Source organism: Zosterops lateralis (assembly GCF_965231275.1).
Source record: "Zosterops lateralis genome assembly, chromosome: 9".
Taxonomy (NCBI): domain Eukaryota; kingdom Metazoa; phylum Chordata; class Aves; order Passeriformes; family Zosteropidae; genus Zosterops; species Zosterops lateralis.
The window spans coordinates 15,409,888-15,481,976 of NC_139769.1; positions in this window are offsets into that span (position 1 = coordinate 15,409,888).

The window sequence follows — 72,089 nt, forward strand, 5'->3', positions numbered from 1 at the left end:
GTGTGCAATCCACAGTCAGTGAGTATTTTTTAATGACCTCTCATGCAATATCAAAGTGCAAACAACATGCTTATCACCCATATCTCCTTGTGGACAGTGGCCCTGGAAATTTATTTTCTTTCTCATCCAAGATATTTCAGTGTGGAGATCTTAAGCACTGATACCCTTTTCTTTGATGCCACTGAGCTTTACAGAGCTGTTCCTCATGTTCAGAATACTTTGAATTAGAAAAATAGAAGGATATATGATAAGCCATAAATGTTTAACAGCAGAGGAACTTTTGATAGCCTTCATCAAGGTCTCCTTCATTTTCTGTCAGTGATATGGTTTACACACCAGTGGGACCAGAATTCCATCATTCCTTAAGAAGGTGAGGGGTAGGGTTTTACTCCTGCATCACATCTCTAGATGTCTTATTATTTACTCCAGCAGTCTGATGTGAATACTTGCGTACTTCCTGAAGCTAACTATTGTGATCTGTTTTGAAGCCTTGAATTGCTACCACCTAGAGAGGTTAAGTCATAATAATTACGATATGCAGTGACACTTGTGGTCTGAAATAAAGACTGGTAGAACCCTGTAAAAGGGCAGTAAAAAATCATTTTCCCCTTCTCAGAGTTATGTGGGACCAAGGATTTTATCACCATTCTGTAGGGGTCTGAAGCCCAAATGCTGCATGTGCTGAGCAACTTTGAAAATTCAGCTATTATTGTACCTAACCACCTAATGCATATATAGCCCCACCTCACATAAATTATGTAAACATCTTGGTTTTACAAGTTTGAGCTGGAATTCTGTAAGTTGTTTCACAAGACTTTCAGTTGCTACTTGAGCTGGAAAAGTATTGTGATGCATAGGCTTTCTTGTGGTAGTCTGGCATTTCATATTCAGGCCTGGGCAAAACTGGGATGAGCATACATTTGCAAAAAACTAAGAAAAAAAAATGAAAACCAATTCCCCTGTAAATCTTATAAACATCAAGAAAATGTTCAGGTATGAGGCACTGTAAATGGTTTATTCTTTCATTACCTGCCAAACCTTACAAAGAAAACATCCAGGGTTTCCTTGCCTGCTTCTTAGAGATGCCTTGTTCAAAAAAGCCTCTCTCTTACTTATGAGTTCTATGCATTCATATATAAGATGAATGTACCAAGTACAGCTACAATAAAAAAATTAATTAAAAAATACAATAAAAAAATTAGTGCAAATGGATCCTCACTGCTGGGAGGCACACTCTCATCTACCAATAGCCTTAAGTTAATAGTGTACTGCTTTCCATTAGAAAAGACAACATGGAGAAAAATGTACAATTTATTATTTTTTCTTCTAAAGCCACTTTAATTCCAAGTTCCATGGCTCAAAAAGTGTCCTATCTTTTTATGGATTTGGAACAGACCACATTCTCATTTCTTTTAATAGATGAATAGACAAATGTGAGGTAAGAAAAAGCCACCAAAAAAACAGTGTGTAAAGCAAGTTAGAGTAAAAGGAGATTGATATGATTCCAAGATGGTGGTATAGCATCCATGCTGAGTTTACAGTGCTTGTGGTTCATAGCATGTGCCACAATTACTTCAGCTTAGAGCTGAATAGACTTTGAAAATCCTGAAAGAGTTACTGAGACTATAAAAAGTGATACTTTGACTTTAGTGATTTTTTTCCAAGGGGGAGAAGTTGAATTTTAAAAAGGAATTTCAACTTGCAATGCTGCTTTCAGAGACAGGTCCAGGAAAAATGTTTGTTTCATTCAGCCATCTATTTTAACGCATCCTTAGCTCAGAAACCATGTACAGAGAAGGTTATGGTACACAAAAAATACAGACATGAGCAGCTTCCATAGCAGATTCAGAAGGAATTTTCTACTGAAAAAGATTATGCAATTAGTAGTTCAGTTACTGTCTTTATGCAAAGACAGTGTTTCAAGACAAAGTCTGCTAAGCTCACTTGAAGTACAAACACAGAGCCAGTTGTGGCAGCTGCATAGAAATTATGGGACAATCTACAGTCAAAGGAGAGTTGGGAAAAGGATATCCAAACATTTGCACAACCTCCTTCACTTAAAAAAAATTTTCACCAAAATACAGAGAATAGAATCACAATATTCCCCAAACCAGTTTGTTTGGTTTTTTTCCCCTAAAGCCAAATTACTTCATTTGGAATCTAAGATAGAAAAAAAATGGCCATCTCCAACCTCGATTTCCTTAACAAACCACAAATAGCTATTTGCATATCACAGTAATGCATCTGAACTCCTACCACTGCATAAAGCTTTCCCAGCAAGTTTTCAGTTACAGACACAAACAGCAGCTGTTCAAAAAACTGGTGAGCTCTGATTGTTACCAGTCCATTGGAAAAAAACTTGGAGCAAGATCATTTAATAGAAAAGGTAAAGTTCCTGAGGTATACAATACCTCAAGAGGAGCACATGAGCTCTCTAGTTTGAGTACAGCAAGTCAGTGGTGAACCTGTTACATATGATATTTCATGGCTCTTTCTGAGATACATTTGCACTACATATTGCTATTGCCAAACTGACTCACCATTCTGAAAGGTTCTGCAGAATGTTATAGATTAGTGTATTTGCTTCTCAATGCGATTTGTACTTCACCAATCTTTCCAATCTCATTAAGTTTTGCCTACTGTGCAGATGAACATTTTTATTATCAGTAGTAGCTGTGCTTGGCCTGCCTGCTTCCCATGTAATAGGTGATCCTAACAAATACTTTATGTGAGAATAAAATCTATATAAATGGTACAAAAATTTGATGTAAATAAATATGGGGAGAAGTTATTGTGGCTTGATGGACAAAAGAACCTTCCTTTTATACACTGGGACCAGTTCAGCAGTGCGTGTAAGAAAGCTATTTCTGTAGATTGTTTTGGAGTCCTCAGTTATGAAGGTTGAAAAGGTCTGAGTGTCTTACTGAGAACTGGTCATGAAACAGCTTGGCCAGAAGTCCCATCTCTTGTTTCTGTTGCTAAACTGCTTTTGGCCAACCATGGCACTGATGCAGGATGAATGTCTGGGCTCAGGCAGAACTGGTTACATCAAGAGTTAGCAGTGCATGAAGAGACCAAGCTGTCCAGTCCAACCTGTACCAGCAATCAATGTCACCCTTCCTCAGGCAGAGACTCTTCATCCAGGACCATACTCTCTCATCCTAATTCTCTCTCCTTATACATAATTTCAAATTTTTGTGATCTCTTGAGACATGCACATCTCTTGCCTCCTTGGAAGAGCTGCCCAACTAATTCACTACCTACTCTTTGTTCTTTTTTACTTCCAGATTCTCAATTTAACGAGATGGGCAAATATCTCTATCAGGCAATTTACAGGTTCACTCAAGACTGAGTAGCACTGACTTAGCTCAGTTTTCCCCAAAAGTATTAAAGACTTCCTAGAGTTCATTACAGACCCTTAAGAAACCTGAAGAAAATATCTGAGGGAACAACACTTGTGAATAAAACCTAAATCTCAAATCTGCTATGCAGTTGAACAATTACACATCTCACCAAATAACTTTAAATAAAGTAAATGTTAACAACATTAAATTTATTTTTGGAACACTCAAGTTTGTTGAGCAATACTGCTTTCCTTTTCCTGTTAAGGGCCACATATCCAAGAACAAACTACATCTTCCACTTTCAAAGCCTTTCATATGAATAATAGGATTGCACCACTGGAGATCATTTATATAAAATTTTTTTAAAAACAACTTTTCCTATAAAAATCATATTTTTAGTTTGCACAAAGTTCTATTCTTTACTAATCTAGTTGTATCTGTATATTCAAACAAAAAAGCTTTCATAATATAATACATGCAGATTTGTGGAAATTCAGATTTATTTACATGAAATCACAAGTATATTATTCTTACTAACTTAAACTGAAAGAAAGCCTTCATTTAAGTGACTTAATCATACCAGAAAGCATGTAATAAAATAATGACCTCTATTACAGATCATAAGTAGCAATCAAATCTCTACAAAATAATGATCAAACCAGATAATAGGTCTGATTACATTCAAAATCCTGTGCTTCTACTCTGTTTTATTTCCAGAATGAGAAGTAGAAATTGACTTATGAGAAGATGCTGGGCCAACAACCGAGGGGAGTCTAAGTACATTGAAGAATGCCAATTAAGTCTGGAGGAAGTCTAAACTGGAGTAGCTTACCTCTTCTTCCAGTCCTCTCACTATACATATCATACCACTTTAACCTCCCTAAGACTCACTTAAACATGTTCACTGAGATTTAGTTACTTAGGTGAACTAAGTCAGGTGTAACTTCCATATTGCCTCTAAATATGATGATACAATATCCAAATTAGTATAGCTCATATTCAAAGAGGCTGGAAGAGAATAGTAAATGAAGAAAAAGTAACATAAATAAAGAAAAGCAGCAAATTGGAAAGAGAAAGAAACTTCAGCAAAAAGCCACTTTTCCAGTGATCTTTTACTGGTTTGGCAGCCTGTGAGATATGCCAGAAGAGCCTACGGTGCAAGTAGCCAGCAGAGTTTAACAGATTCCAATGTTTCGAAACCTGGTTCCACCAGGACCTCTTACCAAGCCTTTAGGATGTGCTAAAAACTCTTTGACCTGCAATTACATGTTTGACAAATCTGTATGTTGAGATTTTTGTTTAGTTATGGTTTTGTTCCTTCTGCTTTTCTTTCTGACAGAAGCATGATGTACTGACATGCTAACCTCTCTCAGCGTAAGAGAAATATAAGATTAATTCATCCATATTTCTGCAGTTACCAATCAACAACTCTGGTTTCATAATTTATTTGTCAATATAATTTATATGACTTTACATTTTCAGGGCAACACTTAGTGTCCCGACAGCAAGAGTCTAGTCTCCCTTAAATCCCAGATATTTAAGATAAAAGGCATATCCATATGACAAAGAAGAGAGAGATGCAAGCCTTTTTGGTCCACTCTGGCTGAAACCAGCTAGCTCTGGGGCAGATGTAACTTAAAACTACAGTAATTGTTAAGCATTGTATTAGGGTATGTGAAGACTCCTCTTTCCAAAGGGTTCTCGATAAGATCCAAACACCTGACATTTGCAATTAGTATAGGATGCAATTTCTCCCTTTTTTTCCCTTTAATTTAATTATAAAGCCCTACCCAGGTTCTCTCCCAACTCCCTCAGGAGGTAATGAGATTGCCTTATACTCATCTTTCCTGTAACCACCATGCCACAATTTATGCCGAAGGGGAGGAAACTCCCTTGTTCACTTTGTTCTGGAATCCCTCCTGCTGGAATCCACTCTGCAAAGCCTGATCAGCAGGACAGGGAACAGGGCAAGCATTACTACAGCTTGACTACAGTTGTCAAAGGACAGGGAAAGTGTACACACTTTTCAGAGATAAACCCTATCCACAGAATTTGAGCGACCTCCCACACCACCCTGAAATACTGTGTCTGTGAACAGTCATCCACTGACAGTATTATCAATGGCCTTTGCAAACTTTTCATTTCAGTATCTTCATTCAGTATAAAAAAGCCTGGGTTTGTTTGTTCAGTAGCTGTACAGATCCTAAGTAATAACAACCAAAACATACCTTAGATACTGCATTGGTGAATCATGATGATGTGAACAGGTTGTTCTAAATTCCTAACCTGTTAAAGGAAAATTAAAAGCTTTAATTTTGCTAGCAGAACGTTTTGTTTACTCATTTGCTTCACCCCAGAAGAGTCTCAAAGAACAGCCTGAAGCCATTCAAACAGCCCTCAGCAGACCTGAATATCTGTTTTGATCCCCACATTTGCAAACTAGAAATCTAACTGAAAGTCAAGTGCTGATTAATAGTTACATCAAAGCCAAGGCTTTAAGAATATGTTTCATCAGTAGAATGAGGTTTGTGTGGGCTAGACACCTAAATCCAATCCATTGCTATAATACATAAAGCTACAGAGATGACTAAGGTTTGCAGGTTACAAAGAGCCAAGAGAAAATGTACAGAAAAGGCAGAAAGAGCACAGAAAGCCACCACATGCTAAGTTAATAGAAGCAGCTTTAAGAGCTTATTAACAGCACTGTTGAAAGTTACATAGGAGAGAAGTTTCTTTATAAATGGCAGGCAACTGCTCCATCCTCAATCCACCCACTAGGCAGAGGAGAACAAAACCTGGTGACACTCAGAGTCTGAGAGACAAAGACAGTACAGCATCTTTTCTATCCACTAATCATCAGCTTAAATCGCATCTTACTTGCTGGAGATATATACAAACATCATACATTATAGCATGTGCAGGCCAAACTAGTTCAAATTCAACAGTTTTCTCCATAGGACCCTGGCCTCCCTGACCCTAGGCAGGAGTCAAGAGAGCCTCCTTGTGTGCAGGTTTGGTTCCATCTTGCTTCAACCTGAGGCAGCAACTCCTGTTCCCTCTCCTCTGTCAGGAAGCAATCAGCTGTAACAGTGGGCCCAGGAGTAGTTTTCAAAGTCAAAATGGTGCTGTAACATGCTGTCACCCCAGTGTGGGCAGGTTCACATCAGTTTATGCCACCGTGCTAATGCCTGACCCATAAACACAGCCCCGCCCTGGTTACAATGCCAGAAAACATGCTAAGGGTGAGCTTTGAAAATACCTCATTGGGAAAGACCTACCATAGGCAGGTCTCAAACATCATAATAATGCTTTGGGAAGGTGTTATTAGTACCTAGAAAGGGCTCTGGGCAATGAGAGCTTGTGTGCTAAACACAGTGAATCCACAGATATTCAGGTAATCAGTTGCTTGTAGGGAGGGCTGACGTGAGCTAATTCTCTGAAAACAGCTTATAGATAACTATGGGGAACCATAATTGCACATTGCTCCTATCTAGTACAGCAGTTTAGCACTAAAGTTCCAATTGTACACGATACTTGGGAGTTATTTAATAATTGAATAAATGCTAAGTAATAATATCATACTTTGTTTACAAATATCTGTACACAGTGTGATCTTTTAATACCACTAACACTATTTATTTGCTTGTCAATACTGTTCTTTAGGAAAGTCATGTGGCACTGTAGTATCTGCTACAAAGCAGTTGAAGCTTATGAACTCAGCCTGAAACATACTACTATACATATTGATTCTGAGTATAAATATTGTCACATTGCATAATTTTATCAATTTAATTTCTAGATATTTGTCAAAATAAATTTGGCAATTGAAGTTGTAAAACATGGATCTAGATGCCTTATTAATTACATTTGTTTACTATATTTTTTACTACATTAACTACTACTTCATTTATCTAAAATGAAAAGAAAATCGTATTCCTCACATTTTTCAGTAACTGTTTCTGCATTACACTGCCAGTATCTGAGGGCAGAGATTGTCTTATGTTACTTGCATGCAACACAATATACATACTTATCCTTCACATGGTATTCATAATAAAATAGGAACAGAAAGCATTAACAGCAGCTCGGCAAAAATGTCTAGGAGGAGAAAAAGGCAGATTTATCAAATGTCAAAAAAAAAAAGAGTTTTTATGAGTCAAGAACTGGGCTCAAAGCTGAGCTAGGTTTTCTCTCAAACCTGTAATGTACAGCATCCTTCCCTCTGTGAATGAGATACAAATATTAGGCTTTATAGCAAAGATCCTGCAGAAATGGTTCACACTCCTGAACAATTTTTCAAAACCTCTTTCACATCTAGAATGGATCTGGTTTTCCTCATGCTTTGAGGCATGGGAAAACATGGGGCATGCTTATCCTCAGAGAGTTGGCCCTATCCTCAACTATGCAAAGTTAACATGATGATCTTCTCTATAGAGCTATGAGAGTGAAAGGCTCCTCTCTGCTTTCTCTCTAGCCTCTATAAGTCAACATAGTAAATGGAGGGTACCTTCTGAGATGGCTTTTATGTGCCACACAGAAACTGAGCAATTAAGGAATCTGTCAATAAGTATACACTACAGATAACAAACATGGTGGGGAAATTCAGCTTCATACACCCCCTGGGAACATACTTGAGGAAAGCCCTGCAACTGGGGCAGTTATCAAAAGCTACCACGGAGTGAGTAAATCAAGAAGGGCTAAAAATAAATGGCCAGACAGAAAAAATGCTGAATGCAGACCCAGAGAGACTGCCGATAAAATTAGTCTGCAAATCTCTACCCAGACAGTAGAGGGCTGCACAATTTCTCCAGCATGGGAATGGTTTAAGTGACAGAAGGCACAACTGATCCTGGGGAGGGGCACAGCTCAGCTCCAGGCTAGAAACAGCCCACCTCAGATACAATAGGGCAGCATTGGTCAAGCAGGAGCCATTTGACAGAAAAAGAGTGATGTGGACAGGCCCTAAGCACATCAAGGGCGTGACTGAACCTTGGGTCCCTGCAGGGCAGGTTTAGCTTGCCCAATGCCCCTTGCTTTGACCAAATACAGAGCAGGGGAAATGGAGCCAAATTCCCACCTGGGCTGATTGTCCCTTCAGGCTGCAGGTAGGTTTAGATCTTGTTTATGATTGAGAATGTGCCTGATTAAGATAACTACAACACATTCCTGGTCCCCTGCTTTGTACAGTGTCCCCTCATTACTGCTCTTGGCAGAAACCTGTTCACTTTGCTGCCCTCATGATGAGGGCTCACAGCTTTCATGAGTGCTGGAAACCTCACACCCAAATCACAGGCTAGCATATGGCCACTTTTGGACCTCTTCTCAGTGCATCAGTCCCTATTTTTTGCCATTTTGCCTTTAAGGAAGACTAGGTAGGAGATATTAGGGTTCTTAAGCCAATTCGCCCTCCCCAGAGTCACCCTAAGGCAGCTCCAGTCTGTTTGGGGCAGCCTCATGTTATATCTGCTGTACTCACAGGCTTTACACCCAAGAGCAGCAGTAATTAGTCCCTTCCTTACACAACCTTTTGCTCTTGTCTGGGTTCTACATTTGTCATTTATCTGTCTCAGTGAGTGATTCAGCTCCTGTGTTACACGGGGAGGGACAGTGATTGTGTTTGCTCTCAAGGTGTAGCACAGACCCTGCTCTATCAAATGCCTAAACACTGATAATACCACAGAGTTCACGGCAATCCCTGGCAGTGGGGTCATGCACTATAAATATTCAACAGAGAAATGCTTGGAGAACAGTGATACTGAGATATTGAAGGGTGATAGTTCTGGAGAAACAAATTACCCCCCAAAGTGTGTCTGATTTCCTGCCTCATACACTGAAGCATCAAGACACAGAATAGCCTTACTAATTGTGAGGGAGATTTGGGGGTTTGGGGTCTATTTTGCTCAGAGACACCAAGTGTCTTGAGAGAGATAATACACTTTATCAGGCCATAGAAGAGAACTGGAAAAAGGAGATACATTTTCCAGAACACAGAACCTGTATGAGGTCATTTAGTGTTTTGATCTTTTGAACATCATCACTCTTGGCTCAGTTTGAACACTGCATCTTTCCAAAGGCACTAATTGACTTGGCTCTGTACAAGATGAATAAGAATATGGCATCTGAAAATTTATTCTTGACTAGAATGTTGAGGAATGAGTAATATACCTATTTTTCACTAATTTCTAATTCAATATGACAAAGAAAAAGATAGGTAGGTTGCCTTACTCAGAACAAGTAGACCATGCAAACAAGAAATTTTTGGTATGGCTGTTTGGCATTTACCTCTAGCCTAGAAACTTGTACCGATTATCTTACCATTACTGGAACATGGTACATCACAGATTGCATACTTCAGGCATATAATTTCAAGGGCAGGAAAGGCATATCAAAGCCATCATTTTCTAATTCTGTAGATGAGGGTTTGTTTACACAGTCTCATACCATTTCAGATGATTGGAGGCAAGATCAGTAGAAAAATTAGCTTTACTATAGATAACATAAGCCTTGCCAGTCCTATTTCTTAAGGCTTATATTAATGTCAATACAAGTTTCAAGGGACTACCCATAGGATACTCTTGAAAATAAGATGTCACATTTCAATGAATTTAACCCAAGGCACAATTTTTTAAGTGCACACTGTAAATATTAAATAAATTTGTCTACTCCCTTGTAGCTGCTGCTTATTGTTTGAGAAATATTTCAACTTAAAAACTAAAAACTGTGAAAATTTTGGCATGTGCCAAAAGAATTTTAGAATTTTGACATAAACTGTGATCTAATTAAACAATAAGACCTGACAAAACAGTCACCACTGTCTGATAATGACCTCCTGGGGCAGTTAAACATACCAATGCAAAGCAGAACAGACTGAGAAGGTCAGCAGCAGCACTAAGAAAGCTTTTACAAGACATCTAATCATTCTTGTAGCTATCACTTTCTTTGTTTTGTATTTCTTGTGTTTAAAAAAATAAAGCACACACATGGAAGCATAGGAAAGACATTGTTCTGATTTATCTGCATATACAAAACCTCTAAACTACAACTATGTGGTCTATGTAAATAATCCTAGTCTGACAGGCACATTATTTTGCAAACTTTATTAAAACATAATTATTGTTCTCATGTAGCATAATGAATACCAACATACTGGGCCTAAAAAGAATATGACAGAGACAGACTGTACATGGTACTTACAATACTGCTGGCATAGGTATCCATCTAAAATGGAGACTAGAATATGTACAGTTCTGCATCCTCTGTCACATGTAGGAAAATGGTTCGAATTCACAGTATGGACAGAGTCTCTTTCAATGGGTTGCCTTGAGCTAAGCTATTCACATACAATGTAGGATCTTCAGGCTAATAAGGAGGGAGTACCTAACTTCAGTGAGTTAAGCTGTGTCCCTATAATAACACAAAACAATGGCTGAATTCACAGGTTAGCTCAGGGTTCTTGTGTGCTATACCTAAGTCTACACTGCAAAACATACCTCCATGGGCAGCTTCCTTTTCATTCATGACAAAGGAGAGCAGTGTTTAAGGTACAGAAGTATTCTGTGGAGATGTCTATATAGCTTATTTTTTACAATGCAGTTAAGTAACTGGGAACACAGCACATACATCTCCTCACAGCTGAGAGAAATACAGCACCTCTCTTTACTGACCAGCAGTGGGGACCATCCCGTTGCTATCTGCTGGTTCTTTCAAAGACCACTGGTTAAAATGTGCTGTATACAACATACATCAACAAATTACAGTATAAATTTGATTTCTGAAGCCAATTTAAAGTTTACACATAATACCAAAAGGTAATTCCTTGTAGAAAGGTAGTGATCATGTCCTGGTATAAAGTCTCTTCCTAATATGGAGAAAAAGCCCACATAAATATGTGTATGAGCATATACTGAAACTGCATATAATTTACTGCTCTGTAACACCCCTGCAGCATGGCAATTATTACAGTAACCTTATTACATTTACTCCAAAGCATAGATTTCCTGGATTCCAGAAAATTATTCCCAATATAATAATTGTTTTCTAATTAAGAATATCAGAGTACATGGTATGCAAAACTTCATGCTATTTGCTTTTGTATACATAAAAAGGATTCTGTCACTCCACCTTGTCCTCTAAAACATTTTGGTTTGTTTTTCAGTTTTTAAGAGCTGATGCTGTGCTTACTTGCTGACTTCCATTGGGGTTTCTGCTTGGTTTAGTCTAAATACTCTTGATGCTGGACCTCTCATGCTATGAGCTACTTCAAAGGACAGAACTAGAAAAGGGATTGCTTTTCTAAAAAGCACAATATCAAGGAAAAAAGATAGCAGTTTGAACTCATGATATCATGGACAAATCATAGAGAAAATCTATTAGAATGATAGATGGCATAAATTTTATTATAAAACACCAGCAGAGGTGTTTTTTTTTTCTTTTCCTGGAGTAACTTTGAAATTGAACAGTCTCTGTTTTGTCCAAATTTATAGCCAAAGCCTCTAGTTGAAAAGTCACCAATGAACAGAATCAAAGTAATCAGATTTTTACATTACAAGAACTAGTAAAATCTTGGTTCACAGCTATGATTTCCTAATGAAGCACCAGTACCGATAAATGAATATCATTTCCTGCCTCAAGGCTCCCCAGTGTTTTAAGCACAGTGCCCATTTATCCATCAGCATTGACCAGATACTGCTGGATTAGGATCTGCCCTTCGGAAGCAACATAAAGCAGGTCCATTTTTTAAGGTTTAATGTAGCATGTAGTTTATTAAAGTTTTTCTGGTCAAAGGAATTTTTCCATAAATATTCCAATATAATCAAATCAAAACACAATTTTGATTTCTAGAGCAGACTTTTTTCCTGATCTACAATTGGTTGATTATATTATTAATCTAAATGAATATATGTGTTCAAGCAGTGTTTTGATTAGGAGACTGACAGTCAAGTCACTTAGTAATACCGATCAGAAGTAACACATTTAAGCAAAATTCCAGAACCAATTCAAACCAAAATTATGTCAGCTTCTATCCATCTGTGCAAAGCCCAGTGTCCTGTTCAGTGGTGGCAGCAGAGGAATGAAAGTACCACAGCTGCCCAAAATGTGTGCTAGACAGCTAGAAAGCAAATGACCAGAGTAACAGAGGAATGCACTGATTCAGCAGCCGCTAACAGCGAGGCTCATATGAAATCCCAACCACAAATTAAATTAATCTCCTTCCATCATCAGAAAACACCAAAGGAAGGCAGAGTGCAACGAGCCATGCTGAAACAAGAAAGTGTTATTTATATCTTCCAGACCCAGCACTGGTGAATTTGGCCCTTCATCTATAAATTACCCTTTTATGCCTTTAATAGGTATTTCAGGGCCAATGATTTGTAAGACAAAAACGAGGGTTGAGACTCATGCAATGGCTCAGTGCAGTTATGTCTTAACCAAAAGATTCAGCCTTTAACCTAAATTTTCTGGGCAAAATTATAACATTAATCAGAATGTAGTTCATTGAGTTGCATGGGTATATTTGAAGGCTGAAGTTAATTCTCTGTTTTGTGGGTTTCAGTACCTCTAACAGCACAGTATGTTCCCAAGTAATATTTGCAAGCATTTGTCAAGATTTGAGGATTTCTGGAAAGAAATGTATGCTTGGGGCCATTTTGTAGTTTATTATGTCCCAGCATCTGAGGTGTTAACTTGTTTCATTGTTGGTCTGAGAGGAATTCTGGCAAACAATGGGATTTTTAAATGATCAAATAAAAATAATAAAAAGCTTTCTTACACTATAAACCATTCTTAAGCATGTATTTTTTGGCATTTTCTAAATGTAAAAATACTTAGATTTAAAAAATAAGAAATAGTTTATAATTATATGGGTAAATTCATCTTAAAGAGCAGGTTCTCTGTCCAAGTTTACAACTCCTAATAAACACAGAATTATAATAAAACTGATGAAAAAAAGTTAACCACAGAGGTATCAGCAGGCACCACTGTAATTATTACCATGATTTGCTTATTGACAGCTACCACAAATTCTAGCAGACAGAAACTAGAATCTTAAGAATAGCAATTCGGCTATGTTTAAGTATCATTAGATACTAACTAGTAAGAACGGTTAGGCTGCTCTTACTTCAAAAGCTTGGGAAAATATCCCCAGAAGGAAGACTTTTTTTAGCCCATCCCTTTTCTTTATTTCTTGTAAGAGCTTAACAGGCTGCAAATATTTTCTGAGAAGCAGTCATTAGGGTGATGTAAAGGGCTGCAGCCTGCTCTCTGCTACTATGTTCAGAGAGAACCAGCTTACAAACAAGTTACCACAGGGTAACACAGGGTGTGAACTTAGAGTGCATTGGCTGCTCTCTCATAATTGCCTGTGTGCATGCTTTTATCCTGTGGTTACTTCAATACTTGTTTATTCTTTTTTTCATAGAGAGGTAAACTGCCTTGAATTATCTGATTAGCTGAGAGGAGACATGGCGCAGATGGGCTGATTCTCTGAAGCAGCTGATGTGCTGTGGGTCCTCTCCCTGACCCCACAAGAATAGGCCCTAAGCTCTTCCAGCACAAGTGACCTAACTCCAGCTGAGTGCAGTGACTCAGGTTTACATCACTGCAGCTGCGAGCAAACCCAGGCCCTCACCCTTCATGACAGAAGGCCACACCGTATCATCAGTTTTTAAGTCTAAGTCCCAATTGGAATCAGTTAAGAGATCAGCCTAAAAATCAATGGCACAATATGGCCCAGAGATAGCAGCAATCCTTCCTGTAGATCTCACATCTTTACTTTTAAAATCTCCCCTCTTGGACTGACCTGCCTTGTTTTGTTCTGCTCCTACTATATCTAAGTAAAATCAGAGATGGGCACAGAGCAAAACATGGTATCTGGATTCCAGGTACCTGGATATATCTGAAATGTGAGCTCAGGCCCTGACTCTAATTTTGACATGGCCCTAACATCACACAGATGTCCAGACCCTATGCTTGTTGATCCTTCTGAGAGCAGGAGAATACAAACTCCCTACTAATGATGGCAAAGAGCAGTGGAAATAATTTTCAAGAGATTTCCACTACTTTGCAAGACTAAGCATTATCACTAGGAGATAAGACATTATGGCAATCCTTAAGATAGGAAGTCTCACTCTGACCTTCAGCCCTCACAGAGCTTCAGAGCAACTGAACAAGCTTCTGGATAGGACATCACATTGGTTTCACACACACGAATGGCCAGAATTCAGCTCTACATCTGTCTCTGTAGCTGGAAAGAAGAATCTCATCAATAGCAGCCTCTCCAAGTGTATCTTCCTAAATTAAAGCTTCATGGATATCTTTCAGCAGTGCAAAGAGTTTAAAAGTTCTTCCTGTTCAGTTCCCCATGGTCATTTGCTGCTGCTCAAAGAAGCTGCTGTGTGGCTATCTCATTTGAACACAGTCAAACTGGCTGACAGGTGGAAGCTCACAAATGCAATGAAAAGTACTAAGGCAATACAGCTTTCTTCAACTAAGTGCATTTAACTACTTTTAAAAATAGCAGTACATTTTGAAGACAAAAATACCACTGTCAAGGCCAGCTATAACTTCTCTGAGGTGAATAAGATTAAAAAGATTTTTGGCATTCCTGCCATGGGGACCCCACCCCACAAGCATACCGCAGCAATCTCCACCTGCAGCGGCGCAAGGCACACTGTGTGTGTCTGTGCATGGAGGTGTACACATGCCCACATGTGGTTTCTCAGCCAAAGTGGATATAGAATCCCATGCCTAAATTCTGCACTCATTTACACCCCCTCTAATCCCAGCAAAATTAGTGGGATAGCAGGCATGTGAGGCAGCACAGTGCTGGCCTCCAGACTGTGTGATTCCATTCAATAAACACACTGAGGCACTTGTGCTGAATGAATGCTTTTACCTTCTCCCTTTAAACCTGATATTTTAGATATTAAGAGAAAATAATTACATCCTCCTCCTGGGAGGTTTATTTCAAATCCTTGCTAGGGCCCCACTGTGGCCAGTGCTTACATTTTTCAAAATTGATTTTAGGCAGTATAAATAGTCTGAAGCTGCACGTGACATTTCCTCACCCGAACAATGACACACTATTGCGGAAGCATTTCCCAATGCAACATGTGGGTTTTTGTTTTTTGGCATCACTTATTCATTAACCCTTTTGTCCTCTGCCAACAAGAGATACCTCTATCACGTGAACAAACTGATTACTGTTGGCAATTAGAAGAGGACCTCAGATTAATATCTCAGTAGAGAGGCTCCTGCTTAGAAGGGATTGTGCTCCTGTAACTTCACAAGTTACAACTTGTCAGCTGAACAATAGAAACAGATCATGCGTGTGCCTTCAGCCAGTCCTAAAGGTAGACTAAAATACATTAGCTAAAATTACCTTCCTAGTATTGCTTGCCCCTCTCAAGCTGCATGCACAAACACTCTCCATTGAGATGCAAATCAAATTATTTTAACCCCTATTTCACATGAAAACTGTTCATTGCAATTCCTTTTTTAGGTGAGAGAAGAACATTTTAATTCTGAAATTTTCCTAATGATTTCTATTTCTGACTCTCTTCCTGGGTAGCTAATCTGGGGAAAATAATAAAAGAAAAAGACAATTGGTTTCTCATGAAGTAGGCTTTGAATACTAGAGTTTATGTTCACCTCAAAATAAAAATCAGTATAAGTCTTTATTTCTAGATTGGCACTCTAAGCCCATAAATGCAGGGTAAAAGACCTGTATATGAAGAAAAACCTATTTAGTAACTTTAATGACTGAGGTGTGTAGATCAAAGGCGTTCAGCACGTTATAACTTCTGGAGGTAAATGCTCCAAGTTATAATTTTTATGCTTGATATTTACACAGACTTCTTTTTGCTGCAGGTCACAGAGGTTCTGTACATCCTTTCAGCTTTTACTTTTTTATCCTGTTTCTATGTATTTTTTAAAATCCAGGATGTTATGAGGTGACAAAATGCTTATGGTGGTTGATGTAAATACCTGAAATGTGAAAGCAAATAGCTGCTATCCCAGCTGAGCACCATGACCACTAATAGCTTGCCCAAAATCAACTTCTGAAGATGCGAGGCACTGATGAAACAGTACAAACTGTTTCATCATTCCACATCTTGAAGTTTAAGTCCAGTAGAAACATCTTAACTAACCTGGCAGAATCTGCAGGGCTCTTGAGGAGCTCTAATATTAGCAGCTGTCTTGCTTCCACCACATGCAGAACTGGCTCACTACTTCAATTAAAATGTAATCTTAAAGGCAAATCCCCAAAGGCCAATTTCAGTAGAAAAACACTTCCACGGATTTTTATTGGCTCTAGACATGGCCACTGATACTCCTAGCCATGTCTTGATATGATTTTAGTCTGAAGAAGTCTGAATGCTTTAAATCCCTGAGCTTAAAGCTCCTTCCAATGAGCTGAATTTAAAGAACATTGGTGTGACTGTGCTATGCACACAAACACACATCAGTGAGAACAGCAGTGACTGTCCTTCTCTAAAACATTTGTCTATTGATTTTGTTACAGTATTAGTTACAGCTATATCTCCAGTCTGTGCTGTAAATCTGTTGCTGTTTAAATGTTTAAATGATAGTATGAAACTCAGATCATATTGATGTTGTGGGTAAATGATGTTTTAGCTCAGTGAGTTGCTGGAACAACACTTAGCCAACTCTGAATTACTGCACTTCCTAGATATTTTGTACTTCAGGAATACAAGCAGAGCTTCAGCCTCTTGTTTTCTAACATTACAGTTTGAAATGTTACAGTAGCAGCTTAGGAAGCACTCCTTGCTTCCACAGTAAACTTTTCCAATGAGTACTTCAGTTTGTTTGCTATCTTTCATTAACATTTGTGTGCACATACACACACATGCATGCACATATTTCATTGCTTATTTATAAAGCACAGGGTGAGAATATGATCATAGTGTATCAAAAAGAATCCAAAAGAAAGAGCAGTAAAGCATGTAGCCTGAAAAACTTCCCTCAAACATCTTGAAGTTGCTGTGGTTGTTACACTGACCTACTTGAGTTGTTATTGCCATTTGGCTCTGAATTATTAACAATAGGTAGAAAGATTTAGCACCCTTTCAACTCCAGCTTTGTCTACACATTCTAAGATAAAAACAGTTTATGCTCTATGCTAGTTAGAAAACATCTGTGAGCACCCCAGCACTCTGCTTCTAGTGGTAACCTTGTTAGTGCTCCACATAACTGCATGTAACCACTCAGCATGACAACCTTTTGCGTTTCTCTTTATGAATAATTTTGTTATACCACATCCATTTTCATGTGTTCTTTAGTACAGCACGCGACTACATTTATTAGAGTCCCCACCAGAGAATTATTCTTCTTGTTATCCTTAATGGTGCTATGTACTGCCCTCTCTGGATTGTAAGCTTGGCACTTTTCAAATCCCATTCACTAGGGTTTTTTTTTCCCTTTATTTTCTTTAAAATTCCAGCAAAGAATTTCATGGGTGGCAAAATAAATATATGACATGCATATCAGAAGGAAATTTATCAGAACAAATGGAAGAATTTCAGGTGATTGTAGGATGAAAATGGAATGAAAGCTGAACTCTGTAACTTCAATGTAATATTTTATGTCAGAAGTTGTGATTTTTCAACCAAAATTTTAATTTTTCTCTTGAATGACAAATGAGAACAAAAATGGGATCTATCCACAAAATTTTATTTGTCCCAGTTACCAATTTAATTACCACGTAAATTGGAAAATTGAGATAGGATAGGAAAAAAGACTCAACATACTGCTCTACTTTTATTAAACTGACAATAAGGACCAGAATTGGAGGGGGAAAGTATTGCTACTTGTGGTGGATTATCATATCTCTAAATTTGGTTTTATTAGAAAATATCATGAATTTCAGGGCATGCTTTAATGTTCCCAGGCATGTCATAGAGATTTGTAGGTGAGGACAATGATCCAAGCTCCTTCCTCTTTGCTAAGCTAATAAGGATGATATATTTTGGGAAATTGAGGTGTCAGGGAAAAGGTTCTTCAGCAAAGTCATAATTATAAAAACAATGAGTCATCAGGCACAGATGATGACATTACACAGAAAGTCCAGAAGATCTTAAGTATAAATTGGCTGGGCTGCTGGCAAAAGACAGGCTCTTACCTGAGAAACGTCCTGTTCCAAAGGAGTCGGGCCATGGGAATATTGTCCCTTCAGTGCTTAAGTGTCATCTCAGAATGATCAAGGAATTAGAGCCTTGAATCACCCATCACATAACTGACCAGGTGAATTTGGTAAACTGATTCAAATAGGAAACTAGGTCTCAATCCCTTGAGATTCATTACAGCTCTGTCAGTACCACAGCAAGGTAAGGAACCTTACCTTGTGTCTGACACAAAGTAACTGCAGGCAGAGCAAACCTGTGACAAGCTTCTTCATGAGAAGCTACCAAGGAAGTCAAGTGGTTAGACGAGATACTGCTGGGGTAAAAAATTGTAAAAAGATGAGTATGGCATTCAGGTCAATTTTCTGTATAGCTAAAGGCTAACTATTGAAGGTTCATGGCCTGTTAATGCTCTGGGAGGTCCAGGAGTGATGAGATGGCAGCATCTACGGGGTATGGAGGGGTGCTTATCTCAGGACAAAGTAGAACAATGATGATATGCTGAGACACCACAGCAGCTATGCAAAGGGACCCAAAATTAATTGTTGACAACAGTAATGTACATCAACATAGAAAATGGGAACCTTTTAAGCCAAGAGCGAGACCTAAAAAAAGCAAATGAAACCCCAGTAAAATCTACAGCTGCCAGAAGAAAGGAAAAAAGAAGTGTTGGGTGACTGAGCTATAATGAATAACAATAAGACTGTTTGAATGCTCTGAAAAGACTAAGATTATTTACTGTACAAGGGAGATGAACAAGATGAGGACATACTGGAAGCATGTTAATGAATGGCAGAGAGAAAGTAAATGTTTTTCCTATCATGATAATGAGCCAAAAAATCCTTAATCAAGTTAAAAGTTGGAGAGCTTAAAATATTTGGTACCATTTATAGCCACTGGACATACATGGCACAAAAAACTTTCCGAGATATAAAACTCGTGCAACTTTTACAGAAGCAAACAAAAAAACCAAGTTATCAGAATTGAGTTTTAAAAGCACTGTTAAAGGAATAATAAAGTACTTTCTTCCAAATTTAAACCAATCTCAGAACATTATGTATTATCAATGCATTGAATACTGTAAGGGAGAAAAATCATCCCACACCTTCCTAATGTAGGACAAATGAAGACACTTGTTATCTCAAGTGTCTGCCATGGATCACTGTCAGAGACAAGTCTAAAGTCCTTTCCAGAGTTCAGACAGCTCCATTTCTTTGTTTTGATTGTATTTTTTTCAATTTGCCAAGCAGGCAGGTCAACACAGCAGAATCAGTAACCAGCTAATAGCAGGTGAATGTTAAACTATCAGCTGTCACTAAATAATTATATATTCACAATGTTCACAATGGAGAAGGTGGTTATTTTGCTACATGGACTATAATTCAGACCCTCCCTTGCACTTTTCTGGCTATGAGAAACAGTCCACTCGTCCAAGTGCTGCAGATGGTGATACTTCAGCCCTTCACAGAGACTGTTTCTCACACACATGAGGACTTGCTTGGCTACATCACACAGAAGAACTCAGTGCCTGCACTGCACTACAGACTTGATTTGATATGGTATGAAAGCTGCTAGTCACCTTAGGACCTCAACTTTAAGAATATAAAAATGACTGCTACAATATTTTGAAACACACTCTTCACTAAAAATTCCCAAATAATATGCTTTGATATTTATAAGAGAAAAATAGGTGCCAAAATAGTAATTTTATCTGTAAAATTGCTATAGAAATTCCATATGGTTCAATGTCAGGTTTTGTATAGGAGAATCCAAAACCTGCTGCAGTCCATGTAAAGGGGACATCTGGACCTTCCGTTCACACTCCAGAGCCACACATTTGTGAAAAATAAGTAAGCCTATAGTTTGTAGAATTTTAAAGAAAAAAATCATAATAACATAAAACAAGTGAAACTAATGCAGATAGCATTGCTTGAGTTTGGAAGGAAGATGAAAAAAATTACTCAGTAAACTGTCCTAGTCATCTCAAAATGGACAAACCAAAAGTGATACATTCAATGTTAGCATCTGTAACTAATTCACTAGAATATGTAGCGAAGGTGAAGAACATTATTAACTAAAATCTGCAGAGGATTTCCCAGACTACAACATGCCTCCCTGGGATAACATGTGTGAAAGCCTCGCTATACAGGATATGGAAGGTTATGGCAGGTACATCATAATCAACATATTGGGGCTGGATTGTGGGGACTCAAACTTTGAGCAGCTCATGAAACACAGTTGTAAGAGCAACTCAGAATACGTTTCCACGACAGCTTGCAATTAGACAAAGTATGCACTACAGACAAGTTTAAATAATACCAGCAAGTTTCATGACCTAAATGCAGTGGCAGTCACCAAGTATTCTATAGAGCCATCATTTTTGTGAACAAGTACGAAAAGATTATAATGAATTTTTGAAAATTAATGAATAGGCTGCTTAAATCATTGCTTCCCTAGTAGGGCAGCATTCAACTTCACAGGAAAAGTTTAAACAAAGTTTAAAGCTGGTCACCCCTAAGGTAAAAAACTGGTCTATTGCTCCCAGTAAAAGAAGGAAAAATTGGAAGTCCTTCAAGAACATCACAATGCCTCTGGAAGATTATCCATGGAAAATTTACAGATTATTTGCACAGGACCTTGTTACATAACAGGCTACAATGAAAATCAGATGGCTCAGCTCCTACCTTAGTCTTTATCCAGATGATAAAATTAAGTTTTAAATAATTCTGCTGTGAAAACTTCCATAAGCAAGGCATAGGTCTTAAGTGTCTTATGGTGGGAATTCTTACTAACTTACTGCGATATATTTTTCTAAAGATACTGAGAGGCCCTTGGATCAAAAGCTCTATCTACACATATTGTATAACTGTATGTTAGCAGCAATAAAAACCTGTTTGAGTAAAAGAATTTTTCATGTTTGCATCCTTAATTGAGAGAACTGCACAACTAAGCAATACTAATGCCTTCAAAATTTCAACACAGAGAACAGTTTGCCCCTACAGTGTCATCCAAGTGGTCCACAGTAATATACAAAAACACACATATTTTTAAGTTTTAAATATATAAATCAATTTACAAACTGAAGTCTTTACCTTCTTTCAAATATACAGGAATATAGTCCATTCATAAATAAACTGTTCAAAGACTGCACCAAGGCTCAGATGGCATACCAGCCACCATCTCTGTAAGACAACTGCCCTACTTGGCATCCCCAGTGCTCTGCAAATGACTCAGATACATCTAGAAAAATAAAAGAAGCATCTGAGAACATTGGGGAATAATGAGCAGGGATCTGCTTGTTAGGAAATGTATTAATCATATGGCTTGGAGGAGAGGTAACAGATGATTTCATTTAACAACATAGTTACAGTGATTCACTACCGTGAATGGAAAGAGATGACCAAGATGACTGGCTGACTTTCCACTCCAACATTCCTTCCCCTATCAGAGTGCCTTGGCATCTCTGCCACCCTGGGGCATGTGCAACAGCTGCACCCCAAACACACTGTGCCCACCTTTTCCCCAGTGTACGAAGAGCAAAAAGACCAATATTTCCACTTGACCAACTTCCTTTTGATAATCTTTGATTTAAACCATGATAGGACAGAAGACATGAGAAAGTGGTGATGACTAGTGCATTTTAAAACTATGATTTGCTTTGTCCATGATGCTCCATATTTCTGAGACAGGCAAGAGCTGATGAGAGATGGAGAAAACTGTATTCCAAAGCAAACGGATCTATCCGTTGGCCTCTCAGGAGGAGTTGGCTATATATCCTGGAATGTCTAATGTTCAGAAAATTTATCTTGGTAAAGGCTCAGGAAAATGTATGCTTTTATTTTACCCAAAGTAAAAATATCGGTCAATGTGAAATTAAAAAGTGAAAATAATACTCCTCCTTGTAAAAAAATTCCAGCCTCCTACACTGACTGTATCTTTTAGACGTCTAAAACAAATAACATGAATTTTATGTGGTTTTTTCTACTAACATTTTATTGGTATTTATAATGTAGTACAGAGACACTTTTAAGAGGGGAAAAAGGCAAGTTACAATAACACACCAAAGCACTTAGAAAAGGCTGTGGTTGCAGAGGACACAGACCATGCTACCTTCCTCTTTCTTTCAAGGTGAGTAACAGACAACAGCAGGCAAGTAATCCAAGTTCTTTCTGTTGCCACTGAGGCAAACAGTGGCATAGAAATAACATATTTCAGATGGTCATCTTTTCACACCTCTTATTCTGACTCTAGCAAAAGAACTAGGTCTACAGAACACAGAAGAGGTATGTTTAGATCATCATTAATACAATGGTAGCAAACAATCAAGAAAAACTCCAAACACAGTAGGCTGCGTTCAGCTCAAAAAGTAGTAACATGTAGAAGGGTGAGCAACCTGTGTGTAACAGAGTTCTGTGCTTGAGCCAAGTGTCAGTAACTACACTGTCTAGAAAGATGAAGCTTGTAATCACAGTTTTAAATCTCTGACCACGTACCCAAGATATGTTTGAGATGTACAATTGCAATTGTTCATGCCACTTGTTGAATATAGAAGATTTTATACCTGAGTGCATGATGATTGATGCTAGCCAGTTAATCTTTTAGAATTCCCATCATTTAGCTCTTGAGACTTCTCTTCAGTAGAGTATTGGGTAGTTATTTAGATTTACACTTACTGACACTTGACAACCTTTTCAGCTGCCAGTGTCATCTACTACAGTCTTAAACAGGAAAATTTAAGCAAGACCTCCTCCCAGACTTGAGCATAATGGTCTTGAAAGCAAAAGCCCTGTTGTCTTATTGCAAATCCAATGGTTCTTCCCATGATTTCTCAAGGAATATCTGGTCATGTGGACTCAAATTAGATGTAGAACTAAGTACATAGCTGGCTTTGTAATACTGCATGCAGAGAGTGATGGGCCTACATCAAGCTAGCTTAAAGATTCAGCTGACTATCTAACACTCCAGGTTGGGGTGTGAGAAGCTCCTGTTATTCCACTGGGTGACTGGGTTGAATTCTAAATAATAATTCTAACATATTTGAGAAGTTGTGGCAGTGCAGTAAATTTCCCCCTCGATGAAAAAAGAGACACATCACCTCCATTTTTTAAAAAGAGAAATAAGGAAGACCTGGGGAGCTACAGGCTAGTCAAGTCTCACCTGTGTGCCCATCACAACCACAGAGAAAATCCTCCAGAAAGCTATGTTAAGGCACATGGAACATAAGCAGGCTGGTTGATGACAGCCAAAATAATTTCATTAAAGGCAAATTTGCCTGATAAATTTGGGGCTTTTAATGACACCATTACAGCTTTGGTGGATAGGGAAGAGCAACTGATGTCATCTACCTGGACTTGTGCAAAGTATCTGACACTACACTAACATGAGATCCTTGTCTCTAAACTGGGCAGGCATAGATTTGATGGATGGGCTACCTGGTGGACAGGGAATTGGCTGAATGGCCACACTTGAAGAGCTGTGGTCAACAGCTTGATGTCCAAGTGGAATCCAGTAACTGGTGATGATCTCAGGGGTCAGTTTTGGGACTGGCTCTGTTTCAGCTTTGTCAGTGACATGGACAGCAGGATCAAGAGCACCCTCATCAGTGACAATGACACAGAGCTGTGTGGTGTGGCTGACACTGGAAGGAAGGGATGTCACCCAGAGGGACACTGACAGCAGGAGAGGTGGGCCCGTGTGAACCTCATCAAGTTCAACAAGAGCAAGAGCAAGGTCCTGCTCCTGGCTCAGGGCAATCCCAGGCACTAACATGGCTGGGCAGAGAATGGATTGAGAGCAGCCCTCAGGAGGACTTGGGGGTGTTGGTTGACAAGATGCTCATCACGAGCCAGCAATGTGCACTCACAGCCCAGAAAACCAACCCTGTCCTGGGCTGCAGCTGAAACAGAGAGGGCAGCAGGGGCATGGAAGTGACTCTGCCTCTCTGTTCTCATGAGACAATAGATAAAGTGCTGTGTCCAGCTCTGAGGCCCCAACATAAGAAAGATGTGGACCTGTTGGAATGACTCCAGCTGAGGCAACAAAGATGATCAGGGGGGTGGAGCACTTCTCCTGTGAAAACAGGCTGAGAGGATTGGAGTCCATCAGCCTGGAAAAGTGAAGGCTCTGGGGAGAGCTTAGAGCCCCTTCCAGTACCTGAAGGGGCTCCAAGAGAGCTGGAGAGGGACTTTTCACAAGGACAAATAGTGACAGAATAAGGGCAGATGGCTTTAAACTGAAAAAGGATAGGTTTAGATTGGATATTAGGAAGAAATTCTTTACTCCAGTAATATGGTGATAAACTGGAACCAGCTGTCTGGAGCAGTTGTAGATGCCCCATTCCTGGAAGTGTTTAAGGCCAGGTTGGATGGGGCTTGGAGCAACCTGGAGTAGTGGGAGGTATCCCTGCCCTTGGCAGTGGGATTGGAACTAGATGACCTTTATGGTCCTTTCCAACTCAAACCATTCTATGATTCTGATATACAATGAACAATTGTTTTCCTTCCAGTACAAGACAATATAACCATTGCTTAGCTCAAGTTGTTTCAGTAAATAGAGGGTACTGAAGCAAGTTTAGATTGAATTAGTTATATTAATGCCCACAGCTCTCAATCAAGCATGTTTTCACCATAATGCCCTTAAAAGTTTTATGTTTGTGTATTAAGCCAGAAGTTTTTTCACAGATCTGCTTTTTTAGAACCATAGTCAAAATAAAGATATTAAAGTAATAAAGGCCTGAAATCCAATAATAATATGTTAATTCCAATACCACAGAATGGTAAAATTCCTTCACATTTCAGCAAACAATCTTTCTTACTTTCTTAGACTATGATGACTAAGGCAGTCTCTGAGGGGGTGGAAAGGCACGCAGAAATGTTCTGGGTTGCAGCTTGTTAACCATTCCAATAGAAGCAGCCTACTGCCTCTAATGAGCTCACTGTTTAAAAACAAAGATATTGCACCAACTGTAGAGCTCGCTGGTGCCACCAATTAGTGAAAATATAAGCTTGGTTATTGTTCCTTCTAAGGTAAAACTGTCATTTGAGAGCATCAAAGCCACTCTCATCATTGCTGAAAGCATACTTCCCTTTACCATCTCTGTGAAATATTATCCAGAGGATGGAAAAAATAAAAATATATAGTATATTAAAAATAATGCTATGACGGCTGCTATCCAGGTGCAGTTGTTAGCTCTTACTCTTCTATGAAGGGTCTTTTCCAATAAATGATTCTTTTTCCGATAAATGATTCTATGATTCAATTTTCTTAAGCATGAAAGCTTGTAAGTGTGTGACTTTTATATTGGACTGCCCATCTGCAAGGCATGATGTTTGATTTAGTGCATTAGCTTAACATTAGATACTAGGACAAAGAAAAAGATGGGAGATTCTGATACAATGTCAGACACATCAACACCACCTTTCTCATGCAACAGTGAAAGTGAGTCTGAGACTAAGAAAGGCTGTTACTGGAACCAGCAGGAACATGATGACCATACTACATCACTGCAGTTTGGTGAGACACAGAGAAAATGGGGAAGCCCTTGGGGAAGCAGCTCAAGGGTTTAGGATAAAAAGCACCTAAAGAGCAGAACCTGGATAACAGGGAAGAAACAGAAGAAACACTGAAATACTCCCAGGTACAAGCCCAAAAAGCAATCCAAGTAAAACAACAAAAATAAATATAAAATATATAATTTATTTTATATAAATAAAAAAATAAAAATAAGTGGCAGACTCTGTCAGAGCCATTTTTATCCCAAAACTAAAGAGAATGAGAAGATGAATTAGAAATACATTGGGTTCTGCTCATATGACAATTTGAAATCTCCACAAGGAAAACACATAAGGGCTTTGTAGCTTGTTTAGCTCCTAAGGGTGCAAGAGAGGCAGTCCTGATTGAGAGCCTATAACTGACCACAAAATTCTTAGTTCTCTCCCCAAGGAAGAAGTGGAAATCACAACATCAAACAGCGCTTTCCTTCTTTGAGGCTGGAGCTATTAATTTACCCCCTGGTACACACACATACCTTCCTTTATTGTCTGATCAGCCAGGTCACTCCATCTAGGAAGTGAAATGGAGGCAAAATCCTAGAAATCCTTGGTCTTCTATACAGAAAATACATGGTATTTACTTAGGAACTAGCTTTCTGTTAGTAACCCACGCCCCCAAAAGAAAGAACTTTTACATCATAGTTTTGCACATGGTAATTGACATTTGCTTGCATTTTATAAGAAGACCTGGTTTAAGCCAAACAACATCAGAACCATCTCAGACTGCTGGAAACTACAGTTCATTGGGAATATTCCAATGACATTTGCTTGTCAAAAATGCTGGTTCATCAAAATCTATAAATTTTCCCCAGAGTATTTCAGCCAACACCTGGTAACACCCTGTCTGTTAGGCAGGTTTTAGCATGTCTGGCTTCTTGCCAGCCTGGTTGCTGAGCTGTTGGGAAGCCCAGTTTCCCAGACTGCTGTATGTCCCTCCACTGAAGTTCTCAGTACTTATCTGGAAGCCTTGTCAACCTCAGTCAAACCAGAGCTTTTGGGATCAAGGACCCTTGCCTCATGCCGGAAAATGGCTTGCATGTAGCTTGCAGATATATCTGCAGGATGACATCTGTCATCATACTGAATCCCAAAACTTTCGGATTCTCACTCATGAAATCTGTTCAGGTTGCCTGTCTTCAATACTGCTCCAAATTCTGGGAACCAAGTGGACTAGAAATCTTGCGTCCTTGCTCTCAGGACAGATAGTACAGTGGACTGTGGGCACTGGAAGACCCAGAACCAACAAAATTCCTTCCAATTTGATTCTTCTCTGCAAACCACAGCACTAAAACTGACCAAAATTATGTCAGACACCATCAGTCAGTCCAGCATTCCCTGCAGCACAGTTAATTTCAGATATATCGTGTTTCCTGTGGTTTTGGCTTTTGTCAAAAATGGGGGGTAGTTCTCCCCTCTTCCTTCCTCCAACCTCAAAGAAAACATTAAAGTCTGCGGAAGAATGAATTTTTTTTTTCTCAGTGAGCTCTACCTGCAGAAGCGACATATTTGGCTATTTCATGACAGTATCCAGAGATCTCTGTAATGCAGACATTGGTATTTCCAGGTCTGTTTTCCACAGCTCTTCTCTATTAGGAAGAGATTTATTTTCCTTTCACCAGGCGGAGGAGAATGCACCTTGCCCTGCAGAGGCATTTTTAAGTTTTGAAATAGCCCCTTCTATTTCCAGCATTTTCTTTGAGATTGCTTCAGTCAGAGCTTGACAAAGTAACCTGCACTGTATCAAAGGGTTGGTGCCGAAGCCCCAGGAAATCATAATTTTCCAAAACCTTTATGCTAAGTCTCTCAACTCGTGCTACAGAAGCTAATACAGTATGAACAACACTCATCCTATTAAACCTTTGGGTTCTTGTGTCTAAAAATTAATTCCTTCAGGGTTTGTTTGTTTCTAGATATCATGTGCTCAGTCCAGGATACATAACATTTCATCAAGACTATGAAGAAAAAAGTAAAAGTATATTTGAGATGTATAACTGAAAGACTGCCAGAGAGCTCACAGAATGTCAAAATGGTGTGCAATATGCCCAGACTTGTTTTCCTTTCCAGTTAACTGAGCAGTAGGCATAATTTAGAGCCTGATTCAGTACAAAATACACTGTCAGTTACTCTACAGTAAAAGCTTGCACAAGGATTCTGTAACACCAAGCCTGAGTGAGTTCTTTGCTAAATCATGCTCTCAAGATTCCCAGTACGCATACATAAGCATGGCTGGAAATGGGGAACAAAAAAGGGTCAGGCTCCTTACCACTGATAGGTGTAGCAGACCAGAAGGTCATAGTGGAGGGTGGCAGGAAGCACTGTTCTGCTCCATTTGGGCAGAAGAATTTTGTATTTGTTCAGAAGCCTAAGAAACTTTGAAACACCATATAAGGGCTGGGACTCAGGCCCTGCTGGAAAAACCTGCTGGAGCTGAGCTCTGTGCATAACTCATATGAACATTAATGAGAGTTAAATGCATGCATTGAAAGAAGAATAGACTCCTTAGTGATTTGTCAAGATAAAATTCAAAATAACTTCGAATGCTCAGAGGTAAATATTAGGTTTAGGAATTAAAAACAGCAGAAGTAGTGGAACAATTGCCTATAATGAGATCCAGAAACAATCTACCCACTGTACCAGGTTTTCATTAGAGTTATGGCCTGCAGCCATACCACCTTGGGCTGTGATCTTAAAAGCTAAGACTGGTTGGGCTGCTTAGCATTTGGAAGAGAGACCTCCAAGAAAGCTTACCACTACAGGAACAGTTTAGTGATGCAATAGACAATGTTTTTCCTTCTGATTCAGTATTGGATTCAGGTGTTAGGAGATCTGAAGGTTTTTTGTGTGAGATCTAAATCTGAGGCTCTGATGATCTGTGATCAGTAAAGCATGCCTGTTATTTCCCATGAGTGTGCAATGTCACTTTGAAAAGGCTACTGCATTTCACTGTAGAGGTGGTTACATGTCAGTAATAGATAAGAGCTGCCAATATAATGTAATGATCAACTTCACAGTGAAGTTGAAAAGCTACATTTGCCAATATTGGGTAAGAAGTTTAGTCCCAAAAGCTCCAGAGAGGTGCTAAGAAGTGTTTGCTGTATTTTTTAAAGAGTTTGTGTATAGCTTAAAAACATTGCTCAATCTCTGAGCTTTGCAATAGGAGGGCACTTTTAACCCTGGGTTTACTGTTGATGTTACCATATTCATAATTATGTAAAGCTTGCATGCACAGCTGAGCTGCCTCTGCAGCAGCACCTGAACCATCAGAGCCCACAAAATGGGCTTCAGCAGCAGCTTCTGAGGAAGCTCAATTGTCCAGCTGTCTGGGGAAGCACCAGACCTGTCCTGTCCCTGCTCTTAAATCCCTTAGGTGGTAGCCCTGCAAGGAATTATGTGCATTGAATTGTAGACATTAAATAGTTCCTATATCTGAATTGATGGGACTACTCACAGTGCAAAATGTTTAAGATGCATCTGTGTCCAAAAAATGAAGGCATAAAGTACAGTTACATAAATTCTAATTGATGTTCTTGACCTATTAACCTTCCTGGTTGTCATACAGTACACTGTATTAACATTGTTTCCTTTGTCCATGTAGGACATGATCCAGATACTTCTGAGAGCCCTTGAGTCTGTAGTGCTCAAAGGGCTGACTTCATCAGGAATTCACTGAAATACATCAATTGGGGTTCATTGAATTCAATGATCTGAGAGCATTTGGCTTCCCTTAGGAGGCAATTAGCACCTTCCAGAAAATGGGCCTTAGACAATCAGGTCTAGGGAGTTCAGACAGGTTTTCCACTGGGTTTTAGGGAAGCTACTATTTGTATATAATAAATACCTGCTTTAATTTTTTGCTTCAACTTTAAAATGCAATTTTGAACAGAACTTGAGCTGTCTAATAACATTTGCTATCATGCTAGCACTGGACACAGCCAGTCTCCAATACTTGTGAGTAACCTACTGGTGATTTGCCAGAACTGAGCTGCTAAATTGATTTAATATGGAATTTTGTCATAATGTGACCCAAACCAAACATCTCTCTCCTTTAGTGTGATGCTTTTATTTGCATTATGTAGCTGAATAAAATGGTCTGTTTGAGATATCCATGCAGTTTACAGTAGTTGCTCATCTCTGACTTGTTGCAAAGGAGAAAGCCATGAGTTTGCTGGCTTTTAGACTCCAGGCTATGACATGACTTGTGCTTGTACGCAGGCCATATTTGCTTAGTATTCCAGCATTACCATTGACTTCATGGGAACAAGCAGGGTCACATAAACCAGCTGGTGATACATGTTTGAGGGGAGGAGGGGAAGTGTCAGCACACCCTACCCGCTGTCTTATATCAAAAACTCTTCCAACTCACTGTACAAGAGGGTGGAAGCTGGAGCTGTAAGAAAAGTGCTTCCTTAATTTTTATATTTTTCTTTATACTAAATAAACTCTGCCATAGGATTTCACTCCTCTTGCAACAGGAATTCCTCTTGAATGAGTATGCCTGATATCTCTGTCTCTTATCATAATGCTGAGAAAATACTTGTCTGTTCAGCACAATGAAGGCTTTACTACACAAAATGCTGAGAACTATACACAAATTCCTGTGAACTGACAAATTGCATATGAAATCAGTTGTTCAGGAACATCCTGGTGATCTACTTAAGTGTAAAAACCTCAGAAGATTTTCTGCAGACAAAATGGTGGGCGGGGAAGAGATTAACAATTACAAATAACCATTTTAACTACTGATAAAGCAAGCACCTCTCACATATGGAAATGCAACCACTTTTTCTCTGAAAGTGCCCTGTATTTCCAACAGCTCCAACTTTATTTGGGTAAATAAGACTTCCTTTCTTCCTTCCTTGACACATTATCCAAAGACCACTGGAGTCCACAGAATTTATTAAATCAAATCCAAGAGGTTATGGATTAGTCCCTGAAAGAAAGACAATTTTGCAAGAAGATGAAGCACTGTAGTTAGTACACTCTAATGACAAAGTATATCATACTCATAAATAACAGAACACTTTAACACTTGCACACTGCTCCTCTTTTGCTTTGCTGTTTTTAGGTTTGTAACTACAAATACTACTAATGGCAGCTTTTAACACAAAGAATTAAGGAAAAGTTCAGTACTCAATATAGTCAGAAAAACTGAAGGAAGCATGTTCCCATTTAGTTTCCAAATGCTGTTCTAATCCCTCCTAAAATCCTAGCAGCTTCTACAGCACTGCACAGGAATCCTTCTGCTTCAGAAATACATCTTATTTATCTATGCAATAGGCAGCTCAAGGCAATAGAAAAATCCACATTAGAAAGAAGCAGAGTGTAATGCTTTTATAGCATCCTATATCAGCCTTCACACCAAAAAGATGTAAACCACCAAATGTCAAAAGAGCGTATTATCCAGGATAAACTGAGCACTGCTGCCACTGTCAACTGCTTTAAGAGATGCGCACTTGAAGCACTGACAGCAATAAGTGAAACTCCTGTTTACATTTTTTTAAGAAATGCACATCCACATTTTTTTCCCCAGATAATGCTGTAAAGTTCTACCGAGAGGTTACTCAAAACAACTGCAAATAAAGTGCATGTACATAAATAACTTAGTCTGACTTTTTGTTTAATGTCCAAGATGATTGGAACAGATTGTATCATGAACTACTTTCCCTTTGGCTAATTAAATAGCCGTCTCCACTTACCATAAAGCATATTCTTATTAAAACAAGTATCTATATTCACTCTGTTGGATAAATTACTTCCAAGTAAGTGCCATAAAGCCCATTACATTCCTGCTTTAGAAATGGATCAGGTCCAAACAGACAATCAAAGGATTTCACTGGGATTATTTTAGATTAGAAAAACTATGGTAGACATGAAGCACTGACAAGATCATAAAGACATAAAGGATAAATTAGCAGTTACATACCAAAGTACTCCAGCAGTTTCTAGCATATTCAAAAAGGTAAAAAAAAAAACCCAAGAAGGGAAAAAAAAAAAAAGGAAAAAAAAAAGTATTGTACTAATCTAAACATAAATGGAAATCTGTTTATGCAAAAATCAAATGTCATGACTAAATGTTATCTCCCATTCAAATCAAATAGCTATTTCAAAGCTTAAAACCCAACAATATAAAAGAAATAACCAAGTTCAGTAACTAGCTGAGTAGGAACTTATTTCTTTCCACAAGTTCCTTTTTAAATTGAATTGAAAAGACCATGTTATGATCGACCATATTAATGAGCCATTATTGCATAACTGTATTTTTATTGCAGATATATTACCTGCTAAATGATGCTGTTTTTCCAGAAAAAGTTCACAGTACAGATTCTATGGGAATGTTTCCTGCTGACAGTTCCTAAATCTTTCAGAAGCTGTCAGCAACCTCAGAAATCAAGTCTGCAGTACCCTAGCAAGCAGAAGCATATGCACAGGCTTTCTATTTTTAAGCTGCAATCCAAACCATTAAAGAAACACCTTAAACATAAAAGATTATTGAAAATAAGATGATCCTATCTCACTTGTTAATCTAAAGGGCACTATCAATTACATGTAATCCAAACTGCAATTTCTATAAATACAATTTGACATTTAAAATATACTTTTTTCCCCTCCACAAACTTCTGCCCAAACTCATTTTCCTCAGGCCCACATTAACAGCTCCTCATAACTAAAATAAGTAACAACAAGTGAAAAAACATTTCCAGAGAGAACGCTGATCCGTGGGTGCATCCTGTCTTTTCTGTTTACCTGTATCCAGCTGCCTTATAACATTCTTCATCCATGCAGGTCTTTAAAGGGTGGTAAGTCAGCCAGAAGCTTACAATAAATTAAATAAAAAGGGCTACAATTGCAAGCAATTACTAAAGATGACCAGACAGAATTCTGAAGCGTCCTCATGCTTTCCTGTAGTGTTCTCATTCTGCTTTCCACATGTTTTTTGAATGAAGACACAGAGGAACCAGACCCAACTAAGAATAACTCTTTTCTAGAAATAGGATTGTACCAATACCACAATGCTCTATTATACACTGAACATGAACACAAACATTCCTTACCAAAACTTACTAGAGAAAACTGATTACTATTGCTTCCATCAAACCAAGATTACTTTCTTTTCATTATAGTGGCCATTTTCAAAGTGGTGCTTAAGAATTTACAGGCACAAACTCTGTTATTGGTTGACTGGATTTTTATGACTAAATTCCTCATTTGCTGTTTTGAAGATTTGTCCACATAAACCTGGTGCACAATCTCATGACGATATTTCAGCACGTTCCTTTGTTTTGGATTTCAGCTAGAAGATAGTTTTCTCAAGAGCATAATGGACTCTAACATACACTATTTCCACACTGCTTTTTAGCTGCCCTGAGCAAACAGAGTAGCTAGGAAACTGCCACAGTGGGGCAGGGAAATTTAAATTTCCTCACCACATCCAAGAGTTTGAAGGTTTTATTACCTCTAAATTGACCTCTCTCACTTTCTTCAGGACCGTGACTCAGGACAAGGGTTGTAGTCCAGAAATCACTGGCTGGCAGAACATTTTCCATGAAGATCATTTTTCCAGCTGAGCTTTGCTTAACAAGTAACAATTCAAATAGATGTGGATCATCTATTTGATAAGCAGTCATTTCTACCAGTTTTGAACATGCTGCTTTGAGACCTAGTTTAGTAGTCCAGCCCATCATCTGTGAAAGCTACTGGTTTACTCACAAACAAGACTAAACCAACTCATAACTCCTGCATGGAATCTCATTAGAACAAACTGCAACTGTTTGTTGCAGACAAATGCTGCAGGTTTTTAATCTTATCACCACTGATGATGCAGGTTCAACAATTCCATATTCACCTCATTAAATAATAAGTGATAGCAAGAATTACTTCTGGAAAGTTGGTGGGGTTTTTTTGTACTTTTTTTGTGGTTTGTTTGTTTTGTTGTTGTTGGTGGTGGTGGTGGTGTTTTGGTTTCTTTTTGGGCCAATCTCAATGAAGCTCTCCAAATAAACATTTAACTGCAGCTGGCACAATCAAAAATGCTGTAAACACAAAACTCCTGGTCATATAAATGTTGCTTCAAAACTGAAACCCAAGAAAAGAAGGTGAAAATGTGCATTATGATTTGCCTTAATGAGAGGAAGGAAAGGATGGATCACAAAATATAAAGGACATGCATGGAAGTACATGGGTATAATTTTATACACAGACTTGCATCTTTATGTATGCATGTATACACTCCTGGTCTGTATGTGTCTTGGGCATTAGAGATATTTTTCAGCAAGTAAGAAAATCCAGTGCAGGATTTCAATTTTACATTAGATTTACAATAAGTAAAGAATCTAAAAATACTTACTTATTCTCTCATTGCCAGTTTCCTCTTCTATGGATTGACGTAAACATCTTCACAGGAAAAACAGGATTTTGCCTTCCACCCTAATTTCATGTGCAAAACCTTCAGATGAACTTTAACAAGCTAACACTTACAAATCTGTTCCTATGTTTTCTGGGGTAATAGCACACTTTTAAGAAAGTTTTGGAATACCAAAGCACAAATGCTCAGCAGAATATAGTTTGTTTTATGCTGTCAAAAACCTTTTAGAAAACCACCACTCAGTTTTGAGAATTATTTTTAGGCCTTCAGCAAGTCTAGAAAGCTCTCCCTACTTTAACTTCCCTACCTGCAAAGTTGAGACAACCATCATACTTAACTTCCTTCATAAAACCCCTTGATACCTATTGAATAAAACCACCTAAGGAACTGGCACATATATATGTATGTATGTATATTTTTAATCCACTCTAAGCGAATTAAAGCTATGGGTGCAGATCCATGTATAGAATGGATTGGCAACTTAATGTTCCTACAAAAATAGAAGTATAAAACTATCATAATATTTATGGTCAAACTTTGTTTTCTAAATCATATGGAGCCTTAAGTCTAGCTTGAGCATTATGCTATATACCCTGTATTTTGAATAGCCAGAATTTCTACAGAACAATCCATTAAAGACTTAACACAGAGGTTTGTCTTCAGTCTCAAATCACTCTAAAGAAACGTACTTATGAAAACCTACCAGCATTGTTACTGTTAAGTTTCTCTGATACATCACACATCACTCACCTAACTGCAATACTTACGACTGGAATGGGTTGACTAAATTTTTTTAAAATTTTCCAAATTATTTCCTTTGCATATATTGAATTGAATTCAACTATTTTTTGTCCAAAATTTTGTCATTGCTTCCTCAATGGATATATTAAAGGAGCTCTCAGCACCATTAGTTAGACACTTTTATAAACATACACTGAGTTTTAACAAAGCAGGGTTATATTTTGTTCTAAGTGCGCTAAGTCTTGTGAAAAGGATTGATTGTATATGATACACACGAGCTCACTTACTAGAATTGTTCATTTTTCTGAGGTGAATGTTCAACTATATGCCTCAGGGCACAATTATTGGTCTGAATCACTTTTTGAGGGAGTATATTTTGGTCAGTGTGTGGTGGTTACACGTAGGCAAATGCAGACTAGCAGGAGCCGAACAAGAAGCAGTGAGATGAATGCTAGTATTTATGAAGTTAGAATTCAGCTACAATTTAGCAGGTGCAAATGCAAACTTCTAACAATCATATAAAAAATGATAAAACCTAATAAGAACCAGATCAGTTTAAAGTCTGCCTGTGGTTAAAAAAGCAAGCATAACACCTGCTAACTGTTACGTAGCAGATTTTATGCCTTTTATCTGATTTTCTCCATATTTTTTATCTCAGCAGGCATCTACTATCAGCTCTGCTGACTGACTGTGCCCTCTAGCCAGTCCTTGCAGGCATCAGCTTGTCCTTCAGACTTTCATCCTTCCAGTACACCTCATTTGTAGCTATCACAGAATCTCTCTTTTTGTCCTTCTATGGTCCTTCTTGACTAAGACCTGGTATCTGTAAAACCCTTGAGATTCTGCTCTCCAAGGAGCTCTAATTCTCGTCTTCCTCTCACACTTGTTTCTTTCAGCTCACAATATACTGTGCTAGAGGCCAACTTTTTTTTTTCTGTCAAGGTTTAACAAGCCTTGTAAAATGTGTTACCTCAAATCTCCTCATTTTTATCATGAAGTGAATGAACTACTACTAAACACTTGGGAATTGCTAAAATGGAAAGAAAGTAGTTCCCTTCTGCTGTGGCCTCTAAGTCATATTTAGTGGTGTTTTCCAGTTATTTCAGCCTTTCCAAAGAACAAGTCCTCTCTCTCCTACAGTACCTTTTCTTTAAAGCCCAAACATTTAGCCACATGGTAGTTCCTTGTGAGTTTTGATCTTTAAAATCTGTTACTCCCTGGGCCAACAAACACAATAAGAATCTATAGTTGAAGGTCATGGGAGGTATCTTCTCTCATAAGAAAGGGAACAGGAATCCATGTCTTTTTTGGACAATTCCATCTAATCAAGAGCTGCCTCTAACTAATGGATGCCCTTTTGGTCTGTTGTACAGCTGTGTTTAGGACTTTCTCTGAGCAGTAAGAAATTAACACTTACTTCTTCTTCCCCTCCCCAGGGGTTACAGTGCATGTCCCTTAGAATTCCACCAATACATCATCATGCCCAAAAAAGAATGGGATGGAGTTAAACCAGAATTTCCTTAGATGGGACTGAATGGCCTCCTGCTTAGTTTAAGCAGAAAATACTATGTCATCTAATAATAGAGGTCTAATAGCTCTCTGGTTTATGGCTGCTACTGAAATAAAGCAATGGATGTATCCATCAATGTATCCATCCATATATCCAATACTTTTTTTATTAGGACCTGAATATATATTATTCTGAAAATCAGATTTCTAATAGAATCATCATTTAGATTTTCCAAAAACCTTGTGAATAGACACAGCCTAGCAGGTAAGAGAGTCTATCTTGCCTGCATTCTGATATTGACAGCAAGAATAAAGAAGTCATTAAATAGTTTATTAAAATAAGGTTATTTCTTCAGGCTTCTTTCTTTTTTCAGTATTATCTATATCAGATAAAAGATCCATCTAGTCAAGTATCCTGACTCTGACAATGTCCATCCAACACTGAAAACCACATGTAGTAACATTCCTTCAGAATACTTCCCTAATAAGAGCACTTGCAGTGGAGTTGTACACAGTAATCCTTGGTGCATTCCACTCCCCCTGCTCTGATTTTCCCCTATAATTTTTGAACTTGTGCAAAGTTTTAGCACTATGTGATAAGGATTTCCACAGATTTGCCTCTCCTTCTCTAATGGATTGCCTTCAATCAGGAAGCATCACTCAGAATTCCAGCATATTTTTTTAAACCATACAAGTTTTACACATTCTTCAGAATAAGCAAGAATTTTCTTTTTTATCAAACACTTCTCCCTTTAAAACACTAATTATGCCTATTACATAAAAACATCCAAAGAAGGCTTAATATAGCAAATAAGAGATGGCAGAGAAACTAAGTGGTGTTTGTTACAGAAACAACAAAAAACCCCAAACAGTCCAGGAAAGAGATTTCTGAGTTGCTTTCTTAAAAAATATTTTCATTTGTCTGACAGACTATAGGCTGTGAGGTGCCATTAAACATGTTCAGCCATAGCACAGGCTGCCATGGCCATGCCCAGGTGCCCTTGTTGCCAGCACTGCTGCTCAGGGTCCTTCCACTGCAGGAAGACATTACCAACAGCCCGTTTGTGCCTGCTGGCTTCAGAAGTACAGGAAGCTGAAGCAAAGGATGGTATACCCTATAAAATCCACATGACTGCCTCAGACAAACTTTCTACTGTGTTTCTGCACAGGGATTCATGTAGAGCAGTACACAGTTCCTATCACTATACAGTAACTTCTTGTGTAATCTTTACCACCCAGGCAGCACAGCAAGCAGTGCTGAAGACAAGAGCTTCCAAGAGAACTAGAAGATACAAAGTATAAGCTTACACAAGTGCCTTGTGCAGGTAAGGACCACCTCCACTGGCCTTAAAATTATATCTGCCCACCAGACTAGGAGTAGAACCTGTACATGCCTGTACACACTCCAGAGGGCACATATGCATACACTGATATATTCACAGAAATGCAGAAAATTAATGTCAAGCTGTAATAAGGCAACATTTTCTCTCTAGAAATGTGTCAATATTGGTTTATTTTTAAAGTCTATGGCTGTTTTCAACTGTGGGTCATACCAGCTTCATCTAATTGCACACTCATTTATCAAATATGTTGTAGTACTTCACCAATAAAAAGTGTGAGCTGCTTTCTAAATCAGCTGTATTTGCCAAGAGTATTTTGGACAATGCCACCTGCCCAAAGAATTATTTCTGCTAAAATGTGTGTTAAAGCTCTCTTGGCTGTGGGGCCACTTCCACTTTTCAGTAAAATCAATGGACACCCTTGACTTCAGTGACAACAGAGTAAAGTTTCATGCCATAAGAATATAATGCCCACAATATTTGTCAAAGCAACCTCACTCTGAGATCCTCTGTCACTGTGACGAAAACCCAATTACTGGCTCCCTTAAACTGAATTGTGGTTTAAGACAAAGTGCTAAATCAAATTCAGTCATACATGGCCTAGGATTTAAATATGTACTTTAAAGGGACAGTTGAATAGCAGTTTAGGCACCACATTCACCAGCTAATTCATGTTTAAAATAAGTCTGATGCAATCTGAAATATGTAGTATGTTTATGCTTCAGAATGAAATGTTTGTTGCAATACCTGAGGCAGTTCAGTGACAGAAATATATAACCCACAGTTGTTTGGCACTCAGAGAGTCCACTTGCTCAGAGAAGCTTTTTTTAAAGCTCAATTTTATAGCAAGGGACTGATTGGTATAGAAATACACATGGTATTAGGGTCAGCTAGTTAAAATACATCAGTTCATATCTGCTGGGATGGAGTTCAAGCTCCTAAATCACACAAGACTTTAGAACTGATGTATGAAGGACAGCTAAACTGAGTGAAAGCTAGGCCAGGATGGTGAAGAGATGGAACATGCCAAAGGAAAGAAGATAATCACTCAGAAATTGCTTTACTCTGGATTGCACATTCCCTTAAAATGCACCTGGAACTGCCCTGTGCCAGTAAGCTGTTTCCTGAAACACCAGCTGCCCATTTCATACTTTAGATGAATATTTCTTAAACTTCTATAATTATTAAATAATTAGAAAATAAAATGAAAATTAGTATAACAACAATACAAAATTGTTTTTAACAAAAACCTTATTTTATGCAAATATAGTTATAAGGAATAATATTACATTCATGACTGTGAAGATTGCTAATGGATATTTGAATGCCAGATTTTAAAGATGAGGATTTTTATTAAATTCATACTTTGAAGATTTCTGTGGCAGACAACCTGATATACTTCTATATCAGCAACAGCACAATGTAATGAGAAAGAGCTGATACCCTGTGAAGTCAACACCATAATCTGTTCTGGTACAGGCAAAATTTAAGTGATTCCTACCATTTCTGCCACTTACCTCAGCCCTTCTCTTTTATCACCTTATAGTTGTGTTGATTCCCACCCAAGTAAGCCACTGAAAGCTTTTTTGCTGACAAGAAAACCAGGTACCGAGGTCAGCCTTTCAACATTGAAATGTACAGCTGGCAGGTAGGATTAATATGGAGCTATTCTGTAGTTCTCTTAACTCTTAGAGTAATTCCTTCATTCCCACTAACAGCACCTTTTTACCCAAGTACAGTAAGTGTTAAGCCTTACAAACCATCAAAACTTAAGATAACAGTGGCTGTACATCAAGGTCCATCAGGTGGTAGATATCAAACTGCTGTTTTCAGTGCCGTGGGCTCCATATATTAGCAGTCAGAATAGTTGAATCAGCACACAAGTCCATTTCTTGAAAGGTATTAATCTTTTTAAAGGTGAAGAATTAATAACAGTGAGAGAGAGAGAGAGAGAAAGGGTGAGAGTAATGAAATCTGTTACAGGACTGGGAAAGTGCAAATGAAGATTAGAGCCATAGTTGGCTGTCGCAAGAGATTGCAGCCTCTGGTGAACAAACCCTCTCAATTCACTGGCATTTGTCACTCTACTGCATTCTAGCCTAAATTACATTTAAAATAATTTTGAGACAGTGGAATTGTTCATAACCTGTATATAAGAGACTATGAGTATGGCAGGGAGGCTAGAAGTAATGAAAAGGAGGAAATAGATTCTTTATTGATCAACATGTACACCTTGCAGAAGAAATAGGCAGAACGGAGCAAAGCAGTATGGATTTTCGAGCCTGTATTAAACTACAAGATGGAAATAACTGCAAGTACAGGACTGTCTGCAGAAACTCAGAGACTCAGTAGGGCTTTCAAAATAATTCCTATTTCTCTAATCCCAGTCTTTTATTTCAAGTGTTTCAGAAAACACAAATGAGGACCAGGAATAGATATACAGAGGAGATGCAAACACGTCAAATGTCCTAATACAGTCAGCAGCTACACAATACCCTCATAGGACTGGAGCTGAAGGATGACAACTGGAACCTCCAGTTTAGAAGTCACTTCCTGCTGCAGAAGTCAACTCATCAAGGAGGATGGAGCCATTCTGGGTTTGGGCATGTGCCAGGCTGAGGCAATACATCCAGCAACACAGGAGAGGGTGGTCCTGGATTTCAACACCCAATGCCACACAGTGCAGTAAAAGTTTGCTTAAAGCGTCTGCTGCTGGTAGAGCTGCAGGAAAAAGTTGCACAGAACTTCCTTTTCAGAGCCTGTACTCAGCTCAATGAAATGATGTATGACTCAAAAGAAACATCTTCAGCCAGGCTAGTTCAAGCCACATCCCATAAGAATAACAGTGCAATTGATTTTGCTTGTGCTGTGAAGACTCACAGCTATTACGTATTTTTATCTTTCCTAATACATACTATTGACATATATATATGGATATTAACCCTTTTTCTTCATTTGTTTTACCTAATCTGGCTTACAACTTCAAGGATAACCTCTGCTAAGAGAGCTCATACACTTATTCTATGATGAGGAAAAACCATTTATGTACAGTTATGTCCTGTCTTTTATCATAATTTCATGATTTCCCTTTATTCTTGCCATAGGTAGGAAGATTCACATGTGCACTTGAGAGTGTGGCCCTAAACCCCTCTTTTTTCACTTACCTATTCTTCCACTTGCTGAGGTGCCCCATAAACAGGCCTAAACCTTTTCAATTTTCTTCAAGCTTAGTGGGAGAACTCAAGTGGAAGAGTTCACAAGACTGCAGTATAAATATTTCATTTTAGTCTTGCAAATTAATTCATGAACAATGACATAACAATGTAATAGAAGATTTTTTTGTTTACTGTTTCAGAGAAAAAAACCTTCAAAAAGCACTGTAATGGTGTTGTATGGCAAGTACAAACCCAAAACACTGTACACAGTTACATAAAATAATGGTTTAAGTTACACAACGCAGTTACAAAGACATTGTATGATTAATAAGTTAAAGTACTTGATCATAAATCCAACAAGAGAGAAATTAACAAGGATAAGCAAGGCTGAAAGATACATTTTAAGATGGATGTGAGAGACGATGGAGAATCAGTGAAACAAACAAAAAAATCTTGGTCCATGCTGGTGTAGCACAGAAGTGGAGTCTTGTGATGAAGAGCTGTGGTTAAGGACAGAAAAGCTCTTGGTAAAAAGAAGTAGTAGAAGCAGTAACAAAGAAGCTGGTGTTCCACTGCCTTGTTGCTCATCCTGTTAATTTACCCCTAGGGAATGGGATGAAGTACAGTCAGATTAGACTGGTAGTACTTAGAGCAATTGATTTTGCTCAGATAGAAAAAGAGCTGGAAGATATGGAAATAGAAGCAGAACAAGTCAATTGGATCTGAGAGGACCACTTGGCCACAGCTGCAGGAGTGGTAAAGGCAAATGAAGATGAGAGGATTTAGTGAGCTGGTATAGAGCAGAAAACTGTTTACACCTGGCACATTTATATCCAGTAGGAGCAGAATTGGAGTTCCTGGAGGATGTGTGCTGTAGGGGTGACATTCAGAGGGGATGTGAAAGGTGATACAAAACAGGTCCTCTGCATCAAGGTGAATCATCTACAGTCAATCACTTGTCTCAAACCCAGTCTATGCATATCCTGACAACTAGTTTGAGCCCTACACTGGGGATTCTAAACTGGCTTTTCAAAGAAAAAATTATAGTCAACTGCAATGATTAGCCTAAATACATGTCTGAACCTAAATATAGCTTTTTACTGCTTTCCCAAATAGCATATTGCTAGCAGGCAAACCAAGCAAAGCTCTAGAGAAAGTCTGAGGCATAAGCAAAGTGATCTCTAAACCAGGTGCTTCACAAAGTCCGCAAGCAACTTTCAACTTCCTCCTCAGTCAACAATAAGGACTCAGGTAACAAAAGCTTGCTGTGAGTTCCAGATACAGACACCAGTAGCTTTCAGGAAGTCAGTTGTATTCTGGGCAGTACTATATTGACATAAGCTCTACTGATACAGAGGCCATCGTGACACTAATGACAAAGGATTTTGAGAACTCAGTTTTTTGGGGGTTTGGGGTTTTTTTTGGGGGGGGTGGGGTTTTTTTTTGTTTGTTTGGTTTTGTTTGTTTGTTTAGGGGTTTTTGGTTTTTTGGTGGGTTTTTTTGGTTTGGTTTTTTTTCAGTTTTTGGGTTTTTTTTGGTGACATGTATCTTTGGTCTGGGGACAATGCTGGCTGGCAGCACCATTTTCCTGCACCTTCAGCAAAGAGAAACCCCTGCTCTAGCACCAAATATCCTTCTTAATGGTAGAGGCCTCCTTTTCTTTTTACTTGCTCAGGAAGAACATCATCTCGCACCTCACTTGCCCTGTGTCAACTGCCACTGATCATGGGCAACTCATTTACAAGGTATTTTCATTAGAAGGCAAACTCAGCACGACTTTACATAAAACAACATCTGAAGTCATGTTAATAAATGCAGACTAAAAGAATGCAAACCGAATTCCTAACTGTGCTGCACAAGAGTGCCCTTGTGACAAGATACCATCAGTTAACCCTTTGAAACAAGTAGCAGTGACTTCCCACTCAGTATAACAATGAGATTCTGGCACTACAGTATTGGACCAGCCTTTGGCCCACTTCTCCTCATTCAGCATCATATGCTGAAAACATTTTCCAGACACCGTACCTTGTCTTTAAAGCTACAATACAACCAGAAAGAAAACGGGAAGCAGAAAGATAGGAATTCAACCTAGTTCAGTCTAATTTTTAAATGAAGTCAGTGGTTTTTTACTCAAGATGCCTGCTTACTTATTCAACTCAAGTTCACTCTTAGGGGGATCTTGTCAATAAAGTCAAATCAAGCTCTCTGTGAGCAGGGAGGTTTTTGAGGGTCTTTTTTGAGGGCTTCATTAAAAGCAGACAGTTTCTCTAACCTTTTAGCAGAACCTGTTATCTGATGACGTGAATTAAAGTCTCTCAAATGACTAATAATCATATCAACGCTGCCATGTCAGCTTGTAGATTTGAATAAGAGGGTCTGAAAACATTTGCATGCCTCGATGTGCCAGTGCTAAGAAGCTAATGTGATAGTGCTGTCATAAAGCACTGGAAAGACATGACTTAATGTAATCTGTCATGTCATATGCTAATCTTCAGCCATTACTTGAGTGCTGTAAGTAAGTAGAAAGCATTTGGGAGAAATCCTTTTCAATTTCTCTGAGTACCACTTCTGCTGCTGGTCAGCTCAAATGGGTTTTGTGCATTTAATGCGGAGCTCAAGTCAAGTTGGTTTAGGTCACACTTAATTAACCAGCACATTGATGGGTTGGGCTGGTACAACACTATGGAAAATGGGTATTCCTGATACTGCCTAACAAGTAAATATTTCATATGCTGATGGAAAAACCAAAACCAAAAAAAAAAAAAAGGAAAAAAAAAAAAAAAAAAGAAAAAGAAAAAAGACTTCCTCAGTCCTTGATAAGAATATGTCCATTTCACAAAACCACTGACTTTTTAAGAAGATCCTGTTTTCTATGCATTTCAGAGCCTCACTTACCTTGCTTCTATGTGTAAGGACATTTAAACAAAGATAATTATAAATAGTTAAAGACATTTCCATTTGTCACTGCAAACTTTTAAAGTACCTAATTTGGACTTGTCATTTAAACTATAATAGACAAGAGGCAACTTTAAACACAATATACTTTTTAATAAGCATAGAGAAAATTATCAAAGGGAAAATTTTACTTTACTTATTTGTTTTAGGAAAATGGCACCAACATTTTTTAATATACAGAAGGTAGAAGAGGGAGACATACTCACAATGCTAAGTACAGCATGTGGAAAAGAAAATGAAACATATTAGTGAGAATGACAGAAATTTCAGGACAATTTTAGCAAAGTGTGAAGGGATTTTGAGTCAATACTTGAAGGTTATTTTTATAATAGCTACAGCCTATTCAAATAAAAGCTTAAGAACCCTGTGTCTTTTTCAGCTATGAGGATGTTTAGCAGGGCTTAGCAGTTTGCAACCTGCCCCAGCTAAACCTGAAGCCTTTGTACTCAAGGATTGCAGATCATTTAGATTAGGACTGCCATAAAGAAATGTGGGAATAGTACATTCATACCAAGAAGAAGAAAACTTTCCTTATTCTGTTTTCTTGGTGGTCACATTGGAATCAAATCCTAAGAAAGTCAGACATTTCACAGATCTACAGGAAACAGAGATAGACAGTCTTTACAGTATTAGGTCATTATATTCATTCTCTTGCCAATGCTGGATTGCTCCCCATAGTAAATTCTGAAGTGCTTCATTCAATCTAAATTTGAAACAACCCATTTTAACAGGGCTTCCACCACTCCCAGAGAGAAAGTGTATAAATAGTCTTACCCTCCAGCATCAAGTGTAGCCTTCCCCTTTTCAGACCTAACCTCACCCTGCTTTGCTACAGCATAGGGAAATCTGTGTTATAATTCCAAGCCTCAGTTTCCCTTGCTATTAAAACACGAGTTTCTGATCAAGAAGCTGATCAAATATTCCCCTTCTGGAGGAATAAAAAGATACAAAACATGCTGTTAGGTCTGTATAGGAACAGTAATCCTTCAGTTCTTTAATACTGGGATGTTCATTTACAGTCTCCAGCTAAAGATGTCCTTCCTTACCACTGAGTGGGTTTAATCCTTTGAAGACTAGTCTTTTAGAGACTTTTCTTCCTGAAGTTCCTCATGTGCTAATGACAGCACTACAATGAAATAAACTCCTCTGAGTTCTGCACCATAGAGTGTGATTGTAGGATTTCCTCCTATTCTCATTATAAGTACCAATTGCAACGGCAAGAACTTACGGCAGATGCAACCCCAGGACCTCAAGCCTTCACCAGTTTATCAGTGCAGTAAAATGAAAGCTCAGCTCTTTGCGATCTGTCCAGTTTTAAGTCACCTGAGTACTTCTGCTGTGGAGTAATTCGGGACCAAAACTAGCCCAAATTTACAGGCAGGAGTTTCAAAGAGTACCTTTTCCTGACTATAGAAAGTCATGTCTATAGTCTAACAAACGACACTACCATGAGGCTTCCTCAGATAAACAGCCAGAATACATCAGCCAGACAACTTATTTGTATTTTTCACTTTTTTCTCATATAAAGCATTCATAATTTTGACTTCTAAATTTTTGTTAATGTTATTTTAATTCCTTCAAAACCATTGGCTGAGTAGTTTTGGATGTAATGATGTCCAGAAGCATTGCTAAGAGGAAATTCCTCAGAGCTGTGAGAGGAACTGTGTATCTAGGAAGTGAGGATGATTAATTTCATTTTCCTGTACTGTACTTAAGGGGAAGTATTCACTATTTCCCTCACCAACAGAGAGAAGGTGCTATTTTCACATACGAACAGACAAGCAAGCTAGACTTCAGCTATATTGACTTGGTGGTCTGATACTGAACATTGCCAGGAAACATGTTTTTTAGAGTATATACCTTTTACTAGAGAAAAATATCTATTCAAACTCACACTGGGCTTTGCCTTTGCTGTATCAGCTTGAGCTGTAATTCCACTTTTGCATATAACTTGAGTTCCATCTGCACATAGTACCCAAGTTTTGAAGGAGGACCTAATTCTAATTTGAAGTCACCCTTTCAGTGGGATGACTTAGGAGGCATCTTAAAGCATGGGTGATACTTTCCATTTATTTCCAATGCATCATTGTGTTCCAAAGGCCATCCAAATTCTGCAGGTCACTATTTGGTTCACTTGCTGAGGATACCATGAAGGTATGTTTAACACCACCTAGGATGGTACCTGCCAGCCAGGAGGAGTGTGCCAAAACTCCCTACTGATTTCCCTTGTGGCCAGCCATTGGGAAGAAGTATTTTTATTTACTATCATCTGAATCAGCAGGTTATGACTCAAAGTCTGTGTGCATGATTACACACACAGAGTTATCTAAACAAAGCAATCAAGGTCTAAGCTAGTTCAAAATTACTATTTATTGGTCTATAGAGTGGTATTTATCAAGTGTCACAAAAATACAGAGCACCAAAAAGAGTGTAAAGATATCCATTCACTTACAATAGGTTTCCAAAGTTTGTAATAAACTTTTAAAAGAAGGTGGAATGTATCCTAAATATTTCATGGTTTATGTTCAATAGACTATAGGAAATCAGCTCAAAGTGACAGTATTAAACTATGAATGTTTGTGTGCATCATTGCAGATAACTACCTGAAAGATGTAAATCAATAATATAACAGATGGGGGAAGAAAAAGATTGTTTTCATATGCAAATGGAATGACTTAAACTAGTACAAATCAGAAATCAAGACTGTTCAGCAAAAGGTTTTCTGAAGGTTATCAAATTTATATTTATTAGTGATTTTTCCATCTCATTGAAGAGAACATTAAGACTGGAAAAATACAAGTGACATCCTCCACATTGCTTCCACACATAGCAGTATGATCTCCTGCTTCAGCAACAATATGCAGCAATACCAAAAGGAGACAGAGTTTATATACAGGCAAAGTCAACTAAGATTCAGAAATAAACAACACAAACAGATTATTAACAAACTGACTTCACAAAAAAGCAATTAAAAGCAGAGAGAAGAATGAAACTATTTAAAGCCTCCTTGGTCCATTTTAAACTGTTTTTCTTTACCTGACTGTTTCTAGGTCATTTATGATTTGATCTCTCTGTTTGATCACAGTGGTGATCCCACAAGAGATGTGATGACACTGGAAGACACCTTACAGGCTAGTTTTATAGGACTTTGACATCCAGGTAAGAAAAACACATTTGAGGATCCCTTTCTATCTATTTGCCAATTTTGAGGTAATTTGCTGATGAGTTTTCTTACATTCTGTTATATGGATTAATAAAATTAATATGAACTAATGAAAGAACAGTGTTTTATACTTTCACTGAAATATTGTCCTATATTTTATCTAACACAAGAAATCCATACTCAGTATTCTCACAGGATAAAATCTTCCAAATGAGGAATGAAGAGAGCTGTTTTCTCATTTGAAAAACACAGCATTTAACATATCAGATTAATCAGAAATACATGGGTAAGAAAGCCTTCCCACCCATACCACCATTTTCCACAGGCTGAATATTTGTAGAACATCACAGATGTAGTTTCCTGTTCTCCAGATACATCTGGTAATGTCATCAAGCACAGTCACTGGGGTGGGTCTCCCCATTTTCTTTGGCCCAAGTTTTGACCTCCCCTAAAAAGAGGAATTCAAAGCCAGCGGGCACCAGTTTAGTTCCTTGCTTTTCCATAAGCAACAGGGCTAATGGCAAACAGTCAAAATATTCCCTTAGAAGCTTGAAGTTGCATTAATATGAGCTTGGGACTTTACCAGGTCTTTGAATGCAGAATTTAAACTTTTCTAATGTAACACTACACATATGAATGTTCTGAAGCTTTCATTACCTGCAGGCTTTTTTAAAAACAGAAGAATGTTTGATTTGGATGGTTGCATTAAATTAGGGGATATTAATGGATTATACCCACAGTCTCAATTGTAATTGCCAGTTGTCTACAAGTAACCAGTTCTATATGAAGGCCAAAATTATCAAAGCAAACCACAAACAATAATTCACAAGCACAAAACATGTGCTCTCTGTTTATCTTTCTAGGTTAGTGCCTCCAGTCTAGGCAGAAACTTCATTACTTCTCAGATAAAAAGGCAGCAGTTAGAATTCAGAAACTCAGCTTTATTTACAAGTGAATGGAAAGTTTTGGGGAAGTTGTTGTGGCACGGCCACCTTAGAAACATATACACATTTATACCCAGACCTAAAATGAGTGTAATTGAAAGACAGCAAGAGAAAAAGTATACTAGAACTTCCTTAGTCCTATTGTTCAGGCAAATACAGGGCTTTGGATTTTCTTTCAAAAGCACATCAACCCCAAACCCAAGCTATAGAATATATATAGATACATGTACATATGTGTGCACGTAGAAACACAAAATTTGCATTATTGTTTTATTGTATAGTGCTAAAAAATAGATAGCAAAATGAAAGGGAAACAAACTATTAAAACTAAAAATTTAAATGTAAGAAACAAGTTCATCTGAACTCTTTATGGGCTGAAGCATCATAATGCAAATTTCTGTTCAGAAGTGCCAACCTAGTAATCAACAACATGATAGTTAACCAACAACATAACAGCAACAAATATAAAAAGTGCACCTGAATAGAACACATCAGTTCTGAAGTCTGAAAAAAATTAACTAAACATCTAGAGAGGGCTCTTGTTTATGCATAGAGTTTTAAGTGAGATTAATATACCTTAAAACTTTTGCAAATAGCTAACAGGGCAGATGAGCCCCCACAGGAGCATTTGTGTCTGAGTGTTACTACTGATGAAGTCTGTCCACAACAAAATATTGCAACTTGTATTAACTGTGACTGGACACACGTATATTGGGATCCAATGCCTAATGCTACTGCAAACTCAAGTTTGTGTAAGTCTGCCAAAACACCTATACCGTGCCTTTGCACAGTCTACTAATAGCTCTAACAACGTCTATGCAAACAGTTATAAAACTGAAGCTGCTGAGGTGGAAAAATAGTGTATGCACTGACTGGAAACATATCTATTCACAACAGTTACACAAAAAGCAATGGCTTCTAAGACTTTTATTCAGTACAGTTTGAAAAAAAACCCTGTTTTTCCCTTCTAGGTGAGTTTTCATTTTTTTTAAACTTTGTATTTTATAATAGCTATGCATAGTATAGACGAGAAAATGCCTGTATCAACAGAGAAAATCATTCTGGACAGGAATATTCAAATGTTACTGCATAGATTATTTATTTTCAGAGCAGTTGTAGCTTGAGTACTCTGGGCATCTTCAAAAATAAACAGTGACATCTCTAGACTGAAGTCTCACATAATAGAGTTAACTTCATAGTGTAAGAAACAGAACAGAATAAGAATATGAGCAACACCTCTCATGATTTGCTCACTGCCGTTTTCATAACTTTGCAAAAATGTTACTTTTTTCCTTGGGAAGCTGACCCTCTGAAAAAGTAGCAGAAGTATGGGTTGTGTTATTTACTTGGATGTTTTGAAATTTCAGTGCTGACATTCACTTTAACAGAGCGCCAAGGGAGCCAAAGAGCAGATGGGACAGCGTAAGAATGTGCTAATAGATGCAAAAGTAAAAGCTCAACTAGGTGAAAAAACCAACACATCATCTAATCAGAGCAGTTCTGAGAACTGAGATGCTGAAAGTAAACAACAAAAGATTGGGTATCAGGAAAGAGCTCCGGGAAGACTAGAAATGTAATAGAAATGCTTCCTTCAAGAAAAGAGGGGCATAATAGTTACTCCCACAAAGTTTATGCTTTCATAAGGCAGGACTCCTGTCAGGATCCTGTTTTCAGACTGGATGAGAGAACAGAAATCAAGTTCAAAGTATGCAGTGGTATCAATTCAGAAGAAATAACAAATTATGAAGAACAACATCATGAGATGTGGAAGCCATTTGATCTTTTAAAAATCCAACTTAATAGATATTAAATGCAATATGGTGAAGTATTCATAAAGGAAAAAAGCCTACAAAATAATAAAATACTGTAGTCTGCTGATCAAGGAAAGATTGCTTTGAAAATATATTGAAATCTTTGCTGATAGAGAGAGTGTTATTTGTCAGATGGAAAGCAGGCAGGCATTCTCATGTGAATTTAGTAGTCTCCAACCACATAGATATGGCTAGGGTATAACAATCTAAATCCCATTTTATTTTAGATATGAAATGGGATCGCTGTGTTTCTGAGGTGTCGAGGTCTCTGCTATCTGAGCCAAACTCAGCTTCATGGATGGTGAAACAATTTTTTTTAAAGGATTTTAGACTGCAGAATAGCTGTTACTAAAGGGCTGTTCAGATGAGCTTTGAGTCAAATTTCATCTGTACAGAATGCTTCAAAAAGGATTAGTCCACACACACAGGGAACAGACACCAACATCCCCACTGGAGGATCACACACTCAGTGCTTCTCCATCCCTAGGAGTACTATTGGAATTCACAGCTATTACCATCATTATGACAACTTTCCACATTGTTTTTTATGCTTTAAGTGCCATTTAATCGTCTGCAGAGGAGGCAAGGTTTGTTTATTCTAGAAAAAAATCTATAAATAAAGTCTATCTTTATTAATATGGAAAAAATAATTTTTAAAAAGGCACAAAAATTCAACACCAACCATACAAAGCTAATAGAGAGAGGAGAAAAAGTAAATAGTCTACCAAAATGTTAAACAAATTAGGCCAAAATGAGTCACCAGCAAGATCTTCGGACATATCATAACAACATTTAGCTATAACAGAGGGTAAAAATGGCTCTCTGAAGCCCTTCCACATTTTTTGCTTAGTCCAGCCAAAGATATCCATGGTCAAGAACTGAAATTCTCATCTAGAAGGACAAGCATCTTCCAATACACTACTGTGTAGCCTTTAGGGAAAGCAATGTTTCAAGCAGGCAGCATTCTTTTCTACAACACTCTTCTAAACTACCCGTAAACTTTGTGAAGGTAAGCTGAAGGAAAATTACTTTATTTATCAACACAGAATCTCCTCTTTCTTTTCCACTCCACCCTGTTCAGCATACTTTTGCCATTATGGTATATTACCTCAGGACTGCTGTTTATCCAAAGATTCTTCCAGATGTAAGAACTGGGAATAAAGTGGGAAAGAAAAGGGAAGAGGGAAAAATCTCAGGTTCATGCCTTATGTCCATAGGCTTTTCTTCCCTTCCTACTGCCTTCTGCCAAATAAAAATATATTCAGAGTCTGCTATTGTATTGAAATGTCTCAGGCAGTTCATCAGTCTAATCACAGCTAATATTAGTTTTAGTCATTAAACAAAAAGTGAATACTTTTTCTCTGGCTCTTATTATATATACAAAGCACTCCTTAAAATTCACTTGCAAGTACTTCAAATGACATTAACATGATCTAGAGAACTCAGTTCCTGTAGTATATGTAGGTGCTACTACTCTTCTCTTGAAAAGCAGAGGTTGTTTATATTGAGTGTCATTCATTCACTTTCATCTTCACCCCCACAGAAGAAAGTGCCAAGACTCCACTTTCAAAAGGATCAGACCTTTGACCAATATGCTTTACCCCACAGGCTGAGAAAGGTTCAAAAGAGCAATAGAGGAAGTCAGACCTATTCTTGTTCTACAAATGCAGACTGGAAATGCAAACTATTAAGAAGCATGAATTTACTATTCAGGACACAAAGGACAATAGTAAAGAAGGCAATGAATGAAGTGCTTCCCAGACTCTCAACTCTTAAACCTGTAACATTGCAAATAATGATGATCTACAGACTTTTTTCAATTTTTAATTAATAATGATGTCTTAGTCTGGGGTACAAATATTCAAGACAGAAAGTGTAAAATCATGGAGCAGAAAAAAGAAACAATGTCTTGAACAGTAAACAGAAGAAAAACCATGTAATCAGGGTGAAGTTGGAAGTCTGTGGACTGTGGTCGTTGGAAGTGGGCTAGTTGGGATTGAGAAAGATTGCTGAGGAGAGTAGTGTAAATGGGGTGTTGAATGACTTAACCACTTATTTCCTTGCTTTTTGTTTGTGTTGGCAAGCAGGAAGTCCAGCAATCTTAAACAGAAGCTGATAAAATCTGAGCATGTGGCAAGGTAGACAGAGAAGTAGACAAGTAAAAGTGTAATATGCACCAGCACAGAGCATAAATAACATTGGCTAAGAAACTAGAACAGCTTTGTTTCATACATCACAAAGTAGAGACAGAAGTATTATGTAACAATACGACACAGAGCTGAATATAAGTGAAAAAAATAAATTGAAAACTTCTGTGACTTTAGCTCAATAGGAGGCAGTAGCACTTGCAAACTTATTTAAATAAGGCTCAAGACACCTTGTATATCTCTGTATACAAATCATTCTGTTAGTAAGTAAAATTAAGTAAGTAAGACACACTGCATAAAAATTTCAAATAGGGGTCTGGCTCACCCGGTCCCACCCTCCCACAAGGAGAGCCTGGATACTTTCATTGCTTTAGGTATGATGGATACCAGGTCTTTTGAGCTCTAAAGAAACCCAAATAAAGATGTCATGTTCAAAAAGAGTAAATGACAATATGGAAAACAGGTAAGCAGACTGTGTTTTATAATAATCCATCAACAACCAAGCATCATAGCACATAGGAATCATCACAGTGAATAGTACTCCTTCAGAAAGGCTCTGTGAGTACCTGCTTTTATTTTGGTTGTTTTTTTAAGTCACAAGGTACCTAGTGTTTCCTCATGACAAATTCTTTGTCACAGTATCCTAAACTACAAGGTAAATAATTGGGGATCTTCATCTGAAATTGCAAAGCATATCCCAGTGAATCATATATAGCACTTGCGTGGTTCACAAATTGCTGAAAAGAACAACTATGCAATGCTTAGGAAACCAGACTTAGACTGTATTGCAGCATGAGCTCTTTGTTTTTCTGCTCTGTTCTGTCTCATTGCTAGGCTCAGAACACTTACTGCTCTGAATGCTCTCATTTGGTACTCTGCTGGTCTGAAGTGATCAACATTTCAGTGATCTTTGCTTGGTTGTCTGACAAAAAAAAAAAAAAGAAGCATGGCAATGGATAAGTCCAGTCTTTATTGACTGGAGATGTTTGCAAAAGCAGAGAGAAAAATAGAGGTATTCACAGTGCCAATGTCTAACAAAGGAGGACAGGCAAATACCCTCTGTCATCAGTAAATAGACATGCTCTTCTTGAGGTTCACTTAGGGGAATAAAATTTTCTTCTGTGAACAATCTGGAAATGTTCTGCTTTGTATTTCTTGCCCCCAGTTTTTCATATTTTGGTTCACTTCCTTTTGCTGGGTTTCTTGCTTCCTGTGAATTGGACCACACAGCTGGATCTTTTATTTGTTTAAAAGCAAAGGTCTAAGTTCTGGAAGATGCTGAGTGCTCTCAGCTTGTTAACTTCATAGATCAGAAAATCACTTGACAGCGGTAGAGATGCAATTATTTTTTGATTACTTGGTCTGCCGTCTCTCTGTCTCTGTCAGGCAGACTTTTCCCCTCCTAGACTGTTCTACCCACCTCACTATCTCTGTACAACCTCTCCTTGCTTTTCTCTTCTGAACTACACATGCATACATGGAACAGCCCCCAGATTCCTTCCTTCCCAGGATGGCTGGGACACAACCCAACCGTTACAAATTCCCCCATTTTCTTCACATGGACTCCACAGTCTTTATAACCAACAAGCATGAAAGACAGCAAGGTAGTGACTAAGAATGTCCAAGAGACACTTCTAGCCAGTGTGGAAGCCACGGCGTGGCCAGAAACTGGACACTTCCCTGTATCACTTTCGGTTTTAGCCTGTAACACATCAGCAGAGCTTCCTCACAAACTGCATGCATTGGGAAAATGCCCTTTTTTAAAGGCTAGACTCATATTTCTAAATTGTAAGTTTTCACACCCCATTTCAAACTGTAAAATATTTTTTAAAACCTGTATTCTAGTAAAGAATTTACAAATTCAAATTTCCCATTAGACAAGTAACACATCAAGAGCTTAATGAAAAAGTGTTGGGGCAAGAGTTTGCCTAAAGACAGGGTTTCAACAGGTACATTTTGAAGATATAACACAATTATAATGTTATAATTATAACCTTTAGATTTGCAGCTGAACACAAATTTTAAAAAGAATTGTGCCAGTCTGCTATAGTAGCTTGCTCCAGACTTCCCTATCTCTGTGATACAGTGTGTATGAGTTATATATAACATTAGCCAAAATCAAAAGGTATAATAGCAACAAAACCAACCCCTCCATACAAGTTGAGAACTGTCTTTCAGCCAGTATACATGACTGTCTACATAAATTAATTAAATGAATAGAATACAGAATACAATTAACATTTTTCCTTCATCTATCTTCATTTTCTGAGCAGCTCAGTTAAATAAAAAAATAAGTGCTGTTTCTTTTTCATTGCTGTTAGTTTCACATGTGAAACAAAGACAGACCAACCTTAAGCCTTTTGATAAATATGATACCGTGGTAACTGCAGCATTCACTTTGTATCCCATTTCTCCAGGTTCCTGTCAGCCAGATGTCACTTGCAATGCAAACACTAGAAAAATATGAAATAATAATTTCATACATCATCTATGCGAGCACAAGCCAGTCAAACATTCAATACAAATTCAAACTGCTACTACACATAAAGCAAATATCATCCAAATAATATTTAGAATGATTGAAAGGCTTTTGATTTGGAAGTGTATTCTCTTAAGCTAAGTGGTCCCCACGACCATCCAGAAAATTCAATTGTTTCATTTTAAAATGTTTTCTGCCCAAAATTATATCAAATCCTAATGTCTCAGTAGAAACACATGGGATTGGATTGCTGACTGGGCGCCCGATGTCAAAGAGGAATCTAATTTTCCAATGGCATTTCCTCATACTGTCTCACCAAAACACAAAATTGATAAAATTTTAATGGATAATTTTCAGAGCAGGACATTAGCCATCATGCTGGGAAATAGTGCAGGAGAACACCACATAGCTTCAGAAAGGCAATGTATCAGAAGACAGTTTAAATAAATATTAATAAAGCAAATGCCTTACATTTTATATTTTCTCTTGCAACTAGAAACAGAATTTAGAAGGTAAGTTTTGCAGTAACAGGCACAATTCTTCCCTTCTTTGCCAGGGCATTTTTTACAAGTGATGCCCTCAAAACATGGGTGTGATATATTATTTAAAAGAGCACAGTGTTCATCTTTTACTGAGGTGACACAGTCACAGTCAACACAGTCCTCTTCTCATTGACATCAATTGTGAAAGTCATATTGACTTCAATGACTACATCACTAACCACTCCATATAACAAAATGTTTTTGTTAAGTAACTCTACAGAAAAAATTGCAGTTCTGGGATAAATGAAACACCACCCTTCTGCATCTCCTGATGGGGCAAGATACTGCAAGCACTTAACACCAAAAGCCATGACAAGATGAAAAGGGCTAAATCCTACTCCTGATGACAAATAAGTTATACAAGGGAGAAAGGTACTAATTAACTGTATTAGGTTATCACTCAGTAACAATGTAAAATACATGTATGGAAATGTGCTATTTAAAATGTGTTCTTCTTGGAATAATTTTCCTTTCAATTAAGTTAGGTCATTAATCATTTAAATTTGAGACTTATTTAGAAAATACAAGTGGACAGGTGAAAAAAAAGTGAAATTAGATTTTACTAACATTTGTAATTTATTTTGAATTTATAATGAAAGTGTAACCAGACTGATGCAGCTTTTCCAGGACCCATTTCTTGTCATTTATTATTAGTTGGGTTTTGAAATCTGTGTGTATACATATATATGTGTGTGTGCGTGTGTATTCAGGGTATTCAGTTGATTGTGTATGCAGAAAGAGAAAGGTACAGTAGCACATATGCTTATGAGGCTATATCTGCTTTCATCAAGAGTGAAGTCTTTAAAAATTTTAATAAATATCTAAGTAAAACTTTCAGAACATTAAAAATACCACAACAAAAGAAAATCACAGTGATTAAAATGGAGGTTTAATTTTCTAGGGGAGCAAAAGCCTGCCCATGCCAAGTCTACCACAGGTTGGTATTTTTCTTTTACAGTAAACTGAAAAACATCACTGAAATCCTCAGACTGGTTAAAGACTAAGGCTCTTCATGTAGCCAAAGATACTTCCATTACATTTCATTCAGAAATGTTCATTTTTATTTCACTGCTCAGAGGCCAGAGCCATTGTGTAGAGGAAGAAATTAATATTTTGGTAGAGCTCTTTGTGGTTCACTGCACCTCTCTTCCAGTCAGCCTTGTTTGGAGACTCCTCTGTATCTAGCCAATAAAATGCTTTTGGCACAATGCAGAAGTCACGCTGGAGCTGCTAAGACATGGCTTCCCCAAACCCAGCTCTGAGCTGAACATAACCAACCTATAATTTCCCATCTCATGGACCAATCAGTGAGTTATATCTTCCCCAATGCTTTTGGCATTCTTGCAACACCAATCTGCCAAACTGCCACATTTAGTCTATCCTCCACACCAGTCACCTTTGCTCCTCCTGTAACTCATAGGAGTTCCCCTTTCTAAAATAGGAAGGAAACAGAAAGCTAAAAAATGGAAGGCTGAGCTGGAGGCTTCTTTAGTGTGTCTGAGTAGAAACAAGACCTCCCTGGCTCTTTCCTTCATCTTTCCTGATCCATCTTCTACAAGTGGAAGGCAGTCTCCACTCTCTCTGTTAATCAAAGGAAGCAGAAGAGAGTTCTGCTTGCACTGCATAAACATTCAACTGGGAAGGATATTCAGTGTTGGAAAGAAAGTTTTTCCAAAGAGGACTGAAAGTCTCAGAGGGTTGGCAAGATGTATTGTCTTGATCTGGCTACTCAGAGTAATGAAATCTAAACAGACTTTTATTAACAAGCCTTTTCACACCTCCTCTGCTCTCAGCAGCTGAGCTCAGCATTGAAAGAGGGACCATAATGCAGTAACTTTGAGAAGCTTTCTGTGCCTCTCTCAAATGAAGCATGCATTGGTTACCTAACTGTGCATGAGTACAGTTCAGCACCGGCATCAGCTTCTGCCAAAACTCTATTACTGGAGGAAATTGCAAATTTGACAGATTTGCCATCCTAAAGTCATAATGGCCTAAGAATGGAGAGGAGAGTGAAACAGTTTTGCTCACATCCTGACCAGACTTGCTCCACATCCTGGCTGATCTGTGCTGATAGCCTTTGGTTGTAGCTAAAAGGCTTGAAAGAACTCTTTAATTATCAAACTGACTTATAAGTCTATTTACAGCTTTGCAAACACCACTGAACTTTCATTTTAACCAGAAAAAGTACACTGAAAACACACCACAGCTGCAGACATTTTTCTTTCTCATTTAGAGAAAAACTTTATGTCTGAGACTTGTAGTTTTAGCTGTCTCTTTTCTCCTCAAAAGGATTTCACTTCTCTCAGTGCCAGCTGAATGTCTCTTTCCTGGTTCTTTCCTTTTAAGACTTTGAAGTTTCTAAGTAAGTGGATTAGGTGGGTGACTATCTGTTCAAGACTTTGTGGAACATATTCAGAGTAGCTAACACCAGGTGGGTTGATACTGGAGCAGGCACAGCAGGATTGCTCCAGAGGCTCCTGGCAGTTTGAACAACTGGTGCACCTGTGCAACCTAAACCCATATTTTGACTACTCAAACAACACAGCCCTTTGTATAACCTGCTGGTGGTTACCTGTATCAGGCACTTCATCAAATAAGATCTGAAATCATTACACACAATTAAGAAGGTGCCCTGCATGCAGAAATATACCGCGTTGGTTTCCACACGTAAGCTGGACTTACTGATCAGCTGCAGGGAGAAATTATACCATAAATAGCACTTCACAATATTTCAGCTTGGAAATGTGCAACTGGGCATAGGGTTGGTTTTATGCGACTGTATTCTCTTTGCTTAAAGGTTGTTTAGAGATACATTTGCATCTCCAAGACAAAGTACGTGTTAATTACCTCATGTTTGCACTGTACTTTCAGGAAGGAAAGCTATATAAGTGCTAAGTGCTATTAGCATCATCTCCTTCTATTTTTCTCTTTCAGCTTTTAAGTGAATATAGTGCTTGTGAAAGTTGTTGGATTGACAGCCCTGGAGACTGAAGCCTAAAGTGCAGCACACCCGCTGAGCCAAACAGAACTAAAATGTACAAAAGCCTCTCACCAAATTTTAAATACATGCTTCATTTAGCTATTGTTCTATGATGGCATGTAATACTACCACTGAAAGTTGTACTGCTCCCATTTATTTGTTCTAAACATCAGTTCAGACTCTTCCTTTATTTCTTACTTCTAAAAACCTTTTCTTGCTGACGGGCAACACCCCAGAGACTGCTTCCCTGCCTTCAAAATCCCACGTTACAACGGAATGCTGTTGAAGTGTAACTTTATGCTGCTGCAGTCAGGTACAATGGTGCATCCTGGCATTCACTTTGCACATCACACGAAAGTACATTAGCTAATCTCACGCAGTTTTAGTACTGATCACACTAAGTGCTTGTCTGCAGAAATGCTACTCTATATTATAATCTAAATCTGAGGCAAGGAGACTTCTAATGGAAGATCTGCTCCTCTAGACAGGAATATTAAGAAATAGTGTTTCTTAGAAAACTAAGCCAATAGTTAAATAACAATTGCATGTTTCCTGAGAAATGGGTCATCATTTTTATTTAAATACTAGATTTCCACAAGTACACCTCTGACCCCTGAAAGAGGTTTGGAGGTTTTTTATAATATACTTTTTTGAAATCCTTTACAGTATACCAAAAGACCAATCCTACCTTCTAAGATACCTCTCTTCATACAAGTACATTCAGATCACTTGTAAAGCTTTCTCTTGATTTCAGCTAGGGCCACTGCTCTCTCCAGGAGACTGCCATTCCTATAAACAAGTTCTCCAAATTACACAAATGTTTACTGGCCGTTGGTTTCACAGTCTCCTATTCACTGTCTGCTTGCCTCCAGGTGGGACTGTTTGAGCTTTTAAGTGAAGAGACTGATCATAGTTCAGTAGAGAGAGCACATGAGATGCAGAACACCTGCCGTGTGAAGAGCTAATACTAACAGCTGCTATTTCAGATGCTTCCAGAAGATTCCTTCCCTTGTCTTGACAGGTTCCAAAATGCAAGTTTGGTGCCTGGGTCATCTTCAGTCCTGCATAACTTCAAGACCCAGCACTTACAGAAAGTAATTCCTTTCCAATTCCAATTACTTTTCAGTTTGGGAAATTTCTCAGGGCTTCTTGTCAGGGCAGGCTAGTCTTTTATGATTTCCAGCCTGCAACGCTGCTCCTTTCTATTTCATCTTGACTTGATGTCATTAGTCTTCTTTCACAGAAACCTGAGCATTCTTTTCCTAATTTATCTAGATGGTACCCTGACAGCAGCTTCTTTGATCAAGACTTTGCCATTTATGTCTCTTCTCCCGTTAATCATTCTCTGAAATAAGACTTGTAGTAAAAAATAATTAAATCAAGTCTGACTGCCTTCAAATTTCTTGGCTTTCTGGGATTCTGGGTGCTCACTTATGCCAGGCCCTTTGGAGATACTGTGCTTTCTCTGGTCATTTGGGCTATTTTCCTATACTAGAAGGTCAAAACAGTTTTTACAATTGGTGAAACTAAAGAGATATTTACAGGATGTAGCTATGACATCCAGACACTTTGTTGTTTGATAGTTCTCCCCAAAAGAATCTACCTTTTTCTATTTAAAAAAAAATTAAATCTGGAGGCAAAGTGGCCACACAATAATTTTTCTTGTCTTTGCTTCTTGGAAAACAAGAATTCTCTATTATGCAAAATGTTTGTGCTTAACTCCAGGTTCCCACCTGTCCTCTTTCCTTCAGATATTGATTTTCTGTCACTCCATATGTGCAGAGAAAAAAAAGACTAATGATTAGTTGGAAAGTGATATTTTAAAAAAATCTTTTCATAAATGTCATCTAGACCTTATGTTTATCTGCCTCATGTTTTGTGGGGTCTGATTCCGAATGAAAATCTCCAGGATCTCTTCTCAGTAAGATGGTCCATCTCCTACTGGTTAGACTTGATCTCACTTGCAAGTTGAATTCCAAGTCTGAGGTCTGGTCTGGTTCCTAAAAGTCTAATGGGCCAACCATTACCAACATCCTAATTTCTCTGGCCAGTGGAAGTCTCATTAAGAGTACAGGTTATCTGTGAGTGAGACAAAACTTCCATCAACCTGAGATAATAAAATAAATTGCCCCAAGGGAATAATAAATATTACAATATTTAACACCTACCTTGTCAATGAGAAGCACATTTCTTTATGACTTTGCTGGCATAACCATGGATATAAGTATGAGGCTAAACTTAATTAAACAAGAAGTGTTACTGACGACTTTCTTCCAGTTTGACAAAAAAAATAGGGGAAAAAAGAAAAGACATGATGTTTGATGTACAGTCACATTATTTGGTTCAAGGCCAGAAGGTGTTGAGGTTTAACAGCACTCAATTTATTTTAGGAATGTGTGTATGTGTGTGTATATAAATAATTGTAATACACCATACAGATCTACGTAGATACGCAACAGGATTAAAAACAAACAAACCAGCAAACCAACATTAAGGATTTTTTTACATCTATGACAGACCAGCATTTGTGCTTAAGCCATAAATGATCATCTAGCTTTGTCAAACACCACTGGTTTTTTTTTAAGAAATAGTCTGATAAATTCAGGGCAAATCATCATCCGGTTTCCTGTAGTACAAATGGCTGCATATAATGTATGTTCTCGCTATTAAGTCTAAAGCATTACAAGACCATAATGTTCTGTATCTCATCTCAAATTTTCAAACAATCCAATATCCAGCCTATGTATAGATATATTCTTGCTGTTTAATCTCTTAAAAATCAATCAATATTAATGTGTCTGCCTTAAACTTTTAAGGTCATTGTCTCCCTTCTGACATTTTAAACTACATCAACATCACATTATATCATTATAGACTCATGAAGCAATGTACTTTTACATTTTTGCAAGATAATGTCTCTTTTGTGTTTCAGTTTTTATCATAATATAAATCTTGAAATGTAATTTGCATATCTTTTGTTTAGCAAAGGAGACCCCCATTTAAGACTATGTAATTTTAATACATAGACTCAAAAGTGGATGACTTTTTAAAGAAAATGCACCAAAAGATTCCAATTTATTCTTCAACTGAAGCGGCTGCTCCATCAGTAAATGAGTAAATTCCCTTAACAATACACTTGCTAACAGTTATGGTCTGCCTGCCTTGGGCTCACTTGACAGTAGAGTTGCCATCTGTTGAGAAGTCCATTCATGGATTTTAAAGGGCTATTTCTACTTTACTTTACTTTAGAAAAAGGGCTTTTTCTATTTTACTTTAAACACTGAAAAATACCTCTATTGCTCTTCAGCCTTCCCTCTACTTGTCCTGTCTTTCCCATCCTCTGTTCACCTCCCTTTCCCACTCTGCTAAGAGCACCAGTGTGCTCCCAGCACTGACTGGGCTCTCTGCACCAGCAGCAACATCCCAGCTAAAGGCTTTCAGGCACATTCAGTTCCAAGGAAGTTTGGCCCATTTTTATTGCCCAAGGTGCTCAAGTAGAGAGGAGGGAGGACACTTACAGACAGGAACAGACAGAAATGGACAGGATCAGTCAAGAAATTCAAAAGAAGCCATGAAGGAAACAAAATCAAGAGGATGAATGGGAAAGGGATAGTAGGAGCTCTGGCTCTGGATAGATGGATATTTCATTAATTCCTTCAATAAATAGGGAATCTCTAGGGAAATTCAACACCTGGCAATCTTAGTGGATAGTAGTGCTGCAAAGAAAGCATAATGTTCACCCCTCTGGTAAATTCAAGCAATTAAAGCCCCTTAAAACAAAAGGCCCTCTTAGGCTTTCTGCCCAGTAAACTCACAGCGAAAAGCAGCTTTAATAAATGTTATAAATCTCACCTCTGAGCCAACAGGAAATTCAAATGTTTTGCATGTGCAGGAGCCAGGGAGCTGGTGAAACAAAAGGTAAATGTGGATATTAGAAGAGGTGATGTCCATACTCAGACTGGACAGCAGTAGATGCATGAGGCTCACAGACATGACAGGTTTTTTAAAAGCATCCTTTCTAGTACCATCTTCAACCATTTATGTTTGTGTTACAGAATTCGCCTTTCTTTGTGAGTGGACAAATTTGTTTAGTGATGAGTTTGCTGGTTCAATGAATTCAGCATTACTCCTTACCACCCATTATTGAAAAGCAGTTTTGAGTTTCAATGTTTTAGACATAAAACTAAATAAAGAAATGGCAACAAATATCTGTGGTTTCTAAAATGAAAAGATCAAAGAAAAGAGACTGCAGAGAATTTTTGATCAACACCTTGACAAGGGGTGTTAGTTTTAATAAACAGTAAGAATTGTAGACCATTATTAAGTATGAGATGCAGTCTCAGCTGTGTTTCTAATTTCCTTTCTTGCCTTTACTGCTGTTGTATAAAGCTCTGTAGTGACGAAAAACATTTATTGAAAAAATCTGAGCACACCATTCAAGATTACGTTATTTCACCTGCCTAAGAGAAATATTTGCCTCTTTGCCCTCCATGACGCCAAGAGCTGCAGGTACATTCTGTATATGGGACAAATCACTGGCAAGAGATGCACTTGTAGAAGCAAATAGGAAATTTTTTATTGAGTCTGAAGACTAAATGATCATGGTACACAGTTCCTTTTGGTTGTTGCTCTTTTAAAGTCATAGATAAACACAGCCAGATCTTTGTGCACATTTTTAAAAAGTGAATTTAAGTATATAAAAGCAATGCCTGTTTGGCAACATATTCTGTTAGAAGGAGGTTTAATGAAAAATTTCTGGGAAGATGTTGTCTACCAAACTAGAAATACTATACTTTTTGTCTACAACACACTACAGGCTTATGAAAGCACAGAAGATCATGGAAATTAGGACGAAGAAAAAATGAAGGAGAGACAGAAGGTTGGAAGGAAACAAGCTATATTTACTGCTTGAACTTTTCATAGGAATCAGGACAGAGGCCTGCTCATCCTTCCACTCTTTGTTTTTGGGGCAGGTGGGCAGAGAGTGTTGTTATGAGTGAAGTCTCCTCAGAAATCTCTTCATCACCCTGAAAATAAGCTGGGAATTAATTACTTTATTACAAGACGGACACAAGAAACAAGTGTATGTTTGTTATAATGACTCCATCTGTGGCTTTCCACCTATAGTATTTTTCCTTAGGGGATTATCAAGATTATTAGTAATTATTACTAGTAAGCCATTACTATGAATAATGGTAATTACAATATCATTTAAAGACCCTAGTCATAATCACTGTGGAAGACTTATCAGCATAGTAAAGACCACGGCTTTGCACATGCCTGAAAATGAACAAACACAAAGTTATACTCTGGAGAGCCCAACACTCAAAGCATTTCATTTGTCCACACACAAATGACTGACAATTTTTAACAACTTTTTTTAACTTTTAAAAGAAAACAAAGTGAAAACAGGAGGATTGGTGGAACCACATAATCCCATCTCTAGCCCCAAAATGTTCTAGTTGTGTGACATAAAATACTGTTTTAAAGAGCAGCGCAGTTCCAGACACCAAATGGATCAAGGACACAGAGAACATTCAGCCATTCTGGATATTCCACAGAAGGGCAACAAGATTTTGTCCAATCCAGTTGGCTTGTTCTGTGTCCCTTATTTGATAGAATTCTAGTTTTTCCTTTAACAGACAGCAAAGCCCTGGTTGCTATGAGTTAATGTCTAACATATGCTCAGAGTGGACACACCTTCATTTTCCCACTTTTTACATTTATTTTTATGGTTTTCTCTCAGGAACACATACCCTCCCTTCTCTTTTTGCATCAGCTCTAAATCCTTGTCTATCTTTGTTTCCATCTTCAGAGCCATGACAGAACTCTTCTAAAAGTACTCTGCTGACAATTTCTGATCTGGTTTTCCACTAAGATAAGAAGAACTGCATTTATAACCTTTTAACTTCACATATAACTTCATAACTTTCCTTTACAACTATATAAAATTTTGTAAGGTTTTATTTTTAAAGGATGGTGTTATCTTAACATGAGCTATGAAGTCACTTGATATATATATACATACACTATGTGAGCATATATACATATTAAATATGTATATCATTACACATGGACATATGCTTCTGACAAAACATGAAGAGAGGACTTTTCGTGCTATAAAAAATGGTATTTGCAACAGCAATCCAGAATATATTGCAAAGGGTATTAAAATGTGTATAGTTCTATTTCAAAGAAAAACATTTTTCAATGTAACATGCTGCAGCTGTGCTTGTTAAGATTTCCTAATCATGGGGGTCACTGTAAGAAACTCAGCACTACCTTGACAAAGGTGACCAGAAGCACTCTGCCCAGAAGTTCCCCTCCCTCTGCATTAGAGGAGGAATTGTAGGTCAGATGCTCACAGACACATCCATCAAAGCAAAAAAATAGTTTTGTAATACTATATTTAAGAACCTAAAATCACTCCAAAACTTATAGAAGCTGGTTATCCAACCCCTTTATTACTCTGGCATTACATCTACTTAATTTCTGGTTCAGTCCAGATGCAGCTAAATTTCAATTTACAAACACTGGTTCTTGGTTGTCAAGCCCCACATACCTGTTTACATGAATTTAACAACACCACAGGGCTTAAAAAGATAAGCATTCAGGGCTGGAGACATGTGACAACTGCTGTGTCAAACTTGCACAATGTACAGAGCAATAGCCAGTTAGGCCAGCTCTGTTATCTTGAGTACAGAATCTTTTCCAATGTCTCATTCCTAAAAATTAGGTAGGCTGATAAGCCCTATCTATTTGCATAGAAAAGTATCCTGTCTAATTCTTTCATTTTGCCTAGGTTAAGCAAGTTTTAAATTAGTACCACAAACAGAGTACTTACTAAGGAGGGAAAAATGCACATCATAGGAAGCCCTATTCATTCCAGCTACACAATTCTGGAGTTTGCTTTAGAGCTTTAGGGTTTTTAAATATAGTTTCATGCAACATTTTACTTGCTAGCTCATTTCCCCCCCAAATTCAGTTAAGATCTGCTTTGGATATGAATTTTTGTATAACAATATTTTTAAAGTTTTCAATTTTGACTCATGGAAATTATTGAGCTATTATACGCCCCCATTCTTGTGTGAAATTTAAAGGTACCTCTCATGGCTTTCAAGCAGTGTGTTTCCCAAAAGAAGAAAGGAAGTGCAAAAATATAATTGTGGAGATTAAGGCTCAAATTTGCTTTAACATTTGCTCATTTTTAAGAACTGATGCACTCTCAGCAGAGCTCTCAGTTCTACATCAGCCCTGAACAGACATAAGACACATTCTTTACTTTGTTGCTGCATGACACCTTTTCTACATTAAACATTTTTGCTTGGTCCTTAAGCAATAAGTTTGGAACAGAGAGTGTGACAGACAAGTTGCTATTTCAGACTTGAAACAGCACCTGGAGGGCCAAGACCTTTCCCACTTTAATAGCAGACAGAGAATCATGGCAGTGATCAGGGTCAGATGGTGGGTGAGGAAGTCACTGATACTGAAGGATCAGATGTCACCGTGACAGCTGTAATAACCAGGGCTTACTTCCTTCAGCTAAAAAATATCCACAGAATATGGTGAATACACTGCTGCAATATGTACCTCTTCTACCTTTGTGTTATGCTATAAACATTTAACTCCTGAAGGCTCACAGGGCAAGAACAGAGCAACTAACCCTTGAAAGACATTATAAGGGAGATATGATGGAAGAAGAGGGGGTTTTTAAATCTTGAAAATTCAGCAGAAAAGTTATTATTTGCTTGTTATTGACAATTCATTCCTCTGAGATAAAACAATTTAGTTACTAGAGGATCCCAAGGAGACAGCTGGCAGTGATGAACAGAACACCATTCAATTGCAGCAAGTGAACATCATAAAACAGGCACCACTGGATTAAAAAGTAACCTTAAACTGTTTAGTGTACACAAAAGCAGCCTAGTCAAAACACTTCAACAATGATTTAAAATCTTAAGTTAGAGGCCAGTTTCAACCTTCAGGGAAGCCTTCTCTATTCATAAGGAGCTTAACTAATCATAACTTTCCATGACTTATCAGAACTGGATGCAGTGTGTCACAGCATGATAACTGAGCTCTGGAAATGTAACAAAAGATGTCTTTTTACAAAAATAATGGTGAGACTAAACCCCAAATTTTAATCTTTGAACTTGGTGCGGGAATAACATCCTGTTACTCATTAAGTGTTTCCATTAGCATGCAGGGAGTCTTGGGCAGGCAGCTCCTGTTTGTGTTACTGTGATGTGGAGGGCAGCACGTGTATCAGGAAAGGAGCAGATTCCTGAAAGCTGGTCCCAGGATGCTGCACAAAGTGCATCACCAGGAAACAGGACAGGCAGTATCAGACAAACTGCATTTCTGCAGATAGCTAGCTATGGAAATAGCACGTCTACCTGAAAAATAACATTACTTTCAGTTAATCTAATTGCTCAGTATTAACAGCCTAGTGTTTAAGAAAACATGCAGTATTTACTTTCTAACATGATAAAAACTCTAGCTTTAAGAAAGCTTCAGAGTTAAATGGAGCACAAAAAGGACCAGATTTCTATCTGTGTTTTCTTCGGTGTAGTTCCAGATGCATTAAGACCTCAGCAGAGACCTGCAAATATTATGTACAGCTTTCTTTTATCTTCTGGAAAAAAAGGGGGGGAAACGGCATGAAAGAATGAAACAGTGCCAAACACTACAAGAAAGGCTTAATAAATAGAGCCCAGGGTCACAATGTTGCTCTTATTTGCCCTGAAATAGATCACTGAAGTTCTGTATATCCATATTTGTTTACATTATAAATGTACTAAATGAGCTAATTATAGTGATCATAATTTACAATTAAAAACAAACAGTTAGAAATTTCAAAGGCTTTCAATATCTTTTCTTTAATCATTCACCCAGGCTCAAAATATGCATTTTTTAGATTAAAGCATTAAAGTTGCTAATTATATTCTCAGAACTAACAATTATTTCTTTACCCTTTTACTACCTTCTTCTGGCAACAAAAAAATGTCAGCACTGATTTAATTTTTTGTTATTACTGGATTAAAAGAAATTTCTAAAATGCAATTAAATGTGCCCTATAGCTATAGTAACTTTTCTATCAGCATCCAAAGCCTCTTCACTAAAACAACAGCATAAAAAAATTATTCAGACTTTCTAGACATACTTTTTTTCTCCTTTTATAACACATTCCTTTGGTGATTATCTCCAATGACAACTCAACCATCTTAATGAGACTCTGCACAAATCTAGATCTTGGTAAAAGCGAAAAATGAAAGTTAAAGAGGCTGTTAAGAGTGCAAACCCTGAACATGTCAAGCACTGGTTCTTCACCTTTGGAAGCTTGGTTCAAGTTCACCCTGAGGCCCTAAGTGAAAAGTTCAATAGTCTCAACTATGTCCCTAGCCGATATATCACAAAATCAATTACTTTATGATGGTATATTTGGTAACCTATGCTCAGACAGAATCAAGTTTTTTCCCACTGGGAATTCACCAATTACCTTCTCAGTAAATTATTCTCAGATAAAACGGAAGTTCCTGCTATCAGCAGGAGTTTCTCGTTTTACTGCCTCTCTTGTTTAGTAGTTGGGCTGGTTTGGAATAGTGATGTTGTGCTCAGCCCATGCACCATTAGCTGCTGTGTGATCACAGTGAACCATCGTGACAGGACACCAAAACATGATTCAGTGCCCACATTTGTACTGGTATGGAAAAGAAGAATAGTCACTGCAACCAACCAAAGAAAAATTGCAGCCAGGAACATAATTGAAATTCTACAGTTCCTCAAGGACTTGGCTTCCTCTGGAGAACCTGGAATGGTAAGGCCTTGCTTTTATGTTTTACAGTTGTGAACACGATTTTCTAACTGCCATAAACAGCATCCTTGGCCCAGGCTTCAAGAGCACATTGATCCATCTCATCTGTAGCCCTCCCAAATTTACATCTTCTGCTACTTTTATAACAGCTTATTGCTGAAGTAGATATATTTATGTTAATTACTTAATATTGTTTCCAATTTAAAGACATAGTTTTCACATAAGTGAACGCCCCTCTGAGTAATAATGACAAGTCACTGAGTGGTTTAGATATGGAATATGCATTCTGTATGCTGCTTTTTAAATCAAGCTCCAGTCACTGCAAAGGACCATCCCAGCCCTTGCAGTGGTCTGTCCAAACTAAGCTCATTTAGCTTAGTCTAATTCTCAACAGTCAGAATTTTGTTTCATAAAACCACCAGCAACAAAATTCACACTAACCAGTATCCTCTGTCAGAGCTGGTTGATGGCACACACATTGATTGTCTCTGAAAGGGATTATGCAGTTCTAGACCAAGTATGCCAGCAGTGATACTGTCCTTGTCGTAGTAATTTTGTGAAATTATTCTGCTTTAAACAGACATCTTCCAGATTAAAATATTGAGAGAAAAAGAGACAGAGAGTTGACAATCAAACAGAATTTTGATCTTATTCTCTCTAGAGTAGAAATGTCTAGATGTGAGCAGTGAAAATGATGGGAGCCTAAAGGAAAATCCCAATGTGCAAAGATGAAAGAGACTGAGACTGCTCAAATAAAGAATGGTGTAATAGACAGAGGCCACATAATGAATGATAGAAAAAGAAGAAGCCAAAATTCCTATTTACCCTTACACATATTACAGGGACAAAAGGACATGCAATGTCACTGAGAGAACATAAATTCAAAAAAGAGTTTCAGTCATGCTGACTTCTTATCACTGTTGAGCAAATTTACACTTTCCTTGCTATAAAATGGGGATAATATTCTGTCTTCCCCAAAACAGAAAAACTTGTTGGGGAAATATTCATATAATTCTATAATGAACAATGCCATTGAAAATAGTAAAAAGAAATTAGTAATTTCAAGTGCAGTGCAGGTTTGGATTGCATTAGCTGGCACAGTGGACAATAAATAAGGCGTAAGACTATAGACTAGGCAATGAAGTTAAAAAGAAATATTCAACACCTTCCTTGTTCCCTGCAAATCATCACCCTCTTGCACAAAATGAGTCAACACTAATTAGTGATTTTTAAATAAGGATGCTACCCTAACACATAGCTGAGAGAAGCTCCCTTAGGATTCTAGGGCCATCCTTGAAACTCTGAGTGCTTGATCTTGCAATCTAATTGACTTGTGTCTTTTAATACAAAGTTACAAACAATTTACCATTTCTACAAGAATAACCAGATTATTAAGTTGATTGTTTGCAAAATAAATATGAAATGTTTGAATTGCTTCTCTAGAGAGATGCAAAAGATTTCATTTGTAGTCTTTGATTCTGTGATCATTTAGTGAGTTTCTCATAGGAATACTGCATTGCTAAGGAGCATTTCAATTCTTCTGTAAATGTTATACTTTTCTACTGAACTTTAGCAAGAAACCTGCTGAAAGCTCATGCTTAGACTTCTGCATCTTTCCAAGCATACTCTGTTCATCAAGACCAGAAATATGCCCACCAAAATGGTGATGAAGAACAACTGGACAATTCAGAACTCCCTAAGTGCAGAACCTAATGTATCTGTTCCATTTAAGGAGGCCTCTTGACAGTCAAGCCAAAATGTTGATGGAAGTATTTCACAGACTGAATAAATTGTCTCAAAATAAAGGAGTAAATATATCAAAAGTTATCATGCATCCTTTTTTAATGTATAGTCCTGAACAAAAGGGACTTACAGCAGGCTATTAAAGCCGACTTTTCTTTTAGAGCACAGGTGGTAACACATGCTTTTTTGTAACAGCACAGTAGGAATATTTCTGGATATGTAGATGGATTCGAAAATATAAAAACTCATTGTAAAATTCTGGATGATCTGGCTACAAGTTCCTCTGGTAGGTTGAATGAGATGAACTCAGATATGTCAAAAAGGCCAAGGCAAGAAATGCTGCATCCACCAGAAGAGAGGATGAGGTTATCAGGAAAAATTTCTTTACTCCAACCGTTGTCAGCCATCAGTCTGTCCAAGGACGTGTTGGGTCACCATCCCTATTCAAAAGATGTGTAAATGTGACACTTAGGGACATGGTTCAGTGGGGGATTTGGCAGGGCAAGCTTTATGGTTGGACTTAAAGACCTTAAAGGTGTTTTCCAATCTGATTGGTTCTATGATTTGACGTTGTCCTGGGATGTTGGGCTGTTACTTTAGGACAGTCCAGCAGCCCTTTAATCATCTCTTCTGAGCTTCATCTGTACCTCAGGGTGAACTACAGTCCATTCCTGAGGAGACACATGTGCCGACTAGAGCAAGTCATTCTTGCTGATGATCAGCTGTCAGGAAAGCAGACTGTCCATTGACTGGATCAAGTCAGTAAATGTTGGGAAGGAATCACAGAATCATCAAATGGTTTGGGTTGGAAAAGATCCTAAAGATCATGTAGTTCCAGCCTCCTGCCATGGGCAGGGACATGCTTCACTGGACCAGGTTGCTCAGAGACCCAACCAACCTGGCCTTGAACACTCCCAGGGATGGGGCATCCACAGCTCCTCTGGGAAACTGCAGGGAATATGCAACTGGCTGATCCTTACTCACTGAAGGCAAGAGGGGTGCCGCTTGCATTGTAGGCAAGTTGTTCAGCCACGTCAAAACCAAATCCTACTGAGACCACATGTAGGTTCAAGGCAGCATTCAAAATTACTATTATTCTCCATATTCACTGGAATTTCTCAATTCAGGCTGAATGTGGAGTATCATACAGGTTCACTTTCTGAATAAAGGATAAATAAACTAAGATATTTTTAAACTATACATGCAAACTTTCCTGCATGGTACTTTATTCTGCTGTTACAATCTTCAGAAGGTCATAGCCACCTAGTCCAACAGTTGACAAAAAGCAATGAAATTGGCCATGTCAAAAGGATGCTAAGATAACTACATAGGCAACTAGTAAGGAAATTTTCATGCAGAGTTTCTCAGGTCTCCTGTCTACACTGGATATCAGGCTTTATCTAGAGTTAAAGAGGCAAGAATCCATTACAGAGAAAGTCCATTGCATAATTAGAAAACAATCAACGCTTTTTCTAATGCTGATTTCTTCTTCACTTTAAACTGCTTCATTGACTTTAATTAAACTTGCCCTGGGTTATGAAGCTAGCAAGCTGCAGAAACATTTGAAAATTAAATAAAATAAAAGCATCTTTCTTGTCTGAAGGGTTTTTGCTTAGCGGTACCACATTTCTGACTTAGAGGATTTTTGAATTATTAGAAATGCCGTATGTGACACTACAAAACTGTTGGTTTTGCTTTGGAATTAAGATGACCTCCAACTCCACAGTAAGAATCACAACATTAAATTGTTTAGATTGCCTTCATGATTCTCCATCACAGAATTCCTCTGCTGGTTTCTGAGAAATGGTGCAATGCTGTCACCACTTACACCAGCCCTACTCCCAGTTTTGTCTAAGGACAAAGGAAAGGAATTTTGTATATTTATAATGCAGGCAGTTTTCATGCCAATAGCTCAGGCCAAGGTTAAAAGTACATGACATAGACTTTGGAGGAATAAAGAGATGGCCTGTGTCCTGCCCCAGCCTGGGTCTGGCTCATGAGAATATGACCAAAATTCCCAAGAATGAGAGTGAATGGAAGAACTTATAAAACATAATCATCGAGAGAAAAGAAGATGGGAGCAACCATATCAAATATATTCCAGCCTGGAGTCATCTAGTTTCAATAGTTGTGACCCTTGCTTTATTAAAATTCTAAATAAAATAAATTCTGGTAAAGAATTAGGAAACCTCAGGTCTGAATTAATTTTATAATTTGGTCTGCCTCTATTTTGAGCTGCTCTCTTTTTATCCTCTGATGAACTTTCTAAGACAACTGAGAAGGGTTCAAATCCTGTACTTTTTATCTCTAGAAAAAGCAAAAATATATTTTGGAAACATCCCGAGTTCTGAAAACAAAGCAGCAATTACT